Source organism: Amaranthus tricolor, chromosome 3 (assembly GCF_026212465.1).
Source record: "Amaranthus tricolor cultivar Red isolate AtriRed21 chromosome 3, ASM2621246v1, whole genome shotgun sequence".
Classification (NCBI taxonomy): Eukaryota; Viridiplantae; Streptophyta; class Magnoliopsida; order Caryophyllales; family Amaranthaceae; genus Amaranthus; species Amaranthus tricolor.
Window position 1 is genome coordinate 1,994,718 of NC_080049.1, and position 72,089 is coordinate 2,066,806.

Genomic DNA, 72,089 nt, shown 5'->3' on the forward strand with positions numbered 1-72,089 from the left:
TTCTCAATTCATATACAGATTTGCTTACATACAATTCAACATAGTACATTCTCAGTTCATAAAACTTATACTAATATATGTCTTACATTAATTCAACACATTACATTCAACAGTAAATTACTTATACAGCTCTATATTTGACTATTTTGATCCATTACACATGAAGTAGATGCAACTGTTGCAGTTTGCGTTTGTTGTTGACTACTGGAGCTAGGCACATCATTTGTTGTAGACTGTTGACTAAAAGAAGATCCCTTTTTAGGCCTTCCACCCTTTGACTTGATCTTTGTTTGTGGTGGTTTGGGTGGATTCTTGTAGCCTTTTTTGTAGTGACCTAGGTCACCACAATTACCACATCTCTGTTGCTTGAATTCTCTAACAGCACATACAGGCTTCTTACCTCCTTTTCCTTCATCAGCTTCCTTCTTTCTTTTCCTCTTGTTAGGCCTTCCAGGCATCTTTCGAAATGGTGGAGGAAGTGGTTTGGCTAAAGTGGTTGTGGGCCACATTTTGTGTCCTGGTATACCATGAAACTTTGGACCATACGTCTTTGCATACGTTTCTACAAGATACGCTTCGTGGACAAATTCTTTGGCATCTAATTTTCTTAGAACAATACAAGCCATGGCATGTTTACAAGGGATCCCAATAAGTTTCCAACTTCCACAATGGCAAGTCTTATTGACCAAGTTTACAACATAAGCGTCGTCATCATCATCCACCTCAAACTCAAACACATCCACTGGGATTACCGTTAAACCATATATATCCTTTACATTTTTTTCAATCATTTTGGTGATAGATGGCATCAACACACCTTCAAAGTTACTCAGCCCTTCCCTTTTAGCTGCACTTCTTTGCATCACATATCTCCTAATCCACTTTATTAGAGAAATTATAGGCTTCTCCCTTGCTTTTACTAACACATTATTGAATGCCTCACAATAATTATTTAACAACATCCCAGACTTAGTCCTACTAGAAAAAGCATGCCTAGACCAGAGTTTTATAGGAATAATAGCTAGATATTCATATGCTTCAACAGAAATATTCTTTATTTCATTCATTTCTTTATCAAAATGAAACTGTGAAGGTAAATTGTTACTAATTAGTTTGACATGATCTCAAATATTTAAATGTATACTTGATTCCATACCTTGTCGTAAGCTCTTGCTGCTCTCCAAAAGTGTTGTTTGTACAACTCTCCAGGGAACTTGATCTTGAAGTTTGCCCATATATGCCTGCAGCAGAACCTAATTTCAGCTTCAGGAATCACTAAGTTCAAAGCTTCAACCAAACCCTACATTATCCACAAATTAGTATTAGGGTTATAGCATTAGTTATAATTAAAACAAGATATGTGTTAACAAGTAATTACATTCATACCTTTTGCCTATCGCTCATGAAGGTGAAAGCTTCACATCCTGCTTGTACCCAACTAGTCGATGAAGTAACCGACCTAAGGTCTTCTACGAGGAGATTTAGAAACTAAGTCGAAGTTTCTACATTTTTTGTTTTGACCACAGCCCATGCAACGGGGAAGATGTTATTGTTCCCATCTTTACCTACAACAGTCAACAAAACCCAGGGAATTGTCCCTTCAAATGTGCCCCATCAACACCTATAATAGGCCTATAGCTAGCAACAAAACCCTCCTTACATGCTGGCAAGCAAATATACATCCTTTGGAACTAAGGTGGGGGTGTGTCTATTCCAATGCATTCAACGATTGCAGTGCTTCCTGGATTAAACCTCCTTATTGCTTCCGCATAATCCCACACCCTACTATACTCTTCACTAGCATCACCAAATATCATTTTCATTGCAATTCTTTTAGCTATATAACACTTAAAATTCTTCACTTCACAACCTAACTCTCTATTAACCCGTTTCTTAAATGCCTTTAATTCCCAAGTTGGATTTTCCCTCCAATCCTCTATGTATTTCTCAGCTGAATACAAAGCAGTGACTTTGTTATTTTGGTGTTGGTGACCACAAGTGTGCTTGGGAAAATAACTCCTTATTTGAAGTGTCTCCTCATCTTTCAACTTCACAACATGAACCTTAAAATAACACTTCTTCTCCTTCCCACAAACACAGTTCACAATTCTTGCTTTCGATTTACTACAATCGCATCTATTGTAGCAATACACACTGATCCTACTTCTACCATTATGCAGGTAATAATAATTGTAACCACATTCAATAGCATGGTACCTTAGTGCTTTTCTAAACACATATGTCGAAGGAAACTTAAGGCCTAAAGATAAATTGATCTTACCCTTGAAATCAACCTCAGGATTGAATGTAGGATAGGTGCTTATACCTTCCTCATCATCATTCAATGCATCCAAATCATCATCATCAGAATCCAGTTCATCATCATTAAAGTATATGTCTCTATTGTTTTCTTCAACAACCTCCTTATCTACTATCAATCTAATTTCATCATCACCTATAAACACATCATCAAGACCGTAAAACTACATTTTTTGCAAACAAATCAAAATCATCCTCATATTCATCCTCATCACCACAACTTTAATCATCATCACTACTATCATCAAAATCAAGAACTTGCTGCTCTATGTGGCCTCTCTCATTTGCTGTAAGGTTTAGGGTAGAAATAGCAGTTGAGTTATTTGTTTCAGATCTAGGGTTAGCACTTAAAGATTCTTTATAACCCGTATATGTGATTGGTGGTCCCATTTGCCCAACATCAACATCAACATTTGCTCTTTCCAACTCATCCACAACTTCATGTGCCACATCATATCTTTCAATCTCCACCTCATCTACCCTCACATTACCCACCTCAGTTGCCAACTCAGATTGCTTCTTTTTCGACTTACTTGCTTTTTTCCAAATTTTCAATTTCTTCACCTTATTGATTTAGCTAATTTTAAGAACCCTAATACATTATTCAGACACAACAACAATCAATTTACAAAATATAAGATCAAAAACAACAAATTCAATAGAAAAAACGCAGCAAAAGGAAGCAAATTTCTAAAACGAAAAAATTTTTAAATTATGCCTAAAATACAACAATGAAGTACAAAACCATAATTGAGTAGTAGTACATACCAGTATAGGTTAGAACTTTCAACGAGATGAAGTTAAGAGGAGGATGAGAGCGAATTTAGGAGTTACAGAAATGGGTTTATCGCGTGAACTGCAGAAACAAAGGAATCTAAACACATTCAAATGAAGAAGAAGGTGCCTTTAAAGAATCACATGACTGTCACGTGACGGTCAAAGGCTAAACTTAACGGTCAAAGGCTGAAAATCGTTAAAAGGTAGTGTTTTGCAAAGAATTGTATTATATAAGGTAGTTTTTTGCAAAAACTTTTACATAAGGTAGTTTTTTTTAAAAAGGGGCATATATTAGGTAGTTTCTTATAATTTTGCCTTTGAATAATTTAAATAATATGAAGGTTAAATACGGTTAAATAGGGTAAATTGGGTTAAGTACATGTATACTTATGTATGTAATGGGTCTTAATTTTGTTTTGAATTAATTAATTACACTTAGGATGACAAAAGATCATTCTTGGATGTATGGAAGCATTGAATCGTCAGAATTTATTGATGACGTATTAGAATTTTGTAGTATTGCCGTTGAACATCAAGTTAGGACGGGGGGAGTTGGTTTTATTTCCCATGTGTCAAGTGTGACGGTGTATCAAAGGTAGATAGTGTTGATATCCTTAGGGAGCACATACCTCGACGTGGGTTTAGGCCTCAATATCATGTTTGGGTTTGGCATGGTGAGGAGGGAGTTTACAAAGAAAAAAGTGTTGTTGAGAATGTCAATAATGTGGATGTCAATGAGAATGTAGTAGATCGTGTTGATGCGTATGAGACAGATGAAGAGAATGTCGATGAGGATGTAGATCGTGTTGATGAGATGATGGAGGGAGTCGAGGATGAGTTGGGAAAACGTCCTCGTGTTTTTGACTTGTTGACAGAGGCTTCTCAAAGCTTTTGTACCCTGGATGTACAAAGTTCACCAAACTAACAACCGTGTTGATAATTCTAAACATTAAGTCAAAGTTCAATTGGGGTGACACTAGTTTCACAATGTTATTAGAAGCGTTATGTGAGATGCTCCTGAGGAAAATTGTAACACCTCGTCATTTTTGTGACGTCGTTAATTATGATTATTATAATCACTTTTGGATATTTTATAAATATATTAAATTATTTTGAATTAGTCTTAATAAATTTCATTTACATACGAATTTAAACATTAATATATTTATATTAAAAATAAATTTAGGATTACTAAAAATAAGAGGTTCAAAGTAAAATTATTATCTATTAAATTTGTGAGCACACGAAAATTCATCGCAAAAAGACAAATCTATATAAATGCAAAAAAGACGAATCTAAATTAATAAATAAATAAACAAAATAAAAAAGACGAGTTAGGGTTGCAAGTGAGATAACCCTTCCTCACATTGCAAAACCCACGGCTGCCATCCCCCTTTCTTCCCTCTCCTTTTCTCTCACTCCCCTCCCTCACGGCTCACAAGAAACCAGCAGCCGCGCCCCACCGTGACCTCCACCAGCAGCACGGGCCACGTGTTTTTTTCTCCTCCATAGGCAGCCACCGCAGCACAGCTCTCTTCTCCCTCCCCCACGCACAGTGACGGCAGCAGCAGCCTTGTTCCCAACCTGCTGCAGTGCCGCCAGCTTGCTGTCCCATCGCCACCACCTTCCGATTCTGCTGCAGCCGCGGCCTCCAACTGCTACCCCACCTGCTGCCGTGAAGGCTGCCGCCACCAGCAGCTACTGTCCAGCTGCGTGGCATCCTCCAAAACCACCTAGTCTTCGCTCCTTTTCTAGTTCTCCCATTGTAAGCCTCTCATTTTTACTCTAAGTAATTTTCCTAGTTTCTAATTAGAATTTTATTAAGTTTACGAGTGTAGTGTTGATTTTTGCCTCATGATTAGTGAATCTTACTATGAGAACTAATTAAAGATGCTATTTTTGAATATTAAATAATTAGGGTTTGATTTAGAGTTGAAATTAGTAATGGTGTGGGCTTTCAATTATATTTTGATCGTGTATTAGTTTTATTGATTCTTGCTATGGATAATAGTTAAAAGTGTTATCTTTGAACATAAAATGACTAGGGTTTGGAATTAGAGATGAAATTATTAATGATGTGTGTTTTATGCTATATTTTGGTGGTATGATGATTGTTAGATAATCTTACAAGTTGTTATAAGGCCTACTTGATTGATTAAATGTTGTATGATTGTGGAAATGGTTAGTTGTCAATTGGGAGTAATAGTTGTTAAGTGTTGTGGTTTGATTGTTCGAATTATAAGTACCCTTGTTAGGTTATTGAAATTATAAATAAATAGTTTTAGTAAAGTTATGAGCATAGTGTCAACTTATTGTTGAGAGTTGTTACATGGTGTTTGATTATATTTCTTTCTAACTTTAGAGAATGTAATAAATGATGTTGCGACTCGATAACCTTAAGAATTGTCATTAGTCACATTAATGCTATATGATCACCATAAGATTTAAATGTGACGCGTTATTCTATTTAATGGTAACGTAAATCTTTATGATAGCTTGAAATTACGTGCTAAGTTGCGTTTTTAAGGTTTTTTAATTTTTTGGCACTTTCTCGCATAAAGTGGTTCAAACTTGGTTTGTTTTGCATGAAACTTGGCACACAACACTATTTGGTATACATATTATGTTAAAATGGTTAGAATCGAAAACAATAGTCATATGCTTGCAATTACGTGCTAAGTTCCGTTTTTGAGGTTTTTTAAGCGTTTTTATCACTTTATCGCATAAAGTGGTTCAAACTTGTTTTGTTTGGCACGAAACTTGGCACACAACACTATTAGGTATATTTTATTCTGTTGAAATTGTTAGAATCCAAAACAATAGTCATATGATTGAAATTACGTGTTAAGTTGCGTTTTAAAGATTTTTTAAGCTTTTTTGGCAGTTTCTCACATTAAAAAGTACAAACTTGGTTTGTTTTGCATGAAACTTGACACATAACACTATTTGGTATATATTATTGTGTTGGAATAGTTAGAATTGAAAATAATAGTCATATGTTTGAAATTACGTGCTAAATTGCGTTTTTAACGTTTCTTAAGCTTTTTTTGCACTTTTTCGCATGAAATAATTCAAACTTGGTTTGTTTTGCAAGAAACTTGGCACACACCACTATTTGGTATATATTATTGTGTTGAAATGGTTAGAATAAAAAACAATAGTCATATGCTTCAAAATTACATTCTAAGTTGCGTTTTTAAGTTTTTAAAACTTTTTTGGCTCTTTCTCGCATAAAGTGACTTGGTTTGTTTTGCATGAACCTTTGCACTAAGCACTATTTGGTATATATTATTGTGTTGAAATGGTTAGAATCGAACACAATAGTCATATGCTTGATATCATTTTCAAAGTTGCATTTTTGAGGTTTTTTAAGCGTTTTTGGCACTTTCTCGCATAAAGTGGTTCAAACTTGGTTTGTTTTGCTTGAAACTTGACACACAAAATTGTTTGGTATATATTATTGTGTTGAAATATTTAGAATTGAAAACAATAGTCATATGTTTGAAATTGCGTGCTAAATTGCATTTTTGATGTTTTTTAAGCGTTTTTGGCACTTTCTCGCATAAAGTGGTTTAAACTTGGTTTGTTTTGCATGAACCTTGGCACTAAACACTATTTGGTATATATTATCGTGTTGAAATGTTTAGAATCGAAAACAATAGTCATATGTTTGAAATTACTTGCTAAGTTGCGTTTTTGAGGTTTTTAAAGCATTTTTGGCACTTTCTCGCATAAAGTGGTTAAAACCTTGTTTGTTTGCCGCGAAACTTGGCACACAACACTATTCGGTATATATTTTTGTGTTGCATTGGTTAGAATCCAAAAAAATAGTCATATGCTAGAAATTATGTGCTAAGTTGCGTTTATAAAGTTTTTAAGCGTTTTTGGCACTTTCTCGCATAAAGTGGTTCAAACTTTGTTTGTTTTTCATGAAACCTGGCACACAACACTATTTGGTATAAATTATTGTGTTGAAATGGTTAAAATACAAAACTAAAATCATATACTTGAAATTACTTGCTAAGTTGCATTTATGAGGTTTTTTAAGCGTTTTTGGCACTTTCTCGCATAAAGTGGTTCAAACTTGGTTTGTTTTTCTTGAAACTTGGCACACAAAATTGTTTGGTATATATTATTGTGTTGAAATGTTTAGAATTGAAAATAATAGTCATATGCTTGAAATTGCGTGCTAAATTGCATTTTTGATGTTTTTTAAGCGTTTTTGGCACTTTCTCGCATAAAGTGGTTTAAACTTGGTTTGTTTTGCATGAACCTTGGCACTAAACACTATTTGGTATATATTATCTTGTTGAAATGTTTAGAATCGAAGTCATATGTTTGAAATTATTTGCTAAATTGCATTTTTGAAGTTTTTTAAGCTTTTTTGGCAATTTCTTGAATAAAGTGGTTAAAACCTTTTTCGTTTGCCACGAAACTTGGCACACTAACTATTTGGTATATATTTTTGTGTTGCAATGGTTAAAATAAAAAAACTAGTCATATGCTAGTAATTACGTGCTAAGTTGCGTTTATAAAGTTTTTTAAGCGTTTTTGGCACTTTTTTGCATAAATTGGTTCAAACTTTGTTTGTTTTGCATGAAACTTGACAAACAACACTATTTGGAATAAATTATTGTGTTGAAATGGTTAAAATACAAAACGCAAGTCATATGCTTGACATTACTTGCCTAGTTGCATTTTTGAGGTTTTTTAAGCGTTTTTGGCACTTTCTCGCATAAAGTGGTTCAAACCTTGTTTGTTTGCCACGAAACTTGGCACACAACACTATTTGGTATATATTATTATGTTGAAATTGTTAGAATCCAAAACAATAGTCATATGCTTGAAATTATGTGCTAAGTTACGTTTTTAAGGTTTTTTAAACGTTTTTGGTACTTTCTCTCATAAAGTGGTTCAATCTTGGTTTGTTTGGAACGAAACTTGGTACACAACACTGTTTTATATATATTATTGTGTTGAAATGTTTGAATCGAAAACAATGGTCATATGCTTGAAATTACGTGCTAAGTTGCGTTTTTGAGGTTCTTAAAGTGTTTTTGGCACTTTCTCGCATAAAGTGGTTCAACCTTGGTTTGTTTGGCACGAAACTTGGCGCGCAATACTATTTGGTATGTATTATTGTGTTGAAATAGTTAGAATAAAAAAAATAGTCATATGCAAGAAATTAAGTGCTCGGTTTCGTTTTTAAAGTTTTTAAAGCGTTTTGGCACTTTCTCGCATAAAATGGTTCAAACGTGGTTTGTATTGAATGAAACTTGGCACACAACACTATTTGGTATATATTATTGTGTTGAAATGGTTAGAATCCAAAACAATAGTCATATGCTTGAAATTATTTTCTAAGTTACGTTTTTAAGTTTTTAAAGATTTTTTAGCACTTTTCGCATAAAGTGAATCAAACTTGGTTTGTTTTGCATGAACCTTTGCACTAAGCACTATTTGGTATATATTATTTTGTTGAAATGATTAAAATCGAACACAATAGTCATATGTGTGATATTACTTTCTAAGTTGCATTTTTGAGGTTTTTTAAGCGTTTTTGGCATTTTCTCGTATAAAGTGGTTTAAACTTGGTTTGTTTGGCAAGAAACTTGGCACACAACACTATTTGGTATATATTATTGTGTTGAAATGGTTATAATCCTAAACAATAGTCATATGCTTGAAATTACATGCTAAGTTGCATTTTTGAGGATTTTTAAGCGTTTTTGGCACTGTCTCGCATAAAGTGGTTTAAACTTGGTTTATTTTGCCTGAAATTTGGCATACAACAATATTAGGTATATATTATTTTGTTGAAATAGTTAGAATCCAAAACACTAGTCAGATGCTTGAAATTATGTGATGAATTGCGTTTTTGAGATTTTTTAAGCGTTTTTGACATTTTTTCGCATAAAGTGGTTCAAACTTGGTTTGTTTTGTATGAAGCTTGGCACTAAACACTATTTGGTATATTTATTATTGTGTTGAAATGGTTAGAATCGAAAACAATAGTCATATGTTTGAAATTACGTGCTAAGTTGCATTTTTGAGGTTTTTTTAAGCGTTTTTGGCACTTTGTCGCATAAAGTGGTTCAAACTTGGTTTGTTTGGCACGAAACTGACACACAACACTATTCGGTATATTATTGTGTTGAAATGTTTAGAATCCAAAACAATAGTGATATGCTTGAAATTACGTGATAGGTTGCGTTTATAAGGTTTTCTAAGCGTTTTTGGCACTTTCTCACATAAAGTGGTTGAAGCTTGATTTGTTTGGGAAGTAACTTGGCACATAACACTATTTGGTATATATTATTGTGTTGAAATGGTTAGATTCCAAAACAATAGTCATATGCTTGAAATTATGTACTAAGTTGCGTTTTTAAGATTTTTTAAGCTTTATTTGGCATTTTCTCGCATAGAGTGGTTTAAACTTGGTTTGTTTTGCATGAAATTTTGCACACTACACTATTTGGTATATATTATTGTGTTGTAATGGTTAGAATTGAAATTACGTTCTTATGTTCTAATATATTTCTATTCACATTTATTTAAGTACTCATCTACAATGCACCTTTTCAGTGATAAAATTGTCTCTGAGATGGAGAAGGACATAATTGAGGATGATGACCCATTTTTTAGACACGAAGGGATGGCTGAAGACGCCCCACCATATCCCTCGGAGGTAGAGCTAGTACCAACGGATGCTCCCACTATCACTACTAGCGTTGGTTCTAAGAAGAGAAAAGGACGAGGTCCTACGAAAAGCCTCAAAGTTACAGAACCCATGCACTTAGAATACAATGCATTGGGTCAACCCTGTGGCAAATGGCGTAGGCAATATGGAAAACAAATCGGCATATGTAGTCGTAAGATTTCCATATTGTACGCATGGAACGAGGTTCCAGAGGATTTGAAGAACTCTCTGTGGGATGATATTGTGGTAAACACTTTTACTATTTTCATTCATTTACTTTCATTTGAAAATTAATTTAATAGACACTAATAAATATATATATTTTTTTTGTAGAATCTTTTTCACATTGAGAACAATAAAGAAAAGAAAAATGTATTTCTTTCAGCTGTTGCTAAAAGATTTAGAGATTTCAAATCCAAGCTTGTAACTGGCTGGATCACCAAGAAACGTGCCCGTAAGACCAAGAAAGTCAAAACGGGAAACGAAGGTGGAGACCAAGCACCTTCAAAGATGCCCTATGAAATATGGGGTCATATATCGAAGAATGAATGGGAAGAGTTTGTTGCCAAAAAAACAACTCCCACTGAAGTTGTAAGTATTCATTTATATTATAGCTTTTGATTTAATTTTTCTTCTTTTGATTCAATCATTAATCTAATAGATGACATTTGATTTCTATTGATTGATTAGGAAAAGCGTGGTAAAGCTTCTGAATCAGCAAGCAAAAGGAAGTTTTACCATCGCTTGGGCCCAAAAACGTACGATGAGGTCCAAAAAGAGTGGGTGGATGCGGGTTTATACCCCAATCAAGGTCCGACGACCTCATCTACGGCTAACTCTGCATTTGTGAATACTCCTGCTGGAGATCGGGTGCGAGATTGGTATTGCGGACTTCATTCCCGAGATTCAAGTGGTAAATATACCATTACTGATCCGGGAGCGAAGAAAGTTGCTGATGCTGTGGTGAGTTTTGAAATTTTAATTATATGCTTCATTTTTTTTGTATTTTTTGGCTTTGATTTACTATAAACTAATTCTTATATATGTCACTTTTTATTTGAACAGATAGGCTGGAAGGAAAAAGAAGCAACGAGAGAGTTCACCCATAGAGACAATGTTGATGCATTACATATTGTCTTAGGGAAAGACCAAAAAAAGCGGGTATTCGACAAAGGAGGGGTCCGAGTGGGATTAAAGAAGGCATTCGGCAAAGAGTGTGTCGCTACTCAATCCAGATGGTTGCTACCTGAAGAAGTAGCGACCCTCAGAAGGGAAATTACGAAGGACATACTCTACAAATTTGCATGCATTTTGCAGAAGATGGGAGCACCCATTGTAGACTTGACAAATATGATTGGCGAGGATCAATTCACTACCAAGGTAATAATCAATTGTATCTTATGTATTGTTATTATTTTATTGCATGCTTACACTAATTAAATTGTATTAATTCAAATTGCAAAAGAGTCCAAAAGGCTCTAAGAGAGAGACCGATTCCTCATCAAAGGCTGGTTCAAATTCGATGGGAACCAATCCAATTTTGACTGATGCGGAGCTGAAAGATCTCTCTCCAGATTGCAAATGGTTGCACACATGTGCATCTCGCATGTGTGAGGAGAACCCAATCATGCTACCCCTGGATAAGGACCAATTCAGCTTTGCTGAAAACCCTTTTGTAATTATCGGTCCTAGAGATATTGGGCAATTTTTAAGAGGAGAAATGTTGAATGTAGCTCTTATCCATGTCTACATGAGGTATGTTCATTATCTTACAATTTAGGCTTTATTATTTAATTTTTTTAATAATCGAATTACTGACAAAATTTTCTTATTCGTGAGTTTAGTGCGGCTTATGAAGAGCTAGATTGTTGCGAACCTCCAATAAAAATTGGATGGTTTTGTCCTGAAACGATTGCGGGTATTAGATGTGTAAATGTGCTAGATGATGTCAGAGCATACATTGAGCGTGCTTTGAAAAATTCGCTTACATCTAAACACACGTTCATTCTGGCTCCATATGTGGAAGAGTAGGTTTTATTTTTAAAATTGAACTTATTTTTTGATTTTTATCTAAGTTCATATATTCTCTAATTTGTTGATTTTAAATTTACGTTTGTAGTTTGCATTGGATACTTTTGGTCATATGTCCTTTGACTAATATCGTGCACGTCTTCGATTCGTTACATAAAGCTCAAAGCCCGCCTCGCAACACAAAATTCAAAGCCTTGTTAAATGCGTAATTTTATAAATTTTTACCAATTGCATTCAAGTGTTATATATATATATATATATATATATATATATATATATATATATATATATATATATAGTATTACATTAATATTAGTATATGCATTGATATATAAATAGTTATAATTTTTCCATGCCTTTCAGCACAATGAAGAAAGTGCGTGTAGAAATGGGATCTAGATCGAGAGACACATATCCGAAATGGAAAACAGTAAAGGTACACAACACTATTTGGAATACGTTTCATTTAAGTGTTTTTGGCACTATCTCGCATAAAGTGGTTTAAACTTGGTTTGTTTGGCACAAAACTTGGTACACAACACTATTTGGTATTTATTATTATGTTTAGAATCCAATACAATAGTCATAAGCTTGAAATAACGTGCTAAGTTGCGTTTTTAAGGTTTTTTTAAACGTTTTTGGTACTTTCTCGCATAAAGAAGTTCAATCTTGGTTTGTTTGAAACGAAATTTGGAACACAACAGTATTTGGTATATATTTTGTGTTAAAATGGTTAGAATCGAAAACAATAGTCATATGCTTGAAATTACGTGCTAAGTTGCATTTTTGAGGTTTTTTAAGCGTTTTTGACACTTTTTCGCATAAAATGGTTTAAACTTGGTTTGTTTGGCATGAAACTTGGCGCGCAATACTATTTGGTATATATTATTGTTTTGAAGTGGTTAGAATTGAAAATAATAGTCATATGCTAGAAATTACGTATTAAGTTGCGATTTTATGCGTTTTTAAGCGTTTTTGGCACTTTTGCGCATAAAGTAGCTCAAACTTGGTTTGATTTGCGCGAAGCTTGTCACACAACACTATTTGGTCTATATTATTGCGTTGAAGTGGTTAGAATTGAAAATCATAGTCGTATGCTAGAAACTACGTATTAAATTGCGATTTTATGCGTTTTTATGTTTCTTTGGCACTAACATCTATTTTCTCTTAGTGCTTTCGACAACCTTCTAATTCCGTTGATTGCGGCTATTACACTCTCAAATACATGGATGATATCTTAAAATCCGTGAAGGAGATTGGAGTCGAAAACATAGATGCCGTAAGTATTTGTTACATTATAAATTATTATTATTGGTAAAATCTAATGTTTATTAATCTTTTAATTTTATATTATATTATAGGTTTTATACGACATTCCGAGGGAAACACGCCCTCTGAGAAGTGGAGAGATGCGCGAATTAAAAGACAAGATTGCCGCGTATCTTGCTAATTTTTGTCCTTGATAAATTGTAATTAGTATAGATTTTTTAGGACTTTAATATATATTATTGTATATATATGTACGTACATATCATATTATATTATCGAGAGTTTTTTATTACAAAGAGATCATTGGTGATTATCATTGGATCATTATTGGATTATCATTGTTATTACATTGTACATTATTATTGGATTATTATTAGAATAAAACGAGAAAAGAAAAAAAATAGCTATTTGCTGCGGTCAGCCCTCAAAACCGCAGCAAATAAGTGACCGCAGCAAATAATGGCACTTATTTGCTGCGGTTTTTGGGGATGACCGCAGCAAATAATACCTTTTTTTGCTGCGGTTTTTAACCGTAGCATTTAAAATAGGTTATTTGCTGCTATTACTATTGCTTGGGGCCAAAACCGCAGCAAATAATGGCCAAAAAACCGCAGCAAATGAGGTTTTTTCCACTAGTGTATGCTGTGGTTTTTCTAGAACTACAACATATAATAGTGTGTCATATGCTGCTATCACTAGGGGTGTTTTAAAAACCTGATTCGAAATATCCGATCCGGGATATCCTGTATCCGGTTGTTAAAATCGGATAATTAACTCGAATTGCCAAAACCAGATATCGGGTCGGATTTGAATACCATTTTTATAAATCCGGATACCGGGTTGGATTCGGATACCATTTTTATAAATTCGGAAACCCGATATCCGGTTTATTATTTTTAAAAAAAGTAAATTAAATGAGCATCAAGAAACAACACCGTCCCCTACTCCCCTTCATTTGAAAACCTAATTGAAGGAGCAGCTTCAAGAACTTAGAAACCTTCATTCAGCGTCGTTCCCTAATTCAATCTTCATCATCATCAATTCGTCTTTCATCAGAGATTCAGAGCAGTCCTTCATCGAATCATCAATTCATCACCATCTTCGTCCTTCATCACAAATCTTCGAACTTTTCATAAAAACAAATCTATGTTTCAAGGTCCTTGTACAATGTCTTCATCTTCTTCATAATGTCAGTCTTCATCGAATCATCTTCTTTAGCTTCAAATCTTCGTCCTTCACAAGTATTTTACTTAAATTTTAAGTCTTATTCCTAATTTTAGTTGTTTTTAATTTTTTTTAATATTTTGAATTTAAATTCTGATATTTGTTTGTTCAATTTTATTTTCAGATCCTCTTTACAATTTTATTTGAAGATCTACATGGATTCTTACCCACCACCATCTGGAAATAAGGATTTTTTTTTAACAAAATCGGGTATTCGGTTTCTGACCCGGTTTAAACCGAGTACCCGGATTTCGGGTACCCATTAAACCGGGTTGAAACCGGATCATAATTTTAAGTATCCGAAAAACCGGGTACCGGGTTTTCCGGATCTGGGTCGACCCGGTATCCGGTTTTGAACACCCCTAGCTATCACTAGTGCCGCGTGTCAAAACCGCAGCATATTACGGGGATAAAACTGCAGCATATAATGTTTTTCCACTAGTGATTAATCGGAAGATTAAGATTAAAAATTTTAAGTCTGTTACATAAGAAGTAGACTAGGTTTGGAGACCATGTCTTAACCTTTATTTTTCTTTGTCAACCTTAATTTGCTCGAAGATGAGCAAAGGTTAAGCATGAGGGAGTTTGAGAAGTACAATTATTTGCAGTTAATTATATCATTTTATACTCCTTGATGATGGTCGTTGTTAATAATTCCGTGATTATTTTGAAGATTTATGCTACTTTACTCGTTTTGGTTATTCATGTTGATTTTTAGTGGTTTTGATTGTTTTAAGCATAATTCTTATGGTTTTAATGCTGACGGAGGTCACTAAGAAAGATTTTAGTTCGGGTGAAGATGTTCTACAAAGAAAATGAGCAAAAGAGTAGAAGAGTGTTTATAATGCAAAAGTTTTGAGGTGAAATTTGATACATGTCTACTCTTTTGGTCATAACGTTTGATAGGAAGATCGCATTAATGCAAGATTTGCGTCATTGGAAACTAGACTTCAAAAGCTTTCCAACAGGTATATTATATGTCCGATTCTGATAAACGAGCAAGAAATGACAATCGTTTGAAGTCTGCAGAAACTGTCAGCCAAAAACGCCGACTCGACTTCCTGGTCATGGAAATGGACGTCGAATAGGCTTTACTTCTGGAATCCGGGCAGCCTTTTTTCCATTATTTAATTTTGTAGTATTTTATTTTATCTTATTTTTAATTAACTTTTTAGGGTTGATTTTAGTGGTAAATGAGGAGCATTTAGGTTAAGCGTCCTTTAAAGGAGCACAAGGAGGGAGACTAAAACCTCTTCTCATTCTTCCTCCTTTATCTTCCTCTCCATTTGAACACCATTTTAATTCTTGTAAGCTTTTAATTTCTTGTCTTTGATTTACTTTCTCATTATTAGTTTAATCTTTCTTTATCAATTTTGTATTAGTTTAATCTTTTCTTGTCAAACTTTAACCATTCTTCCTAGAAATTGTCATTTATTAAAAGTAGTACTGCTCTTCAACTTTTTGTCTTTTGGATCTTTAATTTTGTGTCTCATAGTTTAATTATTGTTTTTCCTTGCAAATTTCAATATTATCATTTTCATTCATGTTTAGTATTATCTTAAGGTTTGTGTTCATTGTTTCCACCATGATTAGTGAGTAGATCAATTTTCTAGGGTTAGGGCTTGAATTTATAAGTTAAGTATGATTTGATTTTTGAATGTGTCTATGAAATTAGGATTAAAGTGGTTGAATTGTGCTAATAACCATAAATTAAATATGTTTTGTTAGACTAGTCAATAGAACTAGCATGTGAGATTAGGACCAACTTTGCTTTAAGATAAATTTTAGTTAAATTCTTATTAATTCATTCAATAAAATTAGTGTGTGAAAATTAAATTAATAGGGTCTAAATCTAATAGTTAATCTATAGCGCGAGAGTTTGAGATTAACAAGATCATATTTAATTACATAATTAATCCGACATTTCATAGATACTAATGAGAATTCGATCATACAAGATTTTAGGGGATTCCTGACACCCTAAATCTCTTCATCATATAGCTTTAATCCATATTTCTTATTGCTTTTGTAGTTTGATAGATAAACAACCAACCAAACTTTTTTCTCTTTGAGCAATATAATTAATAGAAATTAGCAAGGTTTTTGTCATAACTTTCTTGTGTTCGACCCGCGACTACACGTACACCGTGCGGTTGCGATTAAATAAAATTTGCACATCATAGTCTGTGACAATTCGTCAAATAATCTCACCGTGGCCCACTCGTGTGGAGATGGGACTCCAGTGGGCTCGGGCCCAGAAACCCACGGCGATAAGCGTTGGCTTGCATATACACTTGATGAGGTTCATTGTTTTCCAAAACCGTATAGTAGTAGGAGGATTAGCCCACCCAATATATATGCAAGTCCACAATCTACTATTCTATCGATGTGGAGTCTTGTCTCACATGTGAAGTATTTCCAATAGAACTTGTATCACAGCAAAATTACATTTAATAAATGGAGTTGAAACTTCCCTATCATAATCCCTTTTGGAAAAAAATACTAAGCGTTTTTGACTCCATATATTAGCCTAGTTAGTGATGGCCACGGTCTAAGTTGGGCCGGTTCCGGTTCCACCCGTTTTCAGTTCCATCTAGAACCTGATTCAAACATTTTCGGTTCCGGGCGGTACCAAATGGATCCTTGGCGATTCATGAGGCGATTCTGACGGTTCCAAATCACAGGTCGGGCGGGTCGGACCATCAATTCCATTCTTATTTTTCCTATAAATATAATATAAAAATTCTATGATAATGCGGATGTACATTTGATGATTACTTGATTATTAGCGAAATTCATTGCTTGTCATCCTTATTAAAATATTTACTAAAAAGAAGGAAAAAAATAAATTAGTAAGAAACCGATTAATAAAAAAAGAGGGAGAAAATGGACTTGAACCTAGTATCCCGAACGAATATTAAGCTGCCTACGTATCCCGAAGGAATCAAAGCCCACGTAGTTCTTTGTCATATCATTTATTTGTAGTTGTTGAATGTTGATTGATCGTTGTCCGATATTCATGATCCTATTCTTCTTCGTCACCATCATCTTGTTGGTTGAATGCTTCCGCTGACTCTCTTCCCGCCGATGATGCAGATGTATCCATCATCATCCATGGATCAAAATCGTCTTCATCATCATTGTTCTTGAGTCTTTGTGTTTGGACCTCCGCTTGATCCCAATCTTTCTTGCAAACACATATTTGAATAGTATGTGGAGCAAGACGAGATCTCTTTTCCTTTAGAACTCTTCTATTTGCACTAAAAGTAGATTTCGACGCAATAGTAGAAGCATGAATTGCAAGGATATCCTTTGCAATTCTCGATAATATGGAGAATTTTATTGATTTTTATTTCCACCATTCTAAAATATTATAGCTACTTTGTTCAATTTTAAAGTGATGTTTAAGATAATTATCTTAGTTGCGTGAACATACGCTTCTAATATTTTCTGTACGCTTATAGCTAGTTCCCATGTTTCAACACTTATACGGCTATCCGTACACCCAATATACAATTGTGTTATAACTGGACGATTAGCGATAGCCTTTTTTAATAAATCATGGGTTGAGCCCCAACGTGTAGGAGTATTTGATGACCAATATACTTTTTTTAGTTGATAATGGTCACATAATTGCTTATATCTTCTGTTTACATGTCATAATCTAAGCCACTTCACTATGTCTCTAATGGGATCTTATAAATCACTTAGTTGTCTAATACCTACTTGGCAAGATAAGTTAACAATATGAGCACAACAACGTACGTGTAATAATCTCCACCAATGATAAAACTAAAAGTAGGTTCATTATACAAAAGTTTGATGCATTTAATGTTGGCGGTTGCATTATCGGTAAACAACAAATATCTTATCTAACAAGTTCCATTCTTTACTGTACCACCACCTAACATGTATTCACATAACACAATAAATGAATTTTTACTACATTCTTGATTTACAAAATATAAATATCATGTATAAAAAATCAAAAAGTATTCACCTCTGCTGAAATTGTATGAAACTAAGGGCTTTACCCCTTGACTTTCACAAATTTGACAAGTGCATAAGAAAACATTCGGATTGTCGGTTGGTTGTTTTGTAAAATACGACCACACATGTGAAACAGCTCTACCTCTAGGAGGTGGCATTGCCAGAAAAGGTTGTCTTACTGGTTCATCTTCATCTAAATTTAAATATAAAGACATACTCAAATACCACAATACATAAATAAATAATAATTTAAAATTTCATCAATTTGAAGAATAAAATTATAAAACTAACCGATACTTTAAAAATTGACTCGTTTACCACGAGCTTGTCTTTGTTGTTGTTGTTGTTGTTGTTGTTGTTGTACTTCATGTGATCTCGTTGATGATTGATAAGATCTAAGTATCCCAATAGGGGTCGTTGGTTCTTCTTCTTCTTCTTCTTCTTCAATTTGTATTTCTCTTTCCACTTCTTCTGCATAATCGTGTAATTCTTGGTCGTATCCTTCTGGATAATTTGGTTCATAATTACTAACCGAAGGTGTTGTTGATATCGACTGAGTTGAAGTGACCTTTCTTTTGGAGCTAGAACCTCCAAATGATTTTGCCACTTTAGTAACTTTTTAGAGGCTTTTTTCAAAAAAGAAGACATGATAATATTGAAATAAAAATGTAATTAAGAAATAAACAAAAAATTAAAAGACTAATTATGTAATTAAGAAATAATTAAAAGACTAATTATGTAATTAAGAAATAATTAAAAGACTAATTATGTAATTAAGAGAATAATTGCGTAATTAAGTGGAGAGTAGGAGAAGAGATAAATTGTGAATGAAAAGATTGAAAGTGTGGAGTATATATAGAAAAATCCCAACGGCTAGTTAACGACTATTTTTTGACTGGTTCCGAAGAAGCGCGGGTGAACCGCACGATTACGGTTCCGGTTCCAAGGAACCGTTGGGCCGAGTGAACCGTTTCGGTTCGGTTCCCGGTTCTTTGGTCCGGTTCTAGCGTTTTTTTTTCGACGGTTTCACGGTTCCGCTGTTTGGCCCGATTCGATACTTGTCATGAACGGTTCCGGTTCCAGGACAGTTTTCAAGCGGTTCGGTTCCAGGTAATTCGCTTCGTGGCCATCACTAAGTTTAGTAAATCTCCAAAAAAACGCTATTAAAATTAAGATAGCAAAAAAATAACACTAAAAAGGATAAATGTAAAAGTATGATTTGATCCCTTAACTTTAAATTACATTTTAATATAAATTTATTAGTCAATAAATAGTTTAAATTAGGATTTGATCCCTTAACTTTAAATTACAAATGTGTTACACTAATCGTTGACCTATAGTAATTTTTATTATATTTTACACTCTTTAAGCTATATATCATATTAGTAACAAGGACCCTAGCCAAAAATACAAAAAGATCGTATTTTCAACAAGGGGGTCGTGCCTTGTTATCTACATTTTATCTTTATTTTTACCCCTATAAGTGGCTTGTTTAGCGTGAGGAATCTACATGTTATCGCATTGGTTTATTGGATTTTACGCTTGTTTTATTGATTTGGTATTTTATTTCATTTCAGGATCTAATCATCAACAACGAGCACAAACTAGCCCCTTTGGTTGCATACATTGCTCACCTAAACACCAAGGGCTCAAAGAAGTGAAACATCATGAGCCAAGCCACAATAACAAGCCAAAAAAAAAGCCAATATAGATCCCCTCGACCAGAATAGGCTCGAGCTAAGGTGGCTTGAGCAATATTGCTCGAGCCAGAAGCTGAGTATTACATATCTGAAGCTCGCTTGACCGGTCGAGCAAAGTTGGCTCGGGTCGAGCGAAGTGCATTTAAACTTCCAGAATTTCTGATTATCAGCAAGATTCAATCCAGGTGTACAGTACATACGCTCAACTAGTTGAGCAAGATGGCTCGGGTCGAGCAGAGCTAAATTTCACATTCTGTCCAATTTTTGAAGTTTCTGATGTTGGACCTGATGGTGGCTCGATTGGTCGAGTAGGATTCGCTCGAGTCGAGTGAAATAGGCGGCAACAGCATGTGCGATCTTTTTAAGCATCATTCGAGGTCCAATTACATTTGTTTCTTCTAATTGCTGCTGCCAAAGACTACTAGCCACCCTACCATATCCACTAGGGGTGGCCCCCCCCCCCCCCCCCTTTACAACCTAGAAGTGGTGGAGTAATCATGAAACTATCACCCCCCACTTGTTTTTGAAGCCTGTAAATAGAGAAGAGGAAGAGGGAGCTATGATCTGAGTTTTCACCTTTCATTTTAAGTAATTTCTATTTATTTTTCATAGTTTTGCTTTCATTTCAATTAAAAATTAGTGTTATCATAATTTTCCTTTCAATTCAATTAAGTATTTTCACTTTCCAAATACAATATTAACTTCATCCTTTATTGTAATATTTTGTAACTTGAAATTCTTCAACCATTGATGTACTATTATTGAAGCTTTTGGAAGGTATTACTTTGAATCACCAATTCATCTTGTTCATCCTTAGATTGAGCTTAAAAGAGTAACTTCTATCCTTGCTTATGTTGTTTTCAATTCATGTCACTTAGTTATCCTTGATTATTTGTCTTTAGTTTCATATATTCATGCTTGTAGTTCTTCAACTTATATTGCACTCATCTCTTTAGGATACTCTAGCTTAATTTATTCATCTATGATTCTTGGCTTGTTTGCATTCTACAATTTCAATATGAGTATGAGTGAGTAGTTTGTTTTGGCTTAGGCTAGTCATTATCACCATGTATGTAGTTTAAATTGCTTTCTTTACCTTTGGCTTGGTTGTATTGTTTATGGTTTAAGATTGATTTTGCTATCATGTTGTAGTGTCGTTGAATTGATGGCGAGAGTCGATTTTTAACGATAATCTATGCTTAAAAGTTAAGACATCTCCATGAGAATAGGTAGATGCTTTGATTGGAAATGTTGAATGTGTGCTTCATGTCTTAAATTATGCTTAGCTCCATGAGAATAGGTAGTTGAATATGTTTAGGAAGCTTTTGTTGCTCGAGAAAGAACATTAGTACTTATGATACGTTCTTCCCCATAACAAAATATCCATGACCTTAGGTTAATGATTAGTAATTCTATTTTAGTGGGAAAGCCTAGCCTATGCCTCTTAGCTTATTGATCATTTTAACCTTGCTTTTAGTTCATTGTACCCTTATTTACTTTTATGCTTTATTTTCATTAAGTATTTTTAGTTGCTTGTTTTAATCTCCAAATATTATATTATACATTTTCGAACACACTAATCAATTGAGAAGCTATTAACTTAACCCCCACTCCTTGTGGATTCGACCCGTACTTGCCGACGTACTACGCTACGCCGTGCACTTGCAGTATTACTATTGAAGGATGTAAAGTCCCGATTAGGCCTCCCCCAACCCCTATGTAGCTTCACCTATGTATGCAAGGATAAATATTGTTGAATTCAAGGTTGTTAAAATTGAGATCATATTTGGGATCGATAAGAGGATATGATCAAAATCGATATAATATGAATTTATTTTTGTTAATATACAATCAGATAATTGATTATCAATCATTTTTGTCATTTTAATTCATTTGTAAAGTTTTGAACCGTAAACAAAGACTTATATGACATATCTTTTAATTGATTAAAAGAAATACTTCAATTTTGATAATGGTAAGGACAATTTAGTTTTCATTTATATTTATATGTAATTAAAAACTTGAATATAAGATTTTTTTTATGATTGTGACTATTATTGTAGGATAGGATCTTTGAAACGTAGGATTGTGGAATCGTATTATGATTTTATCACCCATATTCTTAATCTTGGTAGAATCATACGGTTCTACCATTATTAATTAAGATCGCACCTAAGATTTAGATCGCTCGTCTATTTTTAGATCGTAAAGTCGTAGAATCCTAGATCAAAATCGAAATTTTTATAACCACGGTTGAATTCTTTGTAGACGAATAGCTTTTGGAAGATCATTGGTTGTGTTATTGGCAGAGTTTGGTTATTTCGTAACCAAGGTGGGAAATTATTGAGCGTATTACTCAATAATTTCATCTCATGTGTAACTAGAGTTGTGCAATGACCTAATGGCCTATTAGAGGTCCAAATTAAATCCTTAAATACGGGGACTATAAACGGGTCGTGCCTTAAATTTATTGATCCTTAAACGGGCCCTTTATTCATCAATAAAACGGTTCAAACAAGCTCTATACAAATCTTAAACGGGCCCGGTCAGGTTGGAGTTCGCTAGAAGGATCTAACCCTTTGAGCCTGGCCCAATCAATCCCGAACTTGACTTGACTTTTATCCAGCCATTGCATAGGTCTATGTGTGCCTTTTGTTGTAATACGGAGTTGGAAGTATGACCTTCTATATCTTCCCCTGATCTAACTATACGTTGAAGTTATTTCCTCTGAAGAACTTGAACCAGAAGCAGAGGAAAGCATATATTGATCAAAACTCATAAGTATAGCAGCTATTTATTTTTTTCTCTTGCCAACTAATATTTTCTTTTGATCTTTTTTGATCTTTAAAAAAAAAAGCTATTGGGTATATGTGTGGGATATCGTAGTTATTGTTATGTGCTTTAGTCAGTGAACCATATCGGTGATGTCTCCCAAGTCATGTGCATCTTTCAATCACATTTCAGCACATGGTTCCATAAAAGTTGACCTTGAAGACATGTATGAAGATGGAAACCATGCAATAAAACATAAGCATCACAAGCAAGAGCATACCAATGAAATCAACACAATAACAGACCATACAGAACATATTCTGACATCAGAACAACACAGCAGCACGACCAGCGACCAACCCAACTTGCACGACACGTGGAGACTAAACCAATGCATCCAGGACCTGGGATGCAGTAGAAATGGAATCTTGGCACATGGACCTAGCCATCAAGGGCAAAGAACCCTATTGATAACTCACACAGCTCTCTAAAATCCGTGTGCAAGGTCGTGTAGTCAGCAGCTGGTTCGAAACAAACAGCACTGATCTTGTGACCAGCTGACCTTGTGAGCCTTGGCCTGAACGTAGTTTTTGATGTATGGGAGCACCAAGGGTAGAAATGGAATCTCTACACTAGGATCTTGCTACCACGACTCTTATTGGCCATCATCTACCTTTAGAAGTGCACGAAAAGATGGATGAAAGGTCACCTGTTCAGCAGCTTCCTGTCAGAATTTCAGAATACTTTGTGCTTGTTTTTCATGTCTTTTTAATGTGCACATGTTTGGCACGTGTCTTGTAATGACCGTTATTATTAGTTGGACGTGTCATAAGCCTTCTCATTGTATTTCCCTCTTCCCATATGTCTATATATAGATGGCTCATTCATTGTAGAGACGAAGTTTTGATGAATAAAATCAGAAAATTCACTAAGTGATTTTCATTTCAATTGCCTTGCAATTGGGTTACTAAGGGCCAGTTTGCCCTTCATGAACGTGTAAACCCTTGATCAGTCTTCAAGATTACACTTCATTCTATCCAAGAACGCTGAGCATTCCATTGATTGATCAAAGGAAAGCATTGGGGTTGTGTTGAGAAGAGGCCTGGCAGTCCAGCTCTTGTCAAAACGCTGCTATCAGCCTTGGAATATCCCAAGTTGAGTCACGGTTCGATTTTTGCGTTTAAATTCATCATTTCACACGCATAATCGCATCAGTCAGATAATTATAGGATTTTATTGATGTTTAAAAATAAATAATAAACTCTATGTTTCAATTATTGAAAAATAAAATAAGTGACATCGAAAAAAAAGAAAAAAGTTGACTTATATATAGCTTGATGAATACCTTTTCATTAGCAATTGATTTTAGGATGAAAACTGATCGAACATGTTTATAGTCAACTCCCCTTTTAAGTTTTAAGTTATGGGGTTAAGAATTAATGGATAAGTCATAAACGGATTCAGAAAAAACCAAGTAATTTTAATAATTAAAAAATAATTATATAGCCATTAGCCAATACGAGCAAGCCAAAGATTTGAAACGATGAACTATTGTAAGAGAGTACAGCACTGATCAATTATAAATGGTAATTATTGTTACATTTCAAATAAAAATGAACTTACCCCACTCAAAATTAAAATTTTAAATCTCTTCAGAAAAAAAAAATAAAAATTTTAAATGAAATTTGTATAAAAAGTTTTGAGATTTGAGTTATATTTTTCAATTGATGCAATAATCCACAACCCACTAGTGTGATTGATGTAGTAATATATATTTTTCAATTTGCATATAAGATGACCTTTTATCTGTATTTGGCAGAGCCGTCTTGAAAAATTTTGGGCCCTGTGCAAAACTTTTATTTTGCGTCTTGTTTATATTAAATATATTTATTTTATTAATAAACTTAACATATTTTTTTATTAACTTTTTCATATACGGGAAAAAGAGAAGCCTTGTGCAGTCGATTACCTCGAACATTTTTAAAGACCCCTTTGGTTTTAGGCCCATAAAAAGTCAAGAACGATACTGACGAAGCTACAATTTTAAGAGGGCAAAGTCACCCAAATAAGATAGTTGATAAATGGCACCAGCAATTGTAGAGGAAGCAGAGAAATTACGGGAAGTTTGGAGTATCCGTGTTTGCATCATTTTAAGCCTATCCATTCAAGCATGCTTAACTTTTCTTGCACCTTTAAGAAAGCGCCACAAAAAGATGAGCTTTTTAATTTGGGTATTGTACTTATTAGCTGATGCAGTTGCACTATACACCATTGGTTTAATCTCAACAAGCTCATCTACCACAATTTCATTGGATATCCTTGTTTTCTGGTCACCATTTTTATTAGTCCATTTAGGAGGACCGGACACAATAACTGCGCTTGCTCTTGAGGACAATGAGCTTTGGTTTAGGCATCTTCTTCAACTTGGAACCCAATCAGCCGGAACTTTTTACCTTTTCTACAGAGCAACCTGGAATAACTCGGGGGATGCACTCTTAATTCCTGCTGTTATAATGTATATAGATGGATGTGTTAAGTACCTTGAGAGAACTACTTCTTTGTACCTAGCTAGTATGGATACTTATCGAGAATCCCTTATTGGAAAACCTAATGCTGGGCCTAATTTCGCAGCCCTCATGGAAGAGCTTTCTTCGAGGAATGCTGCTAATATCCCGGTTGATATTAGATCGAATTTAGAAACAAATGCAGCATCTGAAGCTACTGTTGTTGTGGCTACTGAAGATTGTGAGATTGGAAGTGATCAAGATCGAGATAGAACAAACAAAGAGATGAAGATTGTGAAGCAAGCATATGATCTTTATCTGAAATTTAGAGGTCTAATTGCTGATACTATGTTCACCTTCAAAGAAAGAACAGAAAGCCGTAGTTTCTTCATTGATAAGATAGAAGATGGAAAGGAAGCACTTAAGATCATCCAAATTGAGCTTAATTTCTTGTATGATGTGTTCTTTACTAAGGTGAATACCTTACAGAAAGCGCATGGATTAACTCGGGTATTTTCACTGCTTTCGGTTACTGCTTCCTTATTGCTATTTTACAAAAAAAACACACATAATGAAAGTATGGTAAACTTGAGAATCACTTATGCGTTGTTAGGAGGTGCACTTTTTATGGAAGTAGTGTCCCTTGTGATGCTGGCGTTTTCTGATTGGGCTGTTGTTGTTACGGTAGAAAGATCGACACGATTTGTCAAGGCCCCTTTCTCTGCTACATTACTAGAGTTTTGGTTAAAGCACCGCCCTCCTAGATGGTCGGAGAAGATTTCACAATATGATTTGCTATACTATTGCCTAAATGACCACTCTTCACTCTTGGACATCCTACTCTTAAAGAGGATCAAAGATGAAGCAGAAGATTTGTTATATGTTTATAGATGTGATTTTGACTATAATATGGGAAATCTCATATTTACCGAGTTGAAGAAAAAAGCTATTATTGCAGATAGAACCGAAGATGCTAAGAAAGCTTGTGAAGCCAGAGGAGATCTTGTATTCTACCCTGAGCTAGTTTCTTTCTCCCAAGAGTTACGCCCTTGGACCTTAGAAGTTGACTACGACGAAAGCCTTCTTCTATGTCATATAGCCACAAACTTGTGTTTTTTGAGAACTTCTGACGACTCTCAGTTTCGAAAATACAGCAAGATGTTGGGAAACTATATGATGTATCTCCTAATCAAGAAACCATCTATGACGTCTTCTGTAGCAGGGATTGCACAGGTTCGATTTCAGGACACTTGTGAAGAAGCCAAGAAATTTATCAAGAGGAAACGCCCACGAGAAGAGATTCGAAAGATAGCCAAAATCAGGAAGTTTTTCAAATGTGTACTTGGGTTATTCCTACACTTTTTTGTCTGGCTATTTTATGGATTAAGGGATTTATTCTGCTATTGCTGTTTCTGTTACTGTTGTTTCGGGAAGAAAACTTTCAAAGCTGATGATAAACTCGAGTCAAATTTTTTCGATAGTAGGCTTCCGCAACTTGCTAAAAGGATACTTGATGTGGATACTAAAATGAAGCCAGTTGAAGTGAAGGGTGACAGGAGTAAATCTGTTATGTTTGATGCTTGCAGATTGGCTAAGAAATTGATTGAAATTGGGGATAAACACGACGTGGAGAAACAATGAGAGGTGACATTTAAGGTGTGGATCGAGCTGTTGACGTATGCTGCGTGCCGAAGTAAACCTACAGCCCATGTTGCAGATTGCAGTGTTTTTATCTCATGTCAATTGGTTTTTCGGCTAAGCCGGTGTTTTTTAAGTCGAATATACGTATTTTTACTCTTGTTATTAAACAAAATAAGAAATGTGTTAAATATAGATAAACTTGATTCCACACTTCATATTCAATAAAGTAAGAGAAAAATAAGAATTAATAAATGATCAAAAAGAAGGGAAAATTGAATTATCTTTTTTCGATAGAGACTAATATCACTTTTTCCAAGTAAAGTTTTGAGTTTTATTCTCACTTAACTGTTCATTTTCCTAACTAACTCTATAATCAAATAAATAAATGAAGAAGAAAAGGCTCAAATATATTATTACGAGCAATTCTTGTATATGGTGACAACAAATAGAGACCATATATATACAAGGAGCTCAATTTCAATAGTCAGTATTTAAAAGACGAACTTAAATGCTTTTTTTTTGTTAACTTCCACTATTTTTGTCGGTGAACAAAGACAGAAAGACAATGGAATATAGTATACTTCATCTCAGACCTCATGTATATTTTATCGTATAGCCACAGTTCATTGATTTCGAAAATCCTAAGTTTTTACGATTAGGGTCACTTATCCATGAATGTTGTTTCCTAAATGATCATAATCTATTACTTAGTTACCAAAAAAATGAAAAATAAAACAAAAATACAAAGATTAGATTATTTTCAACAATATTTCTTGATCTTACTAAATCAAAGTTTTAAGATTAAACCAATGATTTTATTTCTTCTTCAGTTTTACATCGAGTGGAATCAATTCATTGGTTCTAAACATGTAATCTGTTCAAGTGAAGGATAATCCGTATAACCAACAACAGGATCATGGGTATAAAATGTATCCCTCTCATACTTATTCATGAATGCACCAACCTTAAATCTGTCCACTAAATCAGGATTTGCAATAAAATATCTTCCATAAGCAATCAAATCAGCATCCCCTTGTGCCACACTTTCCATTCCTTGTTCCTTATCATAACCACCACTGCTCAAAAACGTTCCCTCATATGCATCCTTAAAGTCTTTGAGACTCGTTGGTCAGTAAGCCTTGGCCGAGTGAAGTGTAAGAATGCGAGTTTTGTGTTGATTTTTGTTTGCAGTTTGTTGAGTTCGGAAATCACAGATAGTCCGAGTGATAATGGGTCGCATACGGTTCCTTCGTAGCCATCCATGGCTGGTGAGAAGATTCGGACTCCGACCTTTTCGGCTCCGATAGTGTCGACAATGGTTTGTATTACTTGGATTAGGTAGTTGGTTATGGCTACCACTGGATCAGTCTTGGGCTCTTGTGTTTGATTATTTGTTGCTGCTTTTTTTAGATGTTGGTGGACTATGTAGCTATGACTATGAGCCGCATGTATCTCCACACCATCAAAACCTAGTTCAGGATTTGAACAGAGTATAAATGTCTTTGATAGAGGATAAAAGATGGGTGTTTAAAAATATTTGAAAAAATTATTGAAAATAATATAACTTTCACTCGTGCACAACGAATAATCTCACATTTAGATTATAATATAATAATTTCACTTTTGATATGTATTTGCTCCCAGCATACTCGATTATCTGAACCACCACAAGTCCTACCCCTCCTTTCCACATTAGTACAAACTGGAAGCAAATACATATTAATGAGGACGTTATTAGAAATTAATCGACAGATAAGATTATTCATAAAGATGAGTGAAAGGTTAGATAATTTTCTACAATTTTTCGAAAAAAAATAATCAAGAATAATAAATAGCTAAAAACATGTGGAATGTGGATATGAAAAGCATGTTATACCAGCACGAATGGCGTTGACAGCTGCTTGACGATATTGTTCAATAGACTCTGATATTTTACGTCTGTCAATTGTTGATGATGCTAAATCGTCTCCTTCTGGTTGATGTTCTGTGTAAATAACAATACAATCTTTTGTCATTTAAATTAAATTTTTATTATATTTTTTACCAATTAGTACTAATAACCAAAATCCAACGATTTAATTACTTACCATCATCATAAGCGTGACCAATATACCACAATTGACTAAAGATGATAGCCCCTTTTGCATGAACGGAGTCTACCACTTTCTTCCATGCTTCCACTTGTTGTTCAGTGTATATTCCTGGGCAGTATGAAGGGGAAAATCTTGAGAGGGGAAACCAAGAAGCATACCCACGCACTGTTGTCTCTGTGTACCTATTCAATATTTGGTATAAAAAACATCCTTTATTTATTCATCATCAAATGTAAATTTCAATTGTCGTATTTCTATATATAATCTGTTAGAATATGGAAGTAAATAAAATTAAGGGGATATTCACATAATATTATTATTATGGAAGTTTATATTTTTTGTAATATTTATATTTTAGGTAACCCTGAGTAGTTATAGTTATAGGTGTATATAAGCATTGTATTGTAATAGTTTAAAAACCAAAAATAATAACTCAGAAACTTTAACCCAAAAACTTTGTTCTACTTTAAATCATGGTATCAGAATCGAAACGAATCTGAAGCAGAAATTGTTCAAGCGGCTTCATCATATACCCTTTACCTTGCCCTACCTGTTTGAAAAAAAAACCTAAATTAAGAATGATTCCAAAGACAACATCGTCTCAGATCAGCTAGTAACCATGGGTCAGTTGTTGCAACTAATCAGACAGTTAAACCCCGATCAACAGCCCATAGAAACAATAACTAGTTCATCCCTTACAATTTCCGAAAAACTGACAAATCAAAACTACACCAAATGGTCCAGGCTGATGCACTTGGCCATTAGTGGTCGTGGTCAGCTCAATCACATCATCGTCGAACCACCACCAAAAACAGATCCAAGGTACAGCCAGTGGGCCCGGTATGATTTAATTGTCATTACTTGGATAATTGAAAATATAGATCCAGAATTGGTAAATCAATTTTTTGATTTTCCAACAGCAAAGACCTTATGGGATGGGATCGAGACTCTTTTCAGCAGTGATAGGGATGGATTGCAAATTTTCGATCTCACAGCCAAAGCCAACAAAATACATCATCATTTATAACCGATTAACACAAAATAATCGGTTAAATCAATTCTTAGCAGGAATCAACGAAACATTTGATAAGGACAGGAGAGATTTGCTTCTCCAAGATCCTTTTACCCACTGTGGAAGAAGCCTATGCTAGCATTAGGCATGAAACGATGAGGAGGGGAATCATGAGACAAGAGCCCTCGTCGGATCTAAACTCATCGGGCTTAGAGGGAGGTTTTATGGTGAGAAAAACCGAAAAACCTTACTGGAGGGATGATGATAAGAGCCACATGAAGTGCACTCATTCTGGTGGCACAAGACACACCAAGAACGAGTGCTTCAAGTTGGTAGGCTACCTAGAGTGGTGGCCAGATGCAAACAAAAAAGGCGAGCAAATCGGGGGTCAGAACCACTGATCAAATAAGAACCACATGGAGAGCAGCGGTGGGACAATGTGTAACAGAAGTACTCACTATTGATGAGCAGAGAAAGGAACCAGGTGTGGACCCCATCGGTGTTTCAGGTAGCAGAGAAGAAGAACGAACCATTACTCTTCAAACGGCCCAAATGAAGGAGATGGAACCTTAGGGTTTAGGAGAGAAAGGGGGGACAGTCCCTTAAATAAAGGGACAAATGACTCTTCAAATGAAAAAGTGGGACACGTGGGTGAGGTAAAAAAGGACCCCTTATCACATTTTGCTTTATCTGCTTTCAAGAATGGTTGGATTTTCGATTGTGGGGCCACAGACACTATATATGTCTTATGACCCGAATGATTTTTTGACATGTGAGAGACCTCAGAAAGATATAATCAAAACCGCAAATGGGGAGGGAATTAAAGTTGAAGGAGCCGGGAATATTTCTTTTTCTAAAATTCTCACTTTGAATAATTGTTTATTTGTGCCTGCTCTTTCACATAAACTCTTGTTAGTAAGTCAACTTACAAGAGATCTTAATTGCACCGGGCTCATGAAACCCGGTTCTTGTATTGTGCAGGATGCTCAGACAGGACAAACTATTGGGCGTGGTATTGAGAGAGGTGGACTATACTACTTGGAAGAGACGGCTCAACAAGGCAAAGCAGTTCTTGCTCATAGGTCACTAGAAAAAAAACTGTGGACTTGGCATCGGCGTCTTAGACATCCATCCATAGGGTATCTAGAAAAGCTTTTTCCTTCATTAGCTGGGTTTAAATCAAACTTTAAATGTGAAACTTGTATTCTTGAGAAGAGCAAAAAACACTCATATTCTAGTAGTTTGAATAAAGCCGTTTTTCCATTTATACTTATTCATTCAGATGTCTGGGGTCCTGTACCCGAAACAGGATGATTGTACCTGGATGAGCTGGATTTATTTTCTGAAACATAAGTCTGAAGTATTTGAAACGTTTGTTGATTTTTATCATATGATATGTACCCAATTTCAAACCCAACCTCGCATTTTGAGAACTGATAATGTGGAGAATGTATTAATTCTGATATGCATCAATTCATCACTAGTAAAGGGCTCATTCATCAGACCACTTGTCCTGATACACCCCAATACAATGGCATTGCCGAACTGAAAAACAAAACTTTGCTTGAAATTACTCGTGCCATCATACTTGAATCCCATGTTCTCACATACCTTTGGCCCGAAGCTGTTGCCATAGCTAATTACCTAACCAATAGACTACCTACCCAAAACCTTAACCAAAAAACTCCTCTTGAAACCCTTTAATCCTATATAACCATACCATCATCTCATTCCCTACCACCCAGAATCTTTGGGTGCATAGTCTATGTCCATTGCCCTAAGAGAATACGGAACAAACTTGAACCTAGAGTGGTTAAGTGTGTTTTTTTGGGATATGGGAGAAATCAGTAAGGGTATCGATGTTTTGATCCCCTACCACGATGGATTGTGACTTCATTGAAACCAAATTCTACTATAGCCATCTTCGATGTCAGGGGGAGAAGGAAAGTGACGATCTCAGATGGTTAACTAGTCTATGGATGTCATACCTAGACCCCAAAGTGCTAGTAGGCAATGCCACCGAATTGTCTTTCCAAGCTGCACAACCTACATCTCTTGTGCCTCCTCTAGAAAATATGTCACAGAGTGCCCTGGCCTTCAATGCAACATTATACACAACCAAAATTCCAGAAACCGTAAAGGAGGCTCTTGAAAGTGATCACTGGCAAAAAGCTATGGAAGAGAAGATTAATGCTCTTCAAAAGAATGGCACATGGGAAAAATGTATCCTCCCAAGTAGAAAGAAGGTTGTAGGATGCAAATGAGTGTTTACTATCAAGTACAAAGCTGATGGGACTATAGAGAGGCACGAAGCTCGACTTGTAGCAAAGGTTTACACCCAGACTTATGGGGTCGACTATTCAGAAACTTTCTCACCAGTAGCCAAAATTGATACAATACGAGTTCTATTCTCCATTGCAGCAAACTTAGATTGACCACTTCATTAGTTCGATGTAAAGAATGCTTTTCTTCATGGGGAGCTACAAGAAGAAGTTTACATGCAGGCTCCTCCAGATTTCTCTATAGGATTTGCTAAAAATGAAGGATGTAAATTGAAGAAAGCTTTGTATGGGCTAAAATAGTCTCCTAGAGCTTGGTTTGGGAGGTTCACATCAGCAATGAGAAGGTTCGAGTATCCTCATAGTAACTCAAATTACACCTTGTTCCTCAAGAAAACAGGGAGCAAAATAACTTGTCTTCTTATCTACATAGACAACATGATTATTACTGGAGAAGATGAGGATGAAATTAAGACTCTCAAGAGTAAGCTGTTTCAGGAATTCGAGATAAAAGACCTTAGAAGACTTAAATATTTCTTGGGGATAGAAGTTTTGCGATCCCACAGAGGCATTTTCATATCCCAATGGAAGTATGTTCTGGATTTGCTAGCTGAGATAGGGATGCTAGATTGCAAGCCTATTGACACACCGTTAATGGTAAATCATGGTCTACAGATGAAACAAGAGGGTGAACTAACAGATCGTGTTCAATACCAACGGTTGGTAGGAAAACTTGTTTATCTGGAACATACAAGACCATATATCGCATATGCAGTAGGAGTTGTGAGTCGATTCATGCATAAGCCTCAAGTCCAACACATGGAAGTAGTAACAGGATCTTGAGGTATCTCAAAAGAACCCCAGGAAGAGGTATTCTGTATCGGAAAAATGGTTACTTGGATTTAGTCGCTTACACTGATGCTGATCGGGCAGGTGACAGAGATGACAAGAAGTCAACATCGGGATACTTCACTCTCGTAGGAGGAAATCTGGTAACCTAGTGAAGCAAGAAATAAATGGTTGTTGCTCTGTCTAGTGTTGAAGCTGAGTTTCGAGGAGTTGCAAAGGGTGTTACTGAAGTTCTATGGCTAAGAAAGTTGCTGACTGAACTGGGCTACACTCCAACAAAGAGTTGCAAACTCTTTTGTGATTATCAAGTTGTGATCAATATATCGGAGAATCCAGTCCAACACGATCGCACAAAGCACGTCAAAGTTGATAGACACTTCATAAAAGAAAACTTGGAGGCCAAGGTGATAAAACTTCCGCATGTGAGGTCTGAAGACCAGTTAGCAAATATTCTTACAAAAGCAGTAGGAGCTCTACAGTTCGAAGAAGTATTGTCCAAGTTGGGTGTTGGTGACCCTACGACCCAACTTGAGGGGGAGTGTTAAAATATGGATGTAAATAAAATCAAGGGATTAGATATTCACAAAATATTGTTATTATGGAAGTTTATATCTAATGTAATCTCTATATTTTAGGTAACCCTAAGTAGTCATGGGTGTATATAAGCATTGTATTGTAATAGTTTAAAAACCAGAAATAATAACTCAGAAACTTTAACCCAAAAACTCGGTTCTACTTTACATTATAATCTAGCACTAATTCTTAAATGAGACGTTTTCACGATGAGACCATCACTATTGGGCTGACCCAATATACATTTTTTGTCTCAAAACGATCACTTATAACGTTAAAGTTATCTCTCTTGTTTCCAAAAATCCTATTAGTTCTCTTAGTGATCTTAACTGAAAAAGTGCAATGTTAGATGAAACTTAATGCTTTAATTGATAATAAGACTAGGAATTAGTGTTCAGACTTCGCTTCTAATGCGAATGCCATTCGTTCTATGTGAATTGTTCGTCAAAAACATAAATATGATGGCTCTTTTAAGTGATACAAAGCTCGTTTTGTAGGTGATGACAATAATTAACAACAGGGTGGTATTTTGATTAGACATTAGCCTAGTGGTTAAACCTGCTCCATTTGTCAAATGGATGTCAAAAACGTCTTTTTACATGATCATCTTCATGAAACAATTTATATGCATCAACCCACGGATTTCTGTGACATAACTCATCATCCAAATTACTTTTGTCTTTTAAAGAAAACTTTGTACGAATTGAAACAAGCTTCTCATGCTTGATAGTTGATATAAAAAATTTTCCCATAATTTTTTTATCATTATTGTGCTCTCATAGTAAATATGATTATTTAAGTTATATAGTCAAAACTCAAATTAAAGGAATGCACAAAATAATTACCTTGACGCTATTGGAGAGATGAGGATTCCTTCTGTGATGAGCAAGCCACCTGGAGTTGACCTTTGAGTGTAATACTTTTCAAGTGATTCATTCGGCATCTCATTTATTGCTCGACATCTAGTCATTGGTGCCAAGACTATCCTGAATAACACACAATACACCTTCGTTATCTATCAACCTATGAACCCCATGTCAATATAAATTTACATCAACTTCACTCAAATACAACTTAATCCATGTCAGATTTATTTCATCATATATATGTCTTCTTCAATTAAATCCTTATTAGAAAATGTCAACTCTTATTTTTCGCCGCCCTTTTTATTTTATCGCCACCCCTTAATGAAATTATGAATTTGCCACTGAACTTTAAAAAATTACGAAATTATCACTGCACTTAAAACCTCTATAAAACACTTCAAATTCACTCAATAATACACTTCCAAAAACTCAAAATCTTCACATAAATTTAATCGGAGCTAAAGCTTTGAAATCGAAGTCGTTAACAAAAACTCGAGGTAATTTCTAAACAAATTCATTCGAATTTTTTTTAAAAAATAAATAAATAAATAATATCAGTTGCACAAAAAGTGCGACTGTACCTAGGTCGAGTCGCACTTTTTGTGCGACTCAACCTAGGTACAGTCGCACTTTTTGTGCGACCGGTATGAACAAATTTTTTTTTTTTTTAATTTCGAATGAATTTGTTTTGTTTAATTAATTTATTTTTTTAGTTATTGTTATTTAATAAATGTTGTAATACATTATATTATGATAATGTTTTTATAAGAAGTATTTTTGAATTTAAACGAAACTAAAAAAAATAAAAAAATAAAATTCAAACCAGTCGCACTTTTTGTGCGACTGGTTTGAATTTTTTTTTTTCAATTTCGAATTAATTTGTTTTGTTTAATTAATATAATGTTTAAGTTATTGTTATTTAATAAATGTTGTAATGCATTATATTATGATAATGTTATTGTAAGAAGTAGTTTTTAATTTAAATTTGAGAAAAAGGAAAAAAAAAATTTAATTCCAGTCCCACAAAAAGTGCGACTGTACCTAGGTTTTTTGCGACTGGAATTATATTTTTTTTAGAGCGTTATTGAGCGGCAATAGCTCTAGGCCGACTTTACTGATAGGGGATTCCCATGAGAGGGGGTTACGAGATTTGCAAGGCGAGCAAGGTAAGAATAGGCGGCCAGACATAGTCAGGCCCAGCGTTCAACTACCCTAGACCATGTGCATAGTCGCTTTGAGCGCCAGAGTAGCCTGCATAGTCATACGGTCGGCTCAGGTGACGGTCATATGATTACGACGATTCTGTTAGTCGGGAAGAGTCTTTCGGTCAGGATGAGTCTGCTGGTCATCCTGTTGATTGGACGGTCATCAGAGGGCATGCCGAACAGTTTAGGATGAGAGGGCATAGTGCGGCTAGCAATTCTGATCACGCAGGAGTCAGCCAGGTTGAGGATGCGACTCCATGGGGGAGGAGGCGCTCACTGTCCGCGGACATGGACTGGTTGATCACATCACCCCAGCCCGGGGGCGCTGTTGACACCACTTTAATACGCAGCTACGGTGGGCACGTAGCAAAGGTTATATTTGAGGGATCGGAGCGCACCCCTCCGATTTTAGAACCTCGTCCTAGGAAGAGGACATTGGATGCAATCATCAGACCTTAAGACATGTTTGATGAACTGTACGGGATGTTACCTGCCACTCCTCTTGGTCATCTGCCGTATATAATGCACTAGCACATTGATAGTGCTCTCATTACGGCATTTGTGGAAAGGTGGCAGCCTGATACCAACACCTTCCACTTGCCGTGGGTGGAGATGACCATAATGTTGCACGACGTGCAACGCATCTTAGGAATTGGCATTGGCGGTTCACTTCCCGTTGAACCTGTTGAACCAGCGGCAGCATTAACGTTTGGGGAGTCATCTATACATGAATTGTTAGCCGATGCTCACCAATTTTGCAAATCACCCCTTATATTACCGTAGCGGTGACATCTTAAGTACAAATAATAACATTATCGTAATATAATAATATATTAAAGTATATGAGTAAATAAAATCATTTACTTTAATATTTAATAAATAATAATAACTTCAAAAATACTTATAACAAATAAGAAGAAATAATTTTTCAAAAAAATAATTAAACATTTAAATAAATTAATCCCTCCAATTCAAATTTAATTATTATAATAACATTATCATAATATAATAATACATTAAAATAAAATAATATATTACAACATTTATGAAATAACAATAACTTAAAAAATAATTTAATTAAACAAAATACATTTTATAATTCGAAGTTCAAAAAAAAGAAAAAATAAAATAAAATAAAATTTTAACAGTCGCACTTTTCAAAAAGTGCGACTCCACCTAGGTCCAGTCGCACTTTTTGTGCGACTCAGCATAGGTCCAGTCGCACTTTTTGTGCGACCGGTGTTATTATTATTATTATTATTTTATTTTTTTAAAAAAAAAATTTGAATTTATAATATTCAACATTATTATACTAATTATTATATGAACTTAAAAAATAATTATACTAATTATACTAATTATTATATGAATTTATTACAACATTTATTAAATAACAACTTAAAAAATAAATTAATTACACGAAAGAAATTTTATAATTCGAAATTCAAAAAAATAAAAAAATAAAAAATAAAAAAAATTATATGAACCAGTCTGTGCGACTGGCATTTCTGGAAATATTTTTTTTTAATAAAAATTTTGAATCGATTAATTACTTACCGAATCGTTATCATGCTCGTTTTGGTATACCATTGTTGTTCGATGTAGAGTTCTAGCTTGTTTAAGTTAACGTAGTGTTTTAGAGAGTTTTTAGAGTGATTTAGAGAGATAGTATCGTGTTTGAATTCGTATATACTACAAGAACGCCTCTGAAATTTCAATATATAGAGTTCCGATGATATTGTTATTAAGTGATAATAGTGTTAGTAAGTGTGATTTACATTTGTTAAACATGTTTTAAGTCCAGTGATAATTTCGTATTTTTTAAAAGTCTAGGGGCAAACTCATAATTTCATTAGAGGGTGGCGATAAAATGAAAATGGTGACAATAAATAATAACACCCTTAGAAAATTTTATACTTGCAAACAATGTACCATTAATGATTACTATACACCTAGATTATTTTCAAAATAAACCAATATCAATATCTTTATATTTAAAAATTTGATTTCATTTTTATAAATCAGTTGATTTCATTTTTTTGATATCAATATCATTTGTTCTTCATCCCAAAAAGATTATCACAAATTCTCGTGAAAGACAATTTCTTTAAAAGACCATTTCTAATTGGATCGGCCAATTATATATTTATTAAAATATTGTAAGTAGACATTAATAATGATGTAAGTAGACAATTAAGATATTAAAAGTAGGCATTAAGAATACAGTAAGTAAGCATTTAAGATAAAATAAGTAGACATTAAGAATACGGTAAGTAGGCATTAAACTTTAATAGACTGGGCTTAAAATACGTCTCTCAAAGAAACGGTCTCTTGATGAAGTGTAATGGCATGTACACTTGTGGGTGATAAGGGTGTGTAATGGAGTATGGAAGGATTAGCTCCGGATCACTTGATGAAGTGTTCAATGTAGATGATTTGGAGAGAAGGCATGGTGTGCTTTGATCAAGGCAAGGATCGAGGTAAACGGTGCTCAACCAAGACAGCTGCTCGAGCCAGGAAATCAGAACACTACTGAAGACAACCACTCAACCTGATCGAGCAACGCTGCTCGGTCGAACGGAGCACAGGTCCATTTTTAGCAAAGCTTTCGTTTTGTTGTAGTAAATTTGTGGGGCTTTAGGGTTTCGTCCTAGAGTCTTCTAATATGTTAGGGACTACATATATAAGTCTTAGAACATCATTAGAAACTTTGAAAGGCAAATACAAGAGAGACAACTAGGGTTTTAACCATTAGAGTTGTTCCTCTTTGTATTTGCATATTTGTGTAAGATTGACATGAAAGGTTCAATCTTTACTTCGAGAGTGTTCTCAAAACTTGTGGATGGCTTGTCATTAGTGTATGTTGATATATTAATGAAAGTAATCCTTTTTTGAGGGGAGGTATCATTAAATACCTCATAAATATTGTTGTTCTTATTGTTGGCTGTAGTGCTCTGTTTTTGTATGTTCTTTGTGTATTTATATGTTTATTGTTGCTTCACCAAACATCCCAATCCATCACAACAATTAGTGATCGAGTTTTGTGAGGCAAAACAATTTGAGGATGACTTGAAATTTTACAAGATTTTTTGTCAATTTTATGTTTTCGCAAAGATAAGAAAGAGAAACAAGTCAAAAGCGAGACATAACATGGGCAAATGGAAGGAATGCAAGCTCTTGTTGAGCGCACAAACCAGTGGAGGGGAGCGCATGTTACTCCGATCCTAATAAGCATCCATTGTGTAAACAAACTGTAACACCCGAATTTCTCCCGTCCTTTACGGCTTTGATTTCGTTTCCGACCCCTAACGAAACCAAAGCCGTAAAGGACGGGAGAAATTCGGCTGTTACACAAACATAAGCCCAAGATCAAAATTGTTATTGAATTTGAAGTATTGGGCTCATCGTCCTAGTGCTAAGTTTGAGTGGCTCCCTCTTTGTATCTCTTGAAATTATTTAATCATCATCTAAATTACCAAGTGGGAAAAAATTTATTTAAGAAATAAATTTTAAGGTTATCTGGAGAAGAGTATCAATCAAATTATCATTAATTATCTTTTCTTTCTATGTAAAGTTTCTATTCAAAATGTAACAAATCCCTTATTTTAATTAGTAACAAAATCTTTTTGAGACTTTTATTCTTTTAATTTCAATTCTTTTTGAAAATACAAAGTTCATTTTAAGGCCGATTTATTTTCAGTCTAATCCTTATTAGCCATTGTAAAAATGAATCGGATCAGGGCTGTTTAACACCTCTAGTCAAGACCCTATCCAGACCTTATTACTCTGTCCTATTTTAAGAGTAAGAGTCTATTTTGTTTGAACTTTATTGAACGAATTCAAATTCGAGTTTGAGTCCAATAGAAAATATAAGGGTCCGAGTTGAAATCGCCTCCTACACTTAGACCATTTTCAATTACATCTTTTAATGTTGTTTTTTTGTAATACATTAGGCAGTAGAAATTATGTCATTGTGGCATATGTAAGTTTCCATTACTTAATCGTACCACCATTAGAAAATCAAAGGGAAACCAAAGGGATATCAAAACAAATTGTAAACTTCAACCATTAGATTATTATACATACATTTCTGTCAAAACAACAAAGGTCAGACAAACAACTGCCGGCCGCATTTTAAATTCAGTGCTCTGTTTTTTACGTTTAGATAATTAAAGCAGTTAAAAAGTTAAATTTTAAGCCAAAATAAAAAAGCTGTTTCAATCGGCCTTTTTAGTTGACTTGTAAGTTGTTAGTTCATTTTTTCTTTAATAAACAGCTAACATTTAATATTTAAATTCATCAAACATCTTTACAAATAGCTAGCTTTTTTAGCTAACTTAAAAGTTAACTAAAACGGCCAACAAAAAAAGCTGGTCAAACAAGTCAACTAAAAAAGTTAACGGCTAATAACCAACAATAAATTGCCAAACACCTCTGAAATCAAATTTCTACCCAAATTAAACCAAAATTAAAACAATGATCGAATCAAATTTTTTTGTTTAGTTGATAGGAAATGCCTGTGAGAGAGGTTGAATGAGCCCATTTGGTATGGAGAAAACAGGTCTTTTTTCACAGCTTCCATGGCCTTCAATAAACCTACAAACAACTACCAATTTTTGAATTATTTTGAATAATTGAGCTTTTTTTTTTTTGAAGTGATTGAATAATTGAGCTTAGTAAATATAGGAATTTGGAAATAGCCAAATAGGGAATAAAGTAGATGGGCAAGATGGCAAAGAATGAATAATTGACTTTGATAATAGGAATTTGCTTTTTCTATTTATATTAATTATTTTTAATTTATGTTTTATTTATAACCTATAATTTAAAATATAGTCAAGCAAAATATTATTTAATTTTTTTTGAGTGAAGCAAAATATTGTTTAATTTGTTTTAACAAAGTTTATCAATATCAACTTATTATAGTTTTTACTCAAGAACAATTATAATCCCTTCGTTCCATTGAATTTATATTATTTTTCATGTTTATTCCATTTAATTTGCATCATTTTTATTTTTTTGACAATAGCGTCACTACTTTCTTTTAATTTCATCTATACATTTTAAGTCTCTTTTAATTTCATCTACAAAATTTATTTTCTCTCTTTATTTATTACGACTCTTTTAAAAATACACATATTTGTCATTTAAAGAGAACAAAATAATAAATATGTAAAATAAAATAATAAATCGATAAATATAGTAGAAGTAGTAAAAAAGGTGTCGTGCAACGCATTAAATTAAGTGTGGTTATATGTGGAAAAGGAGATGGCAAAGAATGACATCCACGCATTAAGTAACGTAGATGAGCATAGTACGTATTTTCTGATTTTGTTAATTTGGTGACTAAAATAGTTTAATTTTACTACCAATAATGTGTTTTTTTTATATGTTGCCGTACACGTTTTAAATTTTTTGAAAAACTTATTCAAAATACTTATACTATTTGATCTTTTATATAGTTCTATGCACTAAATTTAATTTTTAATATTTATAATTATATATAATAAAAAATTATAAAAATTTAATATTAATTATCATTGCATTAAAACAATGAAACAAGAGTTCACTTGACTATATTTTAATTTATAAATTAAAAATTAAACATAAATTAAGGGTGATGAATGAATAGTATATTATCTTGTCATGTTGCAAGTAATATGAAACGAATGAAGTATATTATTTTGTTTTATTCATTTAGCATTAATTGTTATTGTTTCGTTCAACTCATTTGATATTAATTTATTTTTGGATAATAATTTATTAGATTTTTTTTTCTCATCTGTACCTTTTAAACATCCTTTAATTGCTTTCATACAATTTGCTATTAATTTAAAGAGACACAATAGTAGGTAATTTTTAGTTTGCAAATTGTATTTTATAGTAGTATTTGACGACTTTAAAGGGTAGGGTTGACCCTTTTTTTTGGGCCTTAGACTACATTGTAAGTTCATGTGATATTATTTTTTAATCATTTTAAAAGCTTGAGGAATTTTCAAACTTTTTTTTCATTTCAATAAGCTTGAAATTTTTTTGCAACTACTAATGTACTAATTCCAAAAATACTAAACTAATACAACTAATAAAATACTAATAATAAACACATGACCAAAACTACATGGGGGCATAGGAAGGCCCGGCAAGCGGCCTATTGTATTTTTACCCTGACCTCCCTTACTAATATATGATATATGATATAAAGATATATTATACCATAAACTTCTCTAACTAAAGTAATAATAAAAATAGAGCTTAATTTCTGAATTTTTATCACTCATACACTCATGCAACATTTATCGACATCTTTACAACCTCCTAACTTTCTAAGTATTAATTTATAAAAATTTTCTACTCGGAAACAAAAACTTATACTATTGACTAGTTTTTGCATAATATTTTGCTAGCGTATTGGTCATTTAACTGTATTTTTTTTTGTTATTACATCTTAGTTGCCTCTCTCTCTTTTTCTCTCTTCTCTTTAAAAAAAAACCCTAATCTCTATAGTTGGTTTGACGCCATCATCAATCTTTTGGTTTATAGTAAGCCCATACATTCTCTGTGAGCTTTTTGAATATAATTACAATAAATATTTAGTTGTTCTACTTATTCATTGGGTTGTAACTACCTATATATTAGATTTTGATCTCTCTCTTAGTGAAAGTTTGGGGTTATGAATTTTGGTCTCTAGTTGATTTGTTAATAGACACCAAAATTGCAATTACCATCATCAACATCAAATACAATTCAATCTCAAGACTACGTACAAGAGATAGAAAGACCCCTTATAAATGACTGTATCAAATAGTGATATTGAAGAGGATATTTAAAATTGTCAGATCTCATACACAACAATCGTAGTTTTATTAATTTTGAATTATTTTTGGTCAAAGTTGTTATATACTGACTAATTATTATCTCTGATATAGATGTCGTATGTCTCTTTAATTAATAAATCAAATATTATTTAAAGAATATATATTTTTGCAACTTTAGGTCATCAAACTGTAACTTTTCCTAGTGTATTGGTCTTTAGTTAAAATAATAAATAAATAAACAAACACGAGCTTAGTTCCTAAAAGCTAAAGGCCATAGTGCATGTAGGATTGGACTATATAGTTACCTCATCAAGAGTTGATAATGACTTAAGCATCAGAGCCGATCCCCAAAGACACTCTAACTTGATCCTAATTGTATTCAGTCTGATAAAGGAACGAATATGACTTATAAAGAGTACAAAAGAGTGGTTGCTGCAAGTTATTGAAGATATTCATAAATTGCTATCAAGCTCATTTTTTCTAAGAGTTTGGTGGCCTACTACGAGCTTGAAAATTATGACCAATTTTAATATAATAAAAATGTATAAATCATTTAGTACCAAGAATTTAGGGCTTCATGCTATGTAGTATGATCTACAATTCTACATTATACAAACTTTAGGTTAGCCCTAATTTTTTATAAAAATTATAATTATATTACATTAAAGCATAAGAGGAAACCTCCAAAAAAAAAAAAAGGTCTTATTTGGATGGAGAGAAATACAGGAAAAAGAAAATAAAGGATTTGGAGGGATGATAATGTCCTTGTTTGGATAGCAAAAAGGGAGAAAGAGGATTTGGAAGGAAGGGATTAGGACGGAGTTCCTTGCCTTTCTTATAATGCTCTTTAACTCGTTTTTTTAGTTAGTTTTCCCTTTTCTTTATATGCGTAGTATTTTTTTATTTATATTTTTTTTAATTATTATTAAAGGTCAAACTTATGTGTAAGATGCATGTTGGCGAATAGCTGCAGGAATCCGAAGGATCTATCTTGAGCCGGGGGACTCTTTGATCGCATTCTCCTTTATAGGTATGAATTGCCGTCTTTCTTCCCTCCCCAAATCCTGCTCATAATCTCTATGAGCGGGATACACTGGACATGATGATGATGATAATGACGATGATGGATTTGGAGGGATTAACTCCCTTCATTTTTTTAACATCCAAATCTCTCCATAAGAAAAAGATTTGGAAGGAAAATAAAACTCCTTTCTTTTTCCTTCCTTTCCTTCCTATACAAACAATGTAGTCTTTCCCTCTTTTTCCCTTCCTTTTAATTTTCTTCCTTTCCTTCCCCTTTTCTTCCTTTCTTTTCTCTCCTAATTTGTTGTCCAAACATAATATTTAAAGTCTAAAACCCCTCAAAAACAATAGTTTACCTATTTGTAATTAACCCGAGCCAACATAAATGGCCCTTTCCTACAAACCAAGGAACTAAGCTTTAAAAAAGAAAATCCTTAGGTCCACAAAAAGAAGACTATACAATAATTAAAAAATAATTATATGAAACTATTTTCTAGACGTTTGTACATTAATTAAATAGCTTATATAATATATGTTATAGAATATAAATTCTTTATTTAAGGTCGTCTTACGGATTAATAGTTTTTCATGTCAAGAATATATGTACGTTAAAAAACCTATATGTATCCGAAATACCAAACAAACTTAAAAAAAGAGCAAACCATTCCCAAAATGGCCCAAAAATTCCCCTACGACATGCGGTTTACTCACTGAGTATGAGAGTGTAGCCCACTCGACTGGGCCAGTCCACTTGAACTTACCAATAAAAGGCAACAAAAGTTGTTCTCGACATCTGGAATCTTATCCTATCTCATGAAAAAGTCCTTATGACTTATCTAGGGTCATATGTTTGAGGTTATTCGTATATAACAAAACATTATTTTCCTTTTCAAGTTTTAGGGTTCGCTTAGATTGAGTATAAATATTTAAAAAATAAATAAAAGTTAAAGTAAGAAAATAAAGTTAATTAGATAAAAGTTTAAAAGAATTTAATTGTTAGAAGGGTAGAAGATTTGGTTAAAAGGTAATAAAAATAGATAAAACAATAATTATTTCGCTTATTTTGGGAGTATAAATTTACCCTAGTGGAGAGTGGGGGAATACTTTACTCCAAATGAGGAAAATCATCATCCTTTTTTATTCATCTTTTTTACTTAACTCTCACTCTACATCTTTTACAAGTATTTTAATTATTTCATTTGCACCTCCACTTACCTTTATTTTATTAGTTTGACTTTCTTTACCACTTAAATACTTATACTCAAGCCAAGCAACCCTTACTATAAAATATTATCTTTAACTTTATATAAATAAAAAATATAGTCCATGTAATATATAGGCAATCAACTAAACACCGACATCTCCTCCTGTTTCATATGTTCAGTACATCTAATCCATGCTAATTACCCTTTCAATCAGTTAATTATAGCATTGTGAACATAATCATATTCATAGTAATCAACACAACACAGTATCCTGCATGGGTCTCGCTTATAGTTAGAGATGTTCAAAACAGATCTAATGACCCAACAATATTTACTCTATCTTAAAATCGAATTCAGCTTAACCCGACTTTAAAATGAATTTAAAATAATGTAAAAGTTTATGCAGACACAATAATCATCGATTTTGAACAAATTCGAAACACGTAACCAGAAATTAACCCGATTATCCAAATAAACACCTCTATTCACAATCATGGTCATAGTCATAAGTCATAGTCATACTCATAATCATGCTATTGTGAATCAGTTAGTAATATGTCAACCATCACATACATAAGCTTTTATAGATAAAAAACATTGATTTTATTTTAAAACTTGACAAAACAAAGCAAAAATATAACAGAGAACCTAACCAACAACAAACGTATACTAAAATTTGAGAACCAAAACGTATCCAACTTTCTGGTCATTTTCAAGAGCTAACAGCAGTCATGAACTCTTGGTCATTTTCAAGAGCATTCATCGAATCAATCGGCAAACATAACTCCAAATCGACACTTCCTCCTCCTTCATATCCAGGGTAAGCGAACACTACTCCTACAGCTTTATTTCCAGGTCCATTATAAACAGCAATAGGCCTTCCTACCCCAAATTCATTCCCATACATATCAAATCTTGGTGAATGTTCCATTGCAACACTATTATAGTTATGGTAATCTTCATGATGGTAACAATACGGAGATTTCAACCAATCTTTAACAAACTCATGGACAACTTCATCTGTCAGATTTACGATAGACTTGTGCAGCAATGACGCGGCCCATCCTAAATGGTTTTCGAGCAATTCTTTGGCTGTAGTATTTGTCAAAATCCCCTTAATACAGGCACCAAAATAGTTTTGTGGCAATGGTGGGTTTAATCTGTGCCTGTTACTTGCATACATAATATGCGAAAGAATTTGATCCGAAGGTAGATTGTTTGCTCGAACGATTGCTCTCCAAACATGTGCACATAATGCTTGGAAGGAAGAGATCGAGCTAGTTGAATCATTGTCCTTATTTTCTACATTTGCTTTTGATCTTAAGTTTGCTATGGAATCAGATGAAAAATGAAAGATTTTCTCTCTTAGATCACTAGGAGGTTCGAATTTCTTAATAAATTCATCTCGATGGGTGAATGGAAGTGGGATTGGAAGATCACATCCGTTAGGAAACCAACGGTTGTGAATAGGTAGTCGCGAGTTTGAAATTTTGTTACCATTTGATCTATGTATTTCAGACCATACGTTCCAAAAGTTCCAATATGCGGTTCCATCGACTATACAATGATTTATTGAACAAGCAATGAAAATTCCGTCTAAAAGCTCAGTGACTTGAACAGACAACAAAGGCTTTTTATGGCCATCATAGTTTACGAGTTCCTCATTGTAGTCGAAAAATGAACGAACTACTAAGGGAATATACGTGTTATTTGGTGATGAAATATCATCGATAGTTATATCTATGATGGCATGGCTAAATCGAGCACCTTGGCCTTTGTTGCAATCAACAAAGATGCGTGATTGATGATTTTCCTTGTCAGTTTGTATCATGAGTTGACCTGCTAATGGGTAAAAATGAACGAGGGTTAAAGAAAGTGACTCTTTAAGATCGTCTACGAATGAATTAATTGAAAATTCTTGGTTATTCAGATGTGATGGCTTTTTGAATAAGAGACCATTTTGGATGTAATGGTATGAAAGCATGATTAGATCAAGTGGAGCTAAGTGGTATGGCTTTTTGGATTCTTCAACTTCATATTTTGGCTTAACAAAGGATTTAGATATAGGTTGAACATCGGAAAATCCCATGTTTAAAGTGTTAAGAAATATTTTTAGGATATGTTTTAGAACTTGGTATGGATGATACTCTTTGCCAAGGTCTATATATAGAGTGGCACGTCTATCTTTTTTGATAGCTAGTTTGTTTGGTCAAAGTTGGCCCAAGAGGAAAAGATTAACAAGGAACTATGTAGATTCAATGAATCATATCAAAAATTATACTCCCTCCTTTATATTGAATTTGCATCATTTTTCATTTTGGTCCGTTCCATTTAATTTGCATAATTTCTATTTTTGGACAATGACTTAGCACATTCTTTTAATGTCATTCATACATTTTAACTCAATTTTAATTTCATCTTCACAATTCATTCTTTCTCCTTATTTATTACCACTTTCTTAAAAATACATCAATTCCTCTTTGATGCAATTCAAAGAGGACGGAGTAGTATTTGACAAATAGTGTTGAAGCTCCCTATAATTACCCTTTTAAAAACAGTTCACACTTAAGTGTTTTTGGGTCCATAGATTTATCTTTTAAGTCTCCAAAAAAAAGCATGATTTAAATATAGATAGCAAAAATATAACCACACATAATAAAAAATAGAAGAATGTGAAGTTATAAATGATAAATAGTAATGACATTATAGTATCAATTAAATTTATTAATTTACTAAAAAATAATAGTTCAAATTTGAATTTGATCCATTAACCTTAGATTAAAAATATGTTATACCAACCATTGATCTATAGAAATTTTTTTTACAATTATGCACTCTTTAAATTATATAATACTCTTTCCTATTCTCTTTATTTGTCCCATTTGGTTTTGGTACATTTGTCAATGCACGTTTTCAATCTTCAATATTTCTAATTGTACTTGAGTAAAAATCATAAAAACAATTGATATTAATAAAATTTACAATAAGACGAATTAAACAAGATTCCACATGACTATGTTGTAACTTATAGATTAAGAACAAACCAAATAATAAAAATAACTAATAAATAGTGTTGAAAAACCAAATGGGACAAGTAAAGCGAATAGGAGGGAGTATATTAGTAAGGGAGGCCTACGCCAAAATTACAAAGGATTGCATTTTCGACAAGGGGGCCAGGCCGGCCCGGCCCCCGATGTGGCTTCGCCTATGCATCTTATACCACTTAAATACTATGTTAAACGTTAAATGCTTTTGGGAGGCTAATATAATTAATAATTTTGCTATTTTAATTTTATTTAATTCTCTCACACTTATTAGTTTAAAAGATTCTCTTGAAAGGTTATTGAATTGAAAAAGATAAAAAGACAAGTAGAAAAAGCCTAATGCGTTTATTACTCTCACATTAGTTTAAAAAATTCTCTTGAAAGCTTAATATAAATGTTAATAAAGTAAATTTGTTGGTTTTAATAAAGTATCTTAATCGCATAAAAAAATATAAATTACAAAATATTACAAATGTAATCAATAATATTAAAAGTACGATTAGAGTTAAATCATTTTCAGGCAATCGACAATTGGCTCGAAATTGAGGTTCAAGACCACATGAATTGTTCATCGTTCATATAAAATAGTAGTAACGGTAATTATTTCGAATGGAGTGTAATTTTTTGTGAGCTGAAAGCAAAGAATAATTAAAACCAACTGCATTGTGCATTGTTCAGCAATAGTTTTGCATATTAATTAAGTGGGCCGAGACACAATTTTAATGAAGTAGATGTGAATGCATTGTGAGATGCGCATTACTATTTGTCGTCATCCTTTTTATTTTATCACCACTCCCCCTTCTAATAAAATTACAAATTTGCCCCTGAATTTTAAAAATTTACAAATTTGCCATTGAAGTTAATAACAATATTAAAATAAAATAATTTATTACAACATTTATTTAAATAACAATAACTTAAAAAATAAATTAATTAAACAAAAGTTTCAAAAAAAAAAATTTAGTACCAGTCGCACAAAAAGTGCGACTCGACCTAGGTACAGTCGCACTTTTTCTGCGACTGGTATTTTTTTTTAATTTTTTTTAATTATTTTTATTTATATTATTATTGTTATTATTATTTTTATTGTTATAATAATAATAATAATAATAATAATAATAATAATAATAATAATTATTATTATTATTATTATTATTATTATTATTATTATTATTATTATTTAAATAAAAGTAACTTAAAAAATAAATTAATTAAACAAAAGAAATTTTATAAGTCGAAATTCAAAAAAAAAAAAAAAAAATACAAGTCGCACAAAACGTGCCACTGTACCTAGGTCGAGTCGCACAAAAAGTGCGACTCGACCTAGGTACAGTCGCACGTTTTGTGCGACTGGTATTTTTTTTTTTAATATTATTATTGTTATTATTATTATTATTATCATTATTATAATAATTATTATTTTTGTTATTATTATTATTATTAATATTATTATTATTATTATTATTATTATTATTATTATTATTATTATTATTATTATTATTATTATTATTGTGGTTGTTATTATTATTATTATTAAATTATTATTTTTGTTTTAATTATTATATTTAATTTATATTTTTAAATGTTATTATTATTATTATTATTATTATTATTATTATTATTATTATTATTATTTAAATAAAAGTAACTTAAAAAATAAATTAATTAAACAAAAGAAATTTTATAAGTCGAAATTCAAAAAAAAAAAATACAAGTTGCACAAAACGTGCGACTGTACCTAGGTCGAATCGCACAAAAAGTGCGACTCGACCTAGGTACAGTCGCACGTTTTGTGAGACTGGTATTTTTTTTTATATTATTATTGTTAATATTATTATTATTGTTATTATAATTATTATTATTATTATTATTATTATTATTATTATTATTATTATTATTATTATTATTATTATTGTGGTTGTTATTATTATTATTATTAAATTATTATTTTTGTTTTAATTATTATATTTAATTTATATTTTTAAATGTTATTATTATTATTATTATTATTATTATTATTATTATTATTATTATTATTATTGGTAGTAGTAGTAGTAGTAGTAGTGTAAAAATAAGAAATTTTAAGTCCAATGGCAAAGTTGTAATTTTTTAAATTCCAGGGGCAAATTCGTAATTTCATTCGAAGGGGGTGGCTATAAAATGAAAAAGGTGGCGACAAATAAGAATCGGGTTGTGAGATCATCCAACTTTATGATAGTATAATTGTTATTTAATGGCACATCGTTTGATATTTAATTAAAAATTTCTTGTTATTTTCATGGTGATGAAACTTAAATCACAAAAAAGTTTTTTGTTTATAAATTTTCATTTACCTAATACCACATCTTCTAATGGTAATGCATTGAAATGAAATTTATGAAGAAAAAATGTGATGATTGAATTTAGACAAGCATGACCATCAAGATAGCAAGAGATTTTTCAACTGAAATTACCCTAGTTTTCATCTCATTACCACCTTATAATACCACCTACCAAAAAGACAGTAAAAGTATATTCCTTTTGTATTATTCATTTTGCATTGCTTCATAAATTTTTTGGCATTGAGATTAAGAAATTAGATATAATGAGTTATAACTGATCTCTTGAGAGACGGACCTCAACCCCTAAACACTTTTCATTGATTATAAAAAAATAATTATAATAATAACAACAACTAACTTTCTCAAAAAAAGCTTCCATATTTCAATGACATCAATAACACTCCTCTTGAAAACTGATGCAAGCTAATTATTGAACAACCACTCTATTCTATTATCAATTAAAATTAAAAATTCAGATTCAAATATTGATGCTTCCATTTTGAATTTATTCACAATCACTTCCATTAAGAAACACCATGGATGCTTTGAGAAGGAAGAAATGCTAATATTTGGTTCTTGATTTGTTTTTGAAATTAAACCCCAAATTATTGTTTTGTCTTTTAAAATTGTTTTCTATAAAAATTAATTGAAATAAAATACCCAGTTGATGTTTTGAGGAGGAAGAAGAAATGTTAACATTTGGTTCTTGATTTTTTTTTGAAATTAAACCCCCAATTATTGTTTTGTCTTTTAAAATTGTTTCTATAAAATTAATTGAGATAAAACACCCGGTTGATGTTTTGAGGAGGAAGAACACAATGACGTTGAACATGATGATGAAAATACAATATGTATTAAGTGTACTGTAAGTTGCTATTAAGTCTGATGTAGTGAGTATTAAGTGTGTTGAAAGTTAGCATTAAGTATGATGTAAGTTGACTTTACATTTGATGTAAGTAGACAATAAGTCTGATGTAAATTGGCATTATGTCTGATGTAACTTAACATTAAGTTTTAAGTAAATTGACATTAAGTCTGATATAAGTATGTAATAAGTGTACTGTACGTTGGCATTAAATATGATGTAGGTTGACTTAAGTTTTATGTAAGTAGACAATAAGTCTGATGTAAGTTGGCATGTATTAAGTGTATCGTAAGTTGAAATTAAGCCTGATGTAAGTAGGTATTAAGTGTGATGAAAGTTGACATCAAGTTTGATGTAAATTGACATTAAGTACGATGTAAATTGACATTAAGTCTGATGTAAATTAGCATTAAGTCTTGTGTAAATTAACATTAAGTCTTATGTAAATTGGCATTAAGTATGCAATAAGTATGCTATAAGTTGGTATTGGATAAGATATTAGTAGGTATTAAGTATGAACCGTAAATATAATATAAATATAGATTAAGATGATATAAGTAGGTATTAAGTGTACTGTAAGTTGGCATTAAGTCCGATGTAAGTAGGCATTAAGTATTATATGAGTAGGAAATAAGTGTGTTTTAAGTTGGCATTAAGTCTAATGTAAGTTGACACTAAGTCTGATTAATTAGGCATTAAGTATATTATAAGTAAGTATTAAGGATAATATAAATAGGCATTAAAACACAAAATCCTTAAAATGTAAAAGGATTTAAAATACACAAAATCTTTGTCATAACATATACAAATAATAACAATAAAGGATTTCACATAATTAATAATCATAAATTTTCTTAATACACACAATTAAATTGTTTTTTTATTCAATCCCCTACACACTACTTCTTTGAGATGTATTTTTTCGCTCTGATTTTCTTCGAACCATTAACAACCATTGAAGCCTATTTGATTTACAGCAACAATCTATGCAGATGTAAGCTTGATCTCTTCTTTACCTTACACAAGAAGATATGTGGTTTGCAATTAGTATAAATGTCTTTGTCAACCCTATGTATACAAAACAATCATAAAAAATAGCATTAAATGACATACATATATTAACAAGAATAATCATAAATGTAATATTACAATAGATTTAAAACCAAACTTAAATATAATATAAATATAGATTAAGAAAAACCAAACTTAAAATAGATTTAAATCCAACTTACATTAGACCAAATGCCAACTTACATCAACTTAATGCCAACTACATCAGACTCAATGCCAATTTATATTAAACTAAAAATCCACTTATATCGGACTTAATACCCACTGATATCAGAAGTAATGTCAACTTATATTAGACTAATGACAACTTATAACAATTATAATGCCAACCTATAACTTATATAATGTCAACTTACAACAATCAAAATCTCAATTTACATCAGATTAAATGTCAGCTTACATCAACTTAATACCAACTTACATCAAACTCAATGCCAATTTATACTAGGCTTAAAATCCACTTATATCAAACTTAATACCCACTTATATCAGATTAATGCCAACTTATACCAGTTATAATGCCAACCTATAAAATATAATGTCAACATACAACAAACATACTCCCAACTTACATCAAATTAAAATGTCAATTTACATCAGACCTAATGTCAACTTACATCATACTTAATGCCAACTTACATTATATTCAATGCCAACTTATATTAAAGTTGATACCTACTTAATATCAGACTTAATTCCGATTTAAATTAGATTTAACGCCAATTTACATAACTACTAATGCCAACTTACATCATATCAAAAACATTAATACACATGGAAAGATTGTAAATTGGGTTAAATTTAAATTTTGCATGACCCAGAGAATTACACCATTAAATTCAACTACAAATCAAAAATTGAAAAAATTGGGTTAAATTTAAATCCACCATGTACATCATCAATATCTTCCCAAATAATAGTAATGTGATTTCTCAAGTTCTACATGACATAAGCTAAAGTTTGCTCATCATCCATACCTAGAATCAAAAAAGTTTACAAATTAGATGCAAGAAAACTACCTTAATTTTCGTTTAAATTAACAAGAACACTTCAAAAAGTTGTATCAAAAACACAAAAAAATTACCCCCAAATGAATTTGGTAACCTAGAAAAATAAATTAACTTCATAATCAAATAAATACCTGAATACTTTGACGAAATTGAGTGAGATTGTTGATGAAGATTGATGAAAGAGAGGAATTTGAACATGGAAGAAGTTAAAAATTCATAAAGATTGGAGAAGGTAGAAGAAATCGACAAAAATGAGAGCAAGATGAGAAAGAAAAGATGAGAGAGGAAATCTCATGAAAGAGTAAGAAAATTCAATGAAAAATTCAAAGAATCATTTTGATTTAATGATAAAACTGACATAAATGGCACGAGAAACAAAGAAACAATTCAAAATCAGTAAATTTATTTTTTTTATTATTTGGGCTGGCCCATTGAAGGCAGTCTCTCAAAGAGACTGTCTTTCATAAGAATTTGTGAATGAGTAAATGGCAGAGTATACAGATTACAGAAATAGTTAATAGAGTAAAATGGTTAGATAATATTCAAAATAGGTAAATAGGTTTATGGGTCGGATCTGGATCGAAATCTAGATTTCATACCTGTGGATCCGAACCCTAAGATTATAGACCCAGATACGTCTCAAATCCATAAGGTCTCAAAATAAGTGGACCCAAACCCATAAATTAGAGTCGGTTCGAATCTAAACACTTAGAGACTAAGACTCATGCCCATCCCTAGTCGGTACAGAATGGCATACTAGTCTACATTCAAGTCATAGCTATCAATAATTACTTGTCTTGCCATTTTCAACCATGTAGAAAAATGTTGACTAATGTGCTAGTCATGTCTTAGACGCATATTCACCCTAAAGTCATCCCAATTTATGTCGCTATAACCCCTAACTACCTCTAAAACCGTATAAAAATGTAGTTTATATTGTCCAAATATTTAAATATTTTAAGAATTAGAAATCTTCTATACTAATATACTAAATCATAAATCAAAAGAGTATCTTATTAACACATGTCAAGTTATGTGATAAGTGCAAATTTTAATAACCACAATCGCACGGTTGACATGTAGCTGCGGGTCGAACACATGGAGGTGATCTGAGTTAATCAAATTGGTTGTTTCATGACTACAACACATGGATCAAGAAAATAATATGGTCGGGGAAACTATACTACGATACATAAACTGAAACTAAAACAATAACTTGTATAAAGATAACAATGATGCAACAAACTCTAGGGTGTCGGGCATCACCTAATTCTAACATGGGAGTCGATCACTCTCATGATTGTATGAAATTGAGTTATTGGCATAATTAAATGTGATCTAATTAATTTCAAGCTTTCGCTCTATTAATTAATATCAATTTAAGACCAAACTAGTGTTAATCCTCAAACTTTCGTTTTATTGGCTAAATTAGCAGGAATTTAACTTAAGTATATCTCAATCATAAATTAATCCTAATCTCATGATGGTAAATATGTTTAAACCGAGATTCATAATCACCCAATCATAAATAGTTTTTGCCCTTGACCGCAACAAATAATGCCCCACTTATTTGCTGCGGTTTTGCCCATGACCGCAGCAAATAATACCCTTTTTTGCTGCGGTTTTCAACCGCAGCATTTAAAATAGGCTATTTGCTACTATCACTATTGCTTGGGACCAAAACCGCAGCAAATAATGGCCAAAAAACCGCAGCAAATGAGGTTTTTTCCACTAGTGAAATGTCATTCCATGCTTCGAATTATGGATTATACCCTAACCCTAGAGAAGAAGATTACTTACTAATCATGATGGTAAATATGTAATTCACAATAAATGATGACTTCAAAGAAACACTAAACATAAAACGACGAATGATTTCAATGCAAGAGATAAATGATAAAAGCAATTAACAAAGAAAACAGTCTACACCTGTTAGTGTAGATTTTATTGCTTTCCTAGTTTAGTTTTTATGCTTTCATAGATTAGGATTTTTATTGTTTTTGTTTTTTTTTTTGTTTTGTTTTTCCTTTTTGTTTAACCCTATCCAAAAAAAAGGAAAAAAAAGAAAATGCTAGCCAATAACCTGTGAAGGAGGCTAGGCAAAAGGAGAGTGAGTGTTCATCGGCTGCTATCATTGTTCCTCCTTTGCCATAGCGCTTGATAGGTATATTTCTATTCCTATCTCTGCTCTCATCTCTTTTTATATTCTAGCTCCACTATATTGTCATACCTTGACCTACCTAGCCATCCTTACTTAGATTATCGCACATCATTTCTCGTTAACCAATGCATGTATATGAGCTACAAATTTTAACCAACAATAAGCCCCCATCCTCTTTGATCGAGAATAAGTTCTTGGATTGCGAGATCCAAGAGCTCCATTGCATGAGCCTTACAGTTTTGAAATTTGGGTATTTATTGTGGTACATTATGTTATGGTTGTGATGATGGATTTACGTGTTGGGATGGGTTTGAGGTCGATAAGGGATTTGGGATTTTTATGGGATTACATGTGAGATTGTCTTGTGAGGGGAAAGAAGATTAAGATAGGAAGCCTCTTATTTTTGGGGAGTTATAAGTAGAGCCGATGTTTCATGTCTAAGAGGTAATGTTGTAACCGATGGTGCTATCCCGGTTCAACATTAGAGCTTATTAGGTAGGCGGCATTCTTACATTTTTGTGCTTTAATTGTCATATCCAAGGTTACTGAAGACCCTATGCTTATAAGGGTTGTTGAACACCCTGTTGCTACCCACCATGAAAGCAAGCATGGGGGAACCTATTGCTTGCTTATTCATGTTTTCTATTCCACATTTTTGTATAGATTTAGCTAGCATATGCATTGTAATTTCAATTTCATTATAGTTGAATTTGTACTATGTTCTTCATTGAAAAAGGGGAAAAGAAAAAATAATGCTTGATAAGAGATAAGTCCAGCTAGGTTAAAAACCCGAAAGGGTGACTTAGGCAAAAGAACGGCATTGAGTGGGTGAGCAAGTGAGAATTGAAAAAAAATGAAATGAGTGGCTAGGACGAAAACCCAAATATGAGCTCCAAGGCAAAATGAGAGAAAAAGAGAAATTCAAATGTTCATGTGTTTCATTTTGTGTTGGAGTTGGTGACATAAGAAGCAGGAGTTATAAGGTAGGCATTTGGGTAAGTCACCATTGGAGGGATAAGTGTAGAATTTTTCATTTCTTATGTTCCTTAGGAGTTATAAGAAGGTATAAGCATAGGGGATTTTGTTTCTTTTTGTCTGAACTCTTGGTTGTGATGCGTTGTGTTAGCCAAGTGAAGGGGACAAGTGGTAAAGCTATTTGGACGCTTGGTAAAAATCAGGTATTAGTGAAGTTTAGGAAAGGGAGGCATAAGAAGTAGCTTAGGACTTGGAGACCGTGCCTTAACCTTGATTTTCATATGTCTTCACCTCGATTTGCTCGAGGACGAGCAAAGGTTAAGCATGGGGGAGTTTGATAAGTGCAATTATTTGCACTTATTGCGTCTAGTTTTATGCTCCTTTGATGAAGTTTAGTGGTGGTTTAGGATTGTTTTTTGTCCATTTACTCCAGTTTGTAATATTTTGATCCTTCGGGAGTAATTGGGCCGATTTTGATGATGTTGGGATGTATTTGTGCAAGAATTGTGGCTCTTACAATTAGCACAATTTATATCTTCAAAAGGTGTTAGAATTCTCAATCGTCATCCATAAGTTTAATGTAATTACTCAATTAGCAAAATTTTCCTACACTACTACATCAATTGATAATATCATTTATGATATATACTCCCTTATGTCATCAAAAATACACAAAAACACTAATGAGTTGAAAAAATTAAGATATTATATTAAATTAGTGCAAATCTTGATAGAGCCTTTAATTCTTCAACCTTCCTGATTTACTAGATCACATGAAAAAAAATTGTATCACTAATACTTTTTTGATATAAAGAAAATACAATTTTATTTAACCATTAATTTAAGTTTACATTAAAAAAACATTACTTAAATATTTATTAGATTCTTTAATTTGACACTAAATTGTGTTATAAGTTTTTAAATTATTGTTGTGTCAAAGGAGTATTTTAACTTATTATATGGTATCTATCTATACTAACATACTAGAAGAGAAACAAAAATAGTATCTTATTGACATGTGTCAAGCTATAGTTGAAAATTTTTCCACAAGTTATAATCAATTCCATACTAAATTCAGTATATTTAGACATAAACCATACTAGAACATCAATCAATCAAATAATTTAAAGGAATATTATAAAACTAATATAAGAATATAAAAAGGAAAAATATCAGCTAATAAGATAAGGAAATTATAGAAGAATATTAAAGCTTGACTTGCATATTTTAAAAAATATCAGCTAATAAGGTGAAAAAAAATCTCATGTTAATTTAGGATAATAAAGTGCAAAGTAATCAATTCTAACCTATTTAATAAATTCATTTGGAAAAATTTTAAGAGTTTGTCATTTGTCATTTTTCAACTCTTTTATTAATATTGTATGATTGTATGATACAAGATTCAAAACAAAATAATATGTGATTTTCATATAAAAAGAAATGTTGAACGTTGTCACGCTATATGTAATGTCATATTAAATAATTTATATCTTCAAAAGGCGTAAGAATTCTCAATCGTCATATATACGTTTTATTTAATTACTCGATCAACAAAATTTTCCTACACTACTACATCTATTGAAAATATTATTTATGAAATAACTTCCTTTAAGTCATCAAAGATATACAAAAGCACTCATGAGTTTAAAAATTAAGATATTATATATTATATTATATATACAAAATTACACATAGAAGTATATATTAAAAGATTAAATTGTGATTTCTATAATACTCGATATTACATGCATAAGAAAATGTAAAGTAATACGTTTAATTTCTCTTACACGTTAAATATTATTTTCTATATATCTAATATAGTTAACAAATAACAAATTAATATCATGATAATTTAAACTAATTTTGTTTATATTTAAGAAATTATTTAATTATTTTTACATTATCCGAGCTTGGCACGGGATTGAAGCTAGTTATCCTATTTAAATACATCTCGTCTTATATAACCGTAAATCCACTCAAGCATCATTTTGAATCAAAATCAGATTGTCAAAATATTTACTATTTACTATCTATATCTCATTAAAATTTTCATATTTTTTTGTTATAATTGTTTATTTACATTGACGCTTTTCCTTCTATAAATTTTTCATACTATCTTATTTAATTGTTATCGACATTTCTTTAAAATTATTTACGCAATTTAATTAGCCCCGACATTTGTTTATTTTTATGCCTTAACTTGTTATTTTAATTTTAATAGAAAAAAGTAGTATTTAACTTTTTGTAATTTTCTTTAAAGTTCTCCTACTTTTTAATAAATGAAATAAGAAAGACTTATGATTTTATTAATCAAAAACTTTTAAAAATAGTTACAATATATTAGAAATAGTTACAATATATTACAAACGTGTACTCTTTTTAACCCTTTATTTCACTACATTAAATAATAATAGTATTTTTTTTTGTTAAGGGAGAATAAAACCAAAATAAGTAAATAGAACAATCCTAACATTTTATTGATTTTCCGACAATAATCTAAAATAAGTAGATTAATTATAAATAATATGCGGTCTAAATAGTCTGGTCCGTTTTTTTCAAAAAAAGTACGGTTTAAGTTCTAGTCTCGATTTTTTATTTTCAAACCAGACCAGACCGCAAACCGTACTATGACAAAAATCATAATTTTTTAAAAAAATAGGTTGATACCAAGATATTTCGAGATGTAGTTAGTATTATATAATAATATATACTTGAATGATGTTGATGCAATCAACTAATTACAAATTCTTATATTTGGTGATTGTAAGTGTGAAATATCTGCAAAAACACATATATTAATTTGGGAAAAATATATATTAAAAAAACTGTAGACCAAGCTAGACCAAATCAGACACGACTATTGTAGAACAGTTTGGTTTAGTCCGGTCTGGTGATTTAAACGGTTGGGTTCGATCTGAAAATTTATCTAACGAAAATTTTTTGTTCGGTTTAATTTGAGTGTCAAACCAGACCAAATCAAAACCATTATGTGTACCCCTAATTGTACAGGTAAAATGTTAACTTAGTGCTTTGATCTACGAGAACATCCAACTTGAGGGGACTTGTTGAGGAAAAAATCATTCATTCTATTCTATATCTTAGCCTAACGGTAGATAGATACATGATCGTAGCTAACAACTACAAACCTTCTTTAGTACATATTTTACTCTTGTGATTATTCTATATATTTTCCTCTATTAGCTTCTATATTATTCTCTAAGGTTGTGCTTTGATCTCTTGCACTCTTTATTTTTTTTTTTTTTATATAATTAGCCATAAGTTGTACTTGTCTTTTTATTTTATGTCACTTTTCTTCTTATTATTCCACTGATTTTACACCTTTTTTTTGTATTGGTTTCAATTTTTTTAATTTCATTTGTAAATTTATATTCTTTCTTTATCTTAATTACTCAATTTTATCCTCTACTTGTTTTTTTTTGTCTCATTCTATATATGAGTTTCTGTTTCCATTAAATTTCACCTACTTTGCTCTAGCTGTAAAATAGGAGGGACAAATGTAGTATTTAATAATATATTTTAATAAACAAATACTTACAATCATTACACATAATATTACTTCATATACACCCTTCGTCCCACTCAATTTGCTTCGTTTTTTATTCATGTCTGTTCTACTGAGTCAATTTTATTTTATATAATGACCCACCACTTTCTTTTAATCTCATCCATATATTTTAACTGTCTTTCAATTTTGATTTATAAATTCATTTTCTCTTTTCATTTAGTATCATTATCGAACTGTTTTTTTTAAAAAACTTATTTTTTTATTTCAATTCTAATGAAAGAGGGCGTAGTTAAAATAATGACATATGGAGGTTGGGATTAGTTTTGTAGGGAATGCATGCAGATACTTGAAGTAACACTATTATTGTTTAACATACTTCTAGACTTCGACCTTCAAAGAAGACAATTTTAAGATATATATATATATATGTCAGCTATGAGTAAAATATAATAGCCCACTTGAGACTACTAACAAACAGCACACCTCAAATTAACAAGCATGGAAATACAACTGAATAAAAGCAGCTGAATCGTAATAAATTTGGTGCCCAATTTGGATTTAATGGTTAACCAAATCCCTTTTTAGACGCCTCTTGTCCTTTTCGTAGCCCATTTTGGATTCTTCAGCATACGAAATTCGACTTATAAGAGTACGTACCAAACAGTAATTGTTGCACGTAATTGAACACATTCATCCAGCTTCTATGCCAATTGTCCTGAGTGAAATATAATATAAATAGATGATAGAAATAAATAATTAAGATAGAAAGAGCGTATAAGTTTGTGAATAACATTAAAACAAGAAGAGCGATACTGTTGCCAAAAAAAAGGTGTAAAAATAAGCAGAGGCGAAGTAGAATTGACAAATTCTATGAAGACCAATACCTTTTCAATTTTAAAAATTATGATATTTTTCTAACAATTTTACATCTTTATACACTTAAGTTATACTACGTAATTTAATATTGAGGTTTTGAATTTTTTAGGGCCTTATGACGTCAAACATGTTGAATATGTTCAGCATCTTTCCTGAAAATTAATAGGACAAACTAAAATGAAAAGTTATCCAAATTGAGATGCACATAGGGAGTAGTTTAGAAAGAAGTGAAAGAGATACTCATTCACTATTATTGTCCCACTCAATTTTGACATGCTTGCCAATGCACTTTCACAATCTTAAATATTTCTTCTTGTGTTTGAGTAAAAATTATAAAAACTTAATATTTATAAAATTTACTTTAAGACGAATTAAACAAAATCTCAGTTGACTTTGTTTTAACTTATAAATTAAGAACAAAACACATATTGATACTGAATAGAAGGGAGATTAAACTAAAGAAAAAATATGACTTACGAAAAAAAAAAGACACACAATTGTACTTACTGACCGAAAGTAGAGATGTTTATTTGGTTCATCGGGTTGATTTTGAATTAGGTATTTCAAGTTGGTTTGAAATCAGGTTTTGCGTTCATAGTTCTTTTACATAAATGTAAATTATTTTTAAAATCGGGTCAAATCGAATTTAATTATAAATCAGATAAATTTCAAATTATCAAATTTATTTTAAATACCTCTATGACGGATTCTCTAACTTGGAGATTCAATCGAAGCGGAGCCCTTAGTCTCCGTTGTAATACAGTATTATAGTTGTAAACTGTGAGCAATTTGGCTTATTTGGATGTGAGAGAATAGCCCATTTAAGTGTACTAGACCACTTGAATGTACCAACAATAGAAAGACAACAAAAGTTCGACAACATCTGGCTGCTTCAGCACTATTTACTATATTGCAAATTTACATGTAACTATTTTTTACGTATTTTAATATATTAATTTAATTCTTAATATCTCTAATAAAAAATTATAAAATTTGATATTAATAATTTTTGTAATAAGACGAATCAAACAAGATGACACTTAATTATATTTTAACTTATAGATTAAAAATTAATCACAAATTAAGAGTGATAAATAAATAGTGTCATTTTTCTTAACGTTGCAACTAATATGGAACGAAGGAAGTATTTATTCTATCTTTAACGGCTCCTTATCTTATTTAAAGAGAAACTCCTTATCTTAGGAGTTATCTTTCGATAAATATTGGGTCATTTCTCTTTTTTTTTGTTTGTTTATTTTTTTTTACGTATTTCAATGCAAATTTTGAGCATCGATATCTCATAGTACGCATAGACGAATCTAACAAAATCCTACATGAATATATTTTGTCTTGAATATATACTTCAAAAATCATATTTAAAGTGAAAAAACATAAGGTGGACAAACAAAAAGGAAAGAAGGGAGTAGCATGTTTGACGATTAGAATTTCATGTTCAAAAGCTAAATTGGTTTAAATACTATGTTAGAAAAATCTTGAATTTGGAAGAGTGGAATTCTATAGAATTCCAATTACAATGTAAAATGGATTAAGTATCAAAATTTGAAAATTTCAAGTATATAGGTGTCATTTATGATTCTTCAATTTGAATACTAGAATTAAATTCTCTATTTTCAAATCAATTTTACGTTGTCAAACACTACCTTAGCTTAATTTGAAATAAATGCAGGATTGAGTGATGAAACCATTCGATTCTAATGTTTGGTAAATTAGTTGGTTAAGACATCTTATTATTATGAATAATTAAGTTAAGTTTAAACAAGCTACTCTTAATAGCGTTTTCAAAATCAGCTCTCTAATTCAGTTGGTTATATAAATTACTCAAATATGCTATCGGCTATTAGTAATTTGATAAACAACCCCATATTGATCTACAGCGTGTTAACAATGTTAAGCTTAAACAACTATAATTTCACATGTACACAATTTAATGAGTTATTTAATATAATCTACTATAAATCGAAATCAAAGAACAATGAATCTTTCTACAAATCCGAGCCTAAATTCTTTTGCAATCAGCACAGTGGCCTGGACTATTACTAAAGTAGCTTGAACAGAGTCAAGCGTGGCTGCATGGCGCAGTAATTGACATGACTCACAAATGAAATACAAAGACCACCTGTTGTCCTTTTCCAAATACATGCATGTAATTGCGTGTTAACTCTTCAGTTTTTGTTTCAAGTCATGTAGCTCACATACTTATATTCATCCACGAATTTCTTCTAATTATCATAAGGGATTCTAAGTATATTTAATATTAAATTATATAATTTATGTTAAATGTTTAAAGATACAAAGTTGTTAGAAAATTATTATAAATTTTAAAATTGCATAGGACCTTCAAAAAATTTGACGATTTTTGCTTTACCCTTGGTAATTACTTATAATCTATAGTTTTTATTTTTGTTAAAATTATTGCTATGAAAAAAAAAAATTAAATTATTTGATTAATAAAATATATAGTGAAAGATTATTTGTGTGGACAAAACTTAAATAAAGTCCAATTATAAAATAAAAGTTAAATAAAGTCCAATTATTTGATCAACAATATAAACTAAATTATTTGATCAATAAAATACAGCCCTCCAAAATGATGAAGGAGAGAACAAAAACTATCCCTCATAATTACAAAATTTATTTAAATCATGTGAACAGCCGACTTCAAGCTAAGCATATTCAAGAAAAAGCAATTAATTAGTCTGTTTGGAACAGCTTCGTTAGTTAATCATACTACACATGACATTCTATATAAGGCTGTCTACTGACCTTAAAATTTTTCCAAGACCCAAACAAGACTTCCAAGTAACCAAGCCAAAATTCCAATTTCCAAACATTACTTTATTCAGGTGAGCAAGTTATCACAATTTCCATATCAAAAAAATAATAATAATAAAAAAAAAATTTGTATAACTAAGACTTCAATCTTTACCTTTTTTTTGTTATAGCCTTATAGGTGAGAGTTTTAAATTTCGTTTCACGAGGAATCAAAAATGTCGGTATCTGTTATTGATAGTATGATTCGTAGAAATCTAAACATAACAGGTTTGATCTTTTTCACAAGATAATCAATAGTGAGAATAGAAAGAGTTAAATAACGACATATCAAATTGAAAAACATGCATATTTTGATAAAAAAAAAAATCGCATTTTAATTTGTAAGTTGGGTATGATTTTAACATAATTAAGTTTGTATTTGAAACAGAAAACATGGGTACCTCACTAGGGCAGAGTTTGCTCCCTTCATGCCTTGATATCAAGGAACGTGAGACTAACACCAATGAATTAACAAGAGATAAAGATGCCTATGTAAGATCTATTTTGGCAAGATATACTCAAATGTGGCTCGAGAAGACCAAACATCATCTTGGTAATTACAATTTCTCTATTTTTATCATGAACATTTTCTTAGTTCCTATTTCATGAGTGATCATGTGAAATATTTATATACAGGATACCCGTTTAATTTGGACTTTGATTATGGTATTCTTAATCAATTGCAACTCTTTTCAATGAACAACCTTGGTGATCCGTTTATTGAAAGCAATTATGGGGTGCATTCTAGAGACTTTGAAGTTCGTGTTTTAGATTGGTTCGCTAATCTTTGGGAGATTGGAAGAGATGAATATTGGGGTTATATTACAAATGGTGGGACCGAAGGAAATCTTCATGGCATACTTGTAGGGTAGGTTCAAAAACACTAACTCAACTTATATTTTATTCGGACTCCGTTTATTATTGTTGATTACGTTTGGAATATTATATATATATATATATATATATATATATATATATATATATATATATATATGTAATGACAAAAATTTAAAAACAAATATTCATTTATGTAAAGAATTTAAAATATATTTATTTTAAATTTTATTATATTCTATTTATATTCGTTTTGACATATAAAAATATCACTATAGATTTAACCCTTACTAATGTTTAAGAAAATTTTGCAGAAGAGAGGTTTTACCCGATGGGATTTTATATGCCTCGAAAGAGTCACACTATTCCATATTTAAAGCTGCACGTATGTATCGAATGGACTGCATGAAGATCGATTCATTAGCTTCGGGAGAGATCCATTATGAGGATTTAAAGACAAAGCTTCTTCAAAATAAACATAAGCCAGCTATCATAAATCTCAACATAGGTAATCCTACAACAACAAAAATTTCAAAATTTAATGCCTTATTACTTTTAAGTTCATGAATCATCTTAAACATCTTATTTCCATCCATATATCTTATCATCGTAGAGGTGTTCAAAATATATGCGATGACTTAACTTTTACCTGATCTTATAACCAAACTCGATTTTGAGCCAAATGAATTTATTATTGTGTAAAATCAAAAGTGGAAATATGACCCGACCAATTTTAAACAGATATGAAACACTTGATCCGAAATTAGTCTGATGACCCGAATGAAAACTCTACCTATCATTGACTTAGTTACCATGATATGTTGTATGTTGAATCATCTCAACCAAAAGATTTACTACTGATTGAATCCGGTAACATGCTCAATCCCACTATCAAAATATATACTTCTTCTATCTTATTGAGTTTACCTGTATGACTAAAATATAAGATAGTTTTTAAGTCACATAGTGCAAACTCTAGGGGCGGAGGGTGATACTATCTTGATTTGGCCTATAAACATGCCGCTCTACTTTTTCGAATTTAACTTATAAAGTGTCCTTAACTATTATTGAGAAATTCTGCGCGAGGACACTAAGTTTTTGACTTTTTCACGCGGCAAACAAAGGTTTTCTAAATCCATATGGTGACCTTGAAGTTTCCCTTTTATCACTTCCTTAACTTCAAATGAACAAGAAGTGATGTATTACTTATTATATTAGTTTACATTAATCAAAGCCACAGAGTTTTCAAATTAAGTGAAAACCTTAGGGTTATCAAGTAGATTAAAAATAAAGTTTATTTACCACATGATCAAAAACTCGGAAAACTTTTGATCACTATGTAGAATATCTAATATTAGTTTATATTAGTTTATATTAATTATACTTTAGTTTAAGATTTACATTTAGGCCTTAAAATTTTTAAAATAAAAAAAACGATGTCAAAGAAATTAAACTGTATTTTTACTCCATCTAAAATACTAATTGATGTTTTTTTTTTTTCAGGAACTACCGTGAAAGGAGCCATTGATGATATCGACCGTGTTCTAAAAACTCTTAATGAGTGTGGCTTCTCGGAAAACAATTTCTACATCCACTGTGATGGAGCCTTGGCCGGTATTATGTTACCATTTCTAAAACAAGTAAAATTACTACTCTTATCTTTAAATAATAATATTTCAATGAAAAATTTTTAAAAATTACTCATAACTATCGTTGATTGACTCAAAATACCATCAACTATCATTTGACCTTGTATACCCCTAAGCATTGGAATACTTAACCTCATATACCCCCAAACTATCGCTAACTGACTCAAAATACCCAAAAAAACTCGATTGAAAATAATGTGCATAGTGTTCAAGGTTAAATATCCCAATACTTAAGGTTATATAAAGTTAAATGATAATTTAGGGTATTATGAGTGAATCAACAATAATTGAGAGTATTTTTTACAAATTTTCCTATTTCAATTAACCATTCTTTATTCATTTAATTTTCTAATTATGTGAATTGTAATGTATGATAAATAGGGGCCTCAAATCACATTCAAGAAGCCAATTGGAAGCATTACTATTTCGGGCCACAAATTTCTAGGATGCCCAATGCCATGCGGTGTTCAAATAGTAAGAATTGAACATGCCAATGTTCTTTCTAGAAACGTCGAATACATAGCTTCAAGAGATGCTACAATCACCGGGAGTAGAAATGGGCACGCCCCAATCTTCTTATGGTACGCATTGAACCGAAAAGGATATGATGGGATTGAGAAAGAGGTTCGAATGTGCTTGCACAACGCTCATTACCTCAAAGATCGACTTACAAAGGCTAAAGTTAGTGCCATGCTCAATGAGCTAAGCAATATTGTGGTGTTCGAACGTCCTCAAGATGAGAATTTTGTTCGACGTTGGCAATTGGCTTGCCAAGGGAATATTGCTCATGTGTGTGTTATGTCGAATGTGACTAAAGAGAAGATCGATAATTTTGTCAATGAGCTAGTCGAGAAACGTTTGATTTGGCTCAAAAACAAAGGTCAAAAGCATGTATGTGTTGGTTCGGAAATTGGTATGAAGAATTGTTTTTGCGATCTACACAATTGAAGCTATTACTATAGAGAAACTTTGTTGTATTTTGATGTTTTTTTTCTTTTGTGTGTCATTATGTAATGTTTTTTTTTTCAGTTGTGTGCTTTTGTGTTATTTGTTATGAGAATACATCTAGGAATTAATGTTCAATGTATCCTTAGTATATATAGACTAGAAATTGCTTAAAAGGTCATTGATTTGCTATAAATGTGTATGATAAAGTGTTCAAAGGAGAATAATTAAAGTACTTGTTTCTTGATAATATTTCTTGATTTCCATTAATGATATTTGCATTTAGGGAAAATAGAATCGAAATAATTATTAATTTCTTTTGAATTTAATTTATTTTCGTTGTAATTTTGATTTTTGGTTTGTATTTAGTTTTTTAAAAGAAAAAAATTCAAATTCAATTGAATTTTGAAATGCATTTTTATGTTTATGAGCATGTATTAAAATAAAAGTGAAAATGAAAGCTTTTAGGGGTTCAATAATGAAAAAACAAGATGAAAATGAGTAAAGATGAACACAAGTGTTTTATGAGGTATCTTGGATACCTCCTTCTCAAATGTAGTTCTATTTATAATGGATTCAACAATACATGTATAAGTAAACCTTCCCTATCTTAAGAATAATTCTCTTAAAATCACAAATACTAGAATACCCTCTTAAGTTTTTAGCAATGTAATATCATACTCCCAATATGTGTGTTTGTGGTGAATGATTCTATGGGTGATGTATCCTATTTATAGGCAAGTTATATATCACTCTTAGAAAATCCTCATAAATTACCAAAAAATCACACATCAAACACTCACAATTAACATTAAATTCAACATGGCAATAAACACAACATTAACAAAAAATACATTGCTATTTCAATGCACAAAATTAATCAAAAATAGAATCCTATGTGCCTGCTCGACTGCCACTCATTTGAACCACCACAGTGCTCGTTCTAGCGACCCTTCTGTGAAGCTACTACCTGCTGCCTAACTATGTGCTCGAACGAGCATGATGTGAGCTCGAACGAGCACACTGCTCAATGCCAGTCTATTTGCTATTTCTTCATTGCTTTGTTCGAGCAACCCACTTCCATTCCTTACCTCATTCAAGGAATGGTTCCTCTTTTTAGTGAAGCATCAATTGCCCCACGTTATGCCCCGTGTGAATCATTCCAAACCTTAATCTAAAACAATTCGATACATCCTCAACATCCTTCTCGAAAGTACAAGATAAGGCATGTTCGATTAAATGATTAAAGTCAACGTCATTGTTAACTTTTATACAATTAACTTTTTGGCTTCAATGCTTAAATCCCAACTTTGGGAAATTTGGGTTTGTGTTGGCTCACGCTGTTGTGCTTCTAGTTAATTTTATTGTGTTTCTGGTTGAGGTTGCTATAATTTTTGTTTTGGTTATGGGTTTGAATGAATATGTGATAAGTGTAATTATTTTGCACTTATTTATATCATTTTATACTCCTTAATGATTATCGTTATTAGTAATTTTGTGTTTATTTTGAAGATTTATGTTACTTTACCCATTTTAGTTATTCTTTTTGATTTTGAGCGGTTTTGATTGTTTTAAGCATAATTCTTATGGTTTTAATGATGATAGAGTTTAATAAGTGGATTTTAGCTCGGTTGAAGATGTTTTACAAAGAAAATGAGCAAAAGAGTAGAAGACTGTTTATAATGCAAAAGTTTTAAGGTAAAATTTGATAGATGTTCATTCTTTTAGTCAGAGTTTTTGATATGAAGATCATATTAATGCACAATTTAAAGCATTGGAGAATAGACTTCAATAGTTTTCCAACAGTATACTATATGCCTAATTCCGACAATCGAACAAGAAATGATAAATGTTTAAAATTTGCTGCAATTGTGAGCATAAAACGCGAACTCAACTTCCTGTTCCTAGAAGTGACCGCCAAGTCGTCGACTTCTTCTAGATTTCCTTGCGATCATTTTCACATAACTTTAATTTTGTATTATTTTAGTTTATCTTTATTTTAATTAACTTCTAAGGGTTAATTTAATGATTAAGAAGGGAAAATTAGACTAAGCCATTAGGGTATAAATAAGGAGATTAACAACTCCTTCCTTCTCCCTCTTCTTCTTGTTCCTTCATCTTCATCTCTATGGAAAACCATTTTTAATTCTTGTAAGCATTTAATTTCTTGTCATTTTAATTTTTTGTCATTAATTTGGCTTTCTCATTATTAGTTTAATCTTTCTTTATCAAATTTGTATTAGTTCAATCTTTCCTCGTCAAACTTAAATTGTTTTCTTAGTAATAGCCATTAATAATAGTATTGTTCCTCATAATTTGTCTCTCTTAATTCTTTAATTGTGTATTTCATATCTTATTTATAGTTTTTCCTTGCAAGTATTATTATCATCATCTTTTACCATGCTCAGTTTCATCCTAGGGTTTTAATTTATTGTTTTCACCATGTATATATTACTAAGAAAATTCATTTTTAGCAACAAAAAAAATTGTTGCTAAAAACCATATTTCGTTGTTAAAAATGTTTTTTGCAATGACTTCTAGCTAAAGATTTTAGCAACGACTTAGGTAGTTAAAAAAATGATGCAATTTTTCCCAATGACTTTTATTATTGCAAAAGCAATATTGTTGCAATTTCTACAACCTTTTTTGCAACGAAACAAAGTGGTTGCCAAAGCTTTTGCATTTTGGCAGGAAAAAAATTATATGATATTTGTTATTACTATTTTTAGCAACGTCTATTATCGTTCCAAAAAATATGACATATTTTTTGCCTTGAAAATGCCCCAAATCCATCAGTCTTCGTTGACCCATAAACCCATGATTTGACTCACCACCATCAAATATCTTCAAAGCTCTATGCAGTAGTGTGGACAGATGGAGATCATCAGATCAGTACCTATGTCACGAAACTGGATATCTTGATCAGCAAAACAAATATCCGTAGTAGAATTAGTACGACAGCAGTAGTACAACAACATTAGATCAGCACCCAAAAAGCAGCGATCAGCAGGCTCAACAGTTTCATAGGCCTCATAGACTAACAGCCTGCTACAGTTGCTACCAAACCATCTTCACACTAGTTGCAGCAGCAACCTATGCCCAAGATACCAGTTCCCAGCAGCTCTAATGGCACCAAACGCACACAAATTTAACATATCAGTAAGAAATTTCTCCAATAGCACAAATCTATTCTAACACATACAAATCTAATCTAACGCCACAAATCGCACACGAATCTAATCTAAGGCACACAAAACCTAATTAAAAACAAAACCCATTAAAGTAACTGTGTTGAAAATTATGCCCAAAAGTCTAATTTGACAATATTTAAAGGATAATATAATCCCTAGCATTAACAAGAAACCGATCTTCTTCTTGGTCCTTCTAATTCGACTATATCACCAAAAATAAATGGGAAACTTAAAATTCTATAAAAGGGAATGAAAAAGTTTGATTTGGGATTCTAATTCGATTATGAATGATAAAAAAAGTTATTCAACATTGGCAAGATGCCATACTATCCTAAATCCTCATCTTCCCACAATAGGCTAAGCACCACAACGATCATACTTAGTTTTGGAAGATTTTTAAGGCATAATAGTAGTTGTTCTCCTAAAATTTAACCCTCACAAATACCCATTCCCAATTGTTCACATGCTTCAATCAAATCTTGAGGTTTTCAACAATAATATTAACAAAAGCATCTCCCTTTCCAATCTTAAACTACCTCAAATCAACATGCTGAACTTGAAATCAATCAACAAAATCAAGAACCGATCTTTCAAGAATAAATTCATTAAATTAAAGCAAACCCATAAAAAGAATGAAATTTCTTACAGGAGAAACGTGCAGATTTTTAAATCAGTAAAGAAAACGAAGAACAAATCTTTAAGAACAAAATTCATAAAATTAAAGCAAACCCAAATGAAAAGGAAAAGGAAAAGAAAAAGAAATTTACCACAAGATCAACACCTCCTTCATTCTCAAACTAAAGCACTTGAATTGAGGAAAAACAAAACCCTAACTTTCAAACATAATTATTCAAACACCAAAAACAAAAGATCAATTCAATTACTTCAAATTACTTCAATTCGAGAACGATTGAAAATTAAAATCTCTATTACTTCAATTAATGATAGAAACATATTATAAAAGTGAAAGAAAAGTACCTGAGGTATTCGAAAACAACATAATTTCAATTCTTGGGTTGGTGGATTTGTAGTTGGAGTTATAGGGTTTTCATGGGTGGGAAAATAAAGGGATTGGTGAAGACATGGTTGGTAAAGGCTTGGTTAGTGGGGGTTTTAGTGGAGTTCACCGGAGAGATAAATTACGGAGGTATGGTTGGTGGCAGTTTGCAGTTTGCAGTTTGTGACTAGTGGTGATAATTGCAGTTTGTAACTCGTGGTGATAATTGCAGTTTGATGGAGTTCAATTGGTGGAGTTGAACATCACTTCTTTTTTAAATCACTGTACAATGTGTTAACGGTAAGGAGTTTAGGGTACGGGAGTTACTAAATTTCGCCATCCCTCTAAATGAAATTACGAATTTGTCCTTAAATTTTAAAAAATTATAATTTTACCACTTCTTATAAATTTCTTATTTATAATAATAATAATAATAATAATAATAATATCAATAATAACAATAATAATAATTAACTTTTTTATATTCTTCAAAAAGAATATAAATAAAATTAATAATAATAATAATAATAATAATAAAATTAAAAATAATAATTATTATTCAAAAAGAGAAAAAAAAATGAATCGCCCAGTTTTGGGCGATTCACATTTTTTTTCTTTTTGGAAAATTATTAATAATAATAATAATAATAATAATAATAACAACAATAATAATATAATAATAATAATAATAATAATATTAATAACAACAATAATACTCCCTCCTATTCACCTTAAGAGTCTCATTTGACTTTTCACGGATTTTAAGGAGAGTCAAAAGTGGAACCTTAAAGGTAGGAAAGAGGGTGGTATTATGGGTTTTTTAATGTAAGGGAGGAAAATTAGTATGGGTAGTAGAGGGTATAATTGAAAATAGGATAAAGTAACTAAGGGCATAAAAGTCAAAAATCAATACGAAAAATAGAAATGGCACAATTAAGGTGACTT

At 32.1% G+C, this 72,089-nt stretch overlaps 3 protein-coding genes, 1 long non-coding RNA gene and 1 pseudogene across 5 annotated transcripts; 2 read left to right on the forward strand and 3 right to left on the reverse strand.

Annotated features, from left to right (window-relative positions):
* The first annotated feature begins 4,437 nt into the window (after positions 1–4,437).
* LOC130808069 (uncharacterized) lies at positions 4,438–13,450 on the forward strand. 2 transcript variants are annotated; one of them, XM_057673516.1, is made up of 11 exons: positions 4,438–4,861; positions 9,682–10,042; positions 10,130–10,387; positions 10,487–10,759; positions 10,862–11,176; positions 11,262–11,551; positions 11,641–11,823; positions 11,916–12,032; positions 12,191–12,263; positions 12,999–13,106; positions 13,189–13,450. In XM_057673516.1, the coding sequence occupies exons 2-11, from the start codon at positions 9,701–9,703 to the stop codon at positions 13,288–13,290; spliced, it is 2,061 nt and encodes a 686-aa protein (XP_057529499.1). In that variant the 5' UTR covers positions 4,438–4,861; positions 9,682–9,700; the 3' UTR covers positions 13,291–13,450. The 2 variants fall into 2 exon arrangements, with proteins under 2 accessions (XP_057529499.1, XP_057529500.1); XM_057673517.1 differs by lacking the exons at positions 11,641–11,823; positions 11,916–12,032.
* A 13,971-nt stretch (positions 13,451–27,421) lies between these two features.
* On the reverse strand, positions 27,422–40,527 carry LOC130808070 (12-oxophytodienoate reductase 3-like; annotated as a pseudogene).
* Positions 40,528–45,334: 4,807 nt separating this feature from the next.
* Positions 45,335–46,970, reverse strand: LOC130808071 (uncharacterized acetyltransferase At3g50280-like). The gene has a single exon (XM_057673518.1). The coding sequence runs from the start codon at positions 46,934–46,936 to the stop codon at positions 45,560–45,562; it is 1,377 nt and encodes a 458-aa protein (XP_057529501.1). The 5' UTR covers positions 46,937–46,970; the 3' UTR covers positions 45,335–45,559.
* Positions 46,971–63,704: 16,734 nt separating this feature from the next.
* LOC130807780 (serine decarboxylase-like) lies at positions 63,705–66,959 on the forward strand. Its single transcript, XM_057673114.1, has 6 exons — positions 63,705–63,756; positions 63,917–64,081; positions 64,165–64,396; positions 64,677–64,870; positions 65,866–66,002; positions 66,393–66,959. Exons 1-6 carry the CDS (start codon positions 63,705–63,707, stop codon positions 66,957–66,959), a joined length of 1,347 nt encoding a protein of 448 aa, XP_057529097.1.
* A 2,292-nt stretch (positions 66,960–69,251) lies between these two features.
* On the reverse strand, positions 69,252–71,426 carry LOC130808072 (uncharacterized). Its single transcript, XR_009040696.1, has 3 exons — positions 71,126–71,426; positions 70,915–70,980; positions 69,252–70,079 (listed from the first exon to the last, which is right to left on the reverse strand). It is a non-coding gene; the product is annotated as an uncharacterized LOC130808072 (long non-coding RNA).
* Positions 71,427–72,089: the final 663 nt, after the last annotated feature.

What these genes read in the sequence shown, in the direction of transcription:
- LOC130808069 (XM_057673516.1), top strand. Translation starts at nt 9,701, where the DNA reads ATGGAGAAGGACATAATTGAGGATGATGACCCATTTTTTAGACACGAA. An exon ending in CGAAATGGAAAACAGTAAAG is followed by an intron (nt 12,264 to 12,998) that starts GTACACAACACT and finishes ATTTTCTCTTAG; the next exon opens with TGCTTTCGACAACCTTCTAA. An exon ending in GAGTCGAAAACATAGATGCC is followed by an intron (nt 13,107 to 13,188) that starts GTAAGTATTTGT and finishes ATTATATTATAG; the next exon opens with GTTTTATACGACATTCCGAG.
- LOC130808071 (XM_057673518.1), bottom strand. Translation starts at nt 46,936, where the DNA reads ATGGGATTTTCCGATGTTCAACCTATATCTAAATCCTTTGTTAAGCCA.
- LOC130807780 (XM_057673114.1), top strand. Translation starts at nt 63,705, where the DNA reads ATGTCGGTATCTGTTATTGATAGTATGATTCGTAGAAATCTAAACATA. An exon ending in TAGAAATCTAAACATAACAG is followed by an intron (nt 63,757 to 63,916) that starts GTTTGATCTTTT and finishes TATTTGAAACAG; the next exon opens with AAAACATGGGTACCTCACTA. An exon ending in CTTCATGGCATACTTGTAGG is followed by an intron (nt 64,397 to 64,676) that starts GTAGGTTCAAAA and finishes AAAATTTTGCAG; the next exon opens with AAGAGAGGTTTTACCCGATG.